General features: G+C 35.3%; 2 protein-coding genes and 5 long non-coding RNA genes across 7 annotated transcripts in view; all 7 read right to left on the minus strand.

Moving 5' to 3' along the window:
- Nucleotides 1–840: 840 nt before the first annotated feature.
- LOC115928603 lies at nt 841–7,898 on the minus strand. The gene is made up of 4 exons (XR_004066103.1): nt 7,815–7,898; nt 7,575–7,654; nt 1,707–1,780; nt 841–915 (listed from the first exon to the last, which is right to left on the minus strand). It is a non-coding gene; the product is annotated as an uncharacterized LOC115928603 (long non-coding RNA).
- A 3,064-nt stretch (nt 7,899–10,962) lies between these two features.
- LOC105436834 lies at nt 10,963–29,666 on the minus strand. The gene is made up of 6 exons (XM_030996788.1): nt 29,462–29,666; nt 28,010–28,294; nt 27,425–27,571; nt 26,316–26,471; nt 21,022–21,124; nt 10,963–12,356 (listed from the first exon to the last, which is right to left on the minus strand). Exons 1-6 carry the CDS (start codon nt 29,553–29,555, stop codon nt 11,987–11,989), a joined length of 1,155 nt encoding a protein of 384 aa, XP_030852648.1. The 5' UTR covers nt 29,556–29,666; the 3' UTR covers nt 10,963–11,986.
- A 914-nt stretch (nt 29,667–30,580) lies between these two features.
- LOC115928615 lies at nt 30,581–32,509 on the minus strand. The gene is made up of 3 exons (XR_004066112.1): nt 32,385–32,509; nt 31,602–31,736; nt 30,581–30,691 (listed from the first exon to the last, which is right to left on the minus strand). It is a non-coding gene; the product is annotated as an uncharacterized LOC115928615 (long non-coding RNA).
- Nucleotides 32,510–40,829: 8,320 nt separating this feature from the next.
- On the minus strand, nt 40,830–43,599 carry LOC105439185. The gene is made up of 3 exons (XR_004066136.1): nt 43,576–43,599; nt 41,248–41,367; nt 40,830–40,964 (listed from the first exon to the last, which is right to left on the minus strand). It is a non-coding gene; the product is annotated as an uncharacterized LOC105439185 (long non-coding RNA).
- A 2,165-nt stretch (nt 43,600–45,764) lies between these two features.
- LOC115928618 lies at nt 45,765–50,209 on the minus strand. Its single transcript, XR_004066115.1, has 3 exons — nt 50,131–50,209; nt 49,895–49,969; nt 45,765–45,826 (listed from the first exon to the last, which is right to left on the minus strand). It is a non-coding gene; the product is annotated as an uncharacterized LOC115928618 (long non-coding RNA).
- Nucleotides 50,210–55,186: 4,977 nt separating this feature from the next.
- On the minus strand, nt 55,187–59,169 carry LOC115928812. Its single transcript, XM_030996761.1, has 2 exons — nt 59,033–59,169; nt 55,187–55,897 (listed from the first exon to the last, which is right to left on the minus strand). Exons 1-2 carry the CDS (start codon nt 59,062–59,064, stop codon nt 55,426–55,428), a joined length of 504 nt encoding a protein of 167 aa, XP_030852621.1. The 5' UTR covers nt 59,065–59,169; the 3' UTR covers nt 55,187–55,425.
- Nucleotides 59,170–66,339: 7,170 nt separating this feature from the next.
- LOC105444159 overlaps nt 66,340–72,089 on the minus strand; it is an 8,435-nt gene continuing 2,685 nt past the window's right edge. The window contains exons 2-5 of the long non-coding RNA XR_004066064.1: nt 70,186–70,299; nt 68,631–68,759; nt 67,295–67,408; nt 66,340–66,515 (exon numbers count right to left, since the gene is read on the minus strand). This is a non-coding gene — a long non-coding RNA (uncharacterized LOC105444159). The remainder of the gene's footprint in view (nt 66,516–67,294; nt 67,409–68,630; nt 68,760–70,185; nt 70,300–72,089) is intronic.

Raw genomic sequence — 72,089 nt, forward strand, 5'->3', positions numbered from 1 at the left:
TGAATTGTGTCTACTATTATATTTCACTAAAAAAGCATATATACACAATGAATATAACCTCTAACAAGCAATTACCTATAAGAAAATAATTATCTTTTATTGGCTTTTGGCAAAATTGAAGTGAAATACTGATATTTCTATTAAATTTGGTGTAATAGTTAGAAACAATTGTAAGCAGTTTCTGAAAAACTTGCGATGAACTTACCTAATGTAGTGGTTGGTCCCATCGCTAATTTTTGAGTGATGTAAAGATAAAAGAGAGAGAAAGAGAGAGAGAGAGAGAGAGAGAGAGAGAAAGGGGGGGTTACAGTTGAGAAAATGGAAAAGATGATAGAGCTTTTACTTTAAAAACAAATTAGACTTGGTGCAATATTAGGCATGTTTTTTAATTTGAAGTCATTGGACAACTGTCGGAAGTATACTTTTTAAAATTAGTTAACCGATCTCAATCAAATTCTAATGAAAATATATGTTATTATGCAACTAAATTAGGACATGAATTTTTACCATATTTCAGCCTGTTATGAAACAGATTAGGCAAAAAATGTAATCAGCCAACCTTCTTTCTTATGACAAAGGCATTTGAAAATTTAAAGAATTTTACAATTTTTCTCAGATTTTTCTTCTTCTTTATATCCATGACCTATCCATGACCTATTTCATAACTCCCTACTACACTTTGCAAACTAGTAATTTTGCTATGATATCTTATTTCATTGCTATGGAAATGTGAATTAAAGCTGCTCGACGTGTTAGCACACTTATAATAAATACCTACATTTCCTACAGATAAAACTGAATTGTGTCTACTATTATATTTCACTAAAATTAAGCAATTTCATCTCTCTAGAATAAAAACTGTGGTTATGATAAACAACTTACTTGTAGCTCCATTTGCTGCTCCCAACAGGAAACCTGCATATTGGGAAAGAGAGAGTAAATGAAATTATTTGACTCTTTCACAAAATAAAATAATAATGTACCATCTCCATTAATTGTATTGTAAATGTTCAAGAGTCTAATTCTATCTACCGGGCTGTGCTGACAAGTGCTCCATGGTAATTTCCCCATTTATAAACTACTTAACTTCAACTCTGGACCAAACATTATACCTAACCGTATCATTTACCCTAAATATAACCTAAACCTCAATTCCAATTACTTGATGACAAAATACAGACTGAAGCAATTGCCACTGGAGCAAATATTGGATCACTGCAATTTTGATGCAGAGCTTGGAGGTGCACGAGAACATATACCTAATACATGATGTCCCTGATAAACAAAACCAAATTTTTTGGGTAAATTACTGTATAATCAAAAATTATAATTTAATTAATGTGTATATCTTGATAAATCATGCATGGGGGCTGTCAGACAGTCTAAAGCGTAATTGTCAGTAGCCCTTTTGTCCAAAATAAGCAGATGGCTGTTACATTTGGTTCATTATGGTTTTGGAAAAATACAAAATTGAGATGATCAACTACTTATTATATAAAAATGAATATAATTTTGATGTTCTCATATTAAAAATGCCAGGGTGATTTTCAAGATAGAGGGATCAAGCATGACCAAGCAAGCAGTACAATTTGCAATCGTTATTTTCCTTGAGGAAACGAAAGATTTGGAATTAATGAGTAATGTACCGATAATCAGGTGTCCTTTTTCTTGGACACACTTAATATACTCGATTAGGAATAACAAACCTGTCAATATGAGCACCGAACACAGACACCTTCCTCCTCTCGAAACCATCTTGATAATCTTCTCTCTTGCACTCCTGTATCATACATAAAAAGAAGAAGAAGATAAAACGGCTAGGCATAAATATTCAAGTTCAAGCTTTTCATCTCTAACACTCCATTAAAAAGTCTCAGATGACAGTTCAGCATAACATTATTAAGCTGGCGTACGAAATTAAAATAAACACTACAGCAATCTATGTGGTAGATTTTCTTAACAACAGAGAAAGATGGTGGTGAAATGTTGTCCGTGTAGATCTCCTTGATAGTTTTACAATATTTGCATCAAACTATAAGATCTGTTAGAGGATACTTTTCATCAGGATATCAAAATATTTATATTTTTTTTAATTGGTAATCTTATAATCAAATTAATTTCAATGATGTTTAAACACTGACTGATTATATACATTGTACATCTCGTTTACCCAACTCATAATCTTTTTATATAATATATACATGTACATACAAACTAGTCCAGTGCACATTTTGAACAGTATTAATCTGTATACTGGGTTTCAATTGATCAATACTTGAACACACATGTAGATGTACATGTAATTTCAACATGTACAGCTTACTATCAATACAAGATACAAACCGGGAAGTTGGAATAACTTAAACTCATTGGACCTCTATAACATACAGATAATCTGTGTAGTACTATTGAATTCCCTCCTGTGGTACTACCCCACATTAAATGTGTGTAAACAAAAAATGAACCATATTATTATTGTAAGACAACCAGTTTGAGGAAGTAGGTGCTTTAAAATGTAAGTGATGTCGCAAGGATATCTAACATGGAGGTGAAATGCATTGAAATGCATGATTATGTTGGCTTAAGAAAATGGCATGTCTTATTGAAAGAGTAAATATACACCGTTAACTTTGTAAACATTGGGCAAATTACACGTCTGTGTCCTAGTACAGCATGTAACAATGTTGGGGCAATTTTGTGGATATTTCGTAATTGTGTTCACTATTTATTACAAATTGAGCGATGAATCACCCAAACTGGGCCTATATGCATGCCAAAAAGACATACTGTAGTACTGCTGTAAAATATATCTACAACATACATGTACATGTATAACTGTCTTTTCTTGTTATAAAAAATTACATCCCAGTAATTGTGACCACTGGATACATTTAAAAGTTTTGTTCGGCTAGCAGATACATGAACCAAACAACATTTGTTCATTAATGAGGTACATCCAATTAGAAATGTGGCCTTCATACAGGACTTGATGGTTACAGGGATCTGATATCAAAGTGCACCAAATATTGGATATTTTTGATTTTTTGATTGTTGTTAATCATTCAACTTTTCAGTGTGATTTATTTGTGGGAGTGGAAATACAAAGTGCATCCCAATAATTATCATGCCTCTGCCATGTTCCATAAGACTGGGATTTTCATCTTACTCTTCGCAAAAGTGTGAGGAGCTCTTTCTAGCTGTGGAAGTATTATGTTTAAAAAAAAAAAAAAATGCTACTCTAGAAATCATAACATTTATATTTCCAGTTTTTATTAGATAACAAGGTACACGCTATGTGAAATGTTGGTCTGGGATACATAATAAAATATTTACAGTACACAGAAATAGAGCATCTATTTAGAAGCAACTTAGGTCTTTCAATGGGGTGAACTTTGTACCCAACACACCTTAACAGAGATGATGTCTACATTGAACAAGTACATGTGTACACAGGGGCGTCACCAAAGGGGGGGGGGTGGGGGTGCGACACCCCCCCCACCCGTCAGGATATTGTCGGTAAAATTGCGCTGCCGTCGGAAAAAAAGGGAAAAGGGGGAGGGAAAAAAGAGAGGGAAAGGAAAAGAAAAGAAAAAAAAGAAAAGGAAAAGAAAAGAAAGAAAGGAAAAGAATAGAAAGAAAAGAGAAGAAAGAAAGAGAAAAAAAGAAAAAGAGGGAGAAGAGGAAAGAAAAGGAAAAGAAAGAGAAGAAAAAAAAGGGGAAAAAAGAAGAAAAAAGAGAAAAGGGAAACAAAAGAAACGGGACATGAAAGAGAGGAGAGAGAGGGGAGGTAAGAGCATGAGAAAGGAGGAATGGGAGCAAAAGAGAAAGGGGATTGTTGGGCGGAGTCGTCTCGTCGAGGGAGCAAGAAAGACACGGGTAAATATGTTGCTATGTCGGGTCAGGTGTGTCGGTATTCAAACAAGGATTAAGAGTCAACTACGGTACAACGAATTGTCTTCTTTCTCTAATAATTTAATGAAACGCCAAAAATTCCGCCCTTCGCGTGGGAGGGGGAAACTTTATTCAGACAAGGATTAAGAGTCGAGCACGGATCAACGAACTGTCTACTTTGTCTAATAATTTAATGAAACGTCAAAACTTCCGCCTTTCGCGCGGGAAGGGGAGAACTGAATTCAGATAAAGATTAAGAGTCGAGAACAGTACACCGAATCGTCTGCTTTTTCTCATAATTTAATGAAACGTCAAAGCTTCCGCGCTTCGCGCGGGAAGGGGAGAACTGAATTCAGATAAGGATTAAGAGTCGAGAACAGTACACCGAATCGTCTGCTTTTTGTCATAATTTAATGAAACGTCAAAGTTTCCGCGCTTCGCGCGGGAGGGGGAGAACTGATTTCAGATAAGGATTAAGAGTCGAGAACAGTACACCGAATCGTCTGCTTTTACTCATAATTTAATGAAACGTCAAAGCTTCCGCGCTTCGCGCAGGAGGGGGAGAACTGAATTCAGATAAGGATTAAGAGTCGAGAACAGTACACCGAATCGTCTGCTTTTTCTCATAATTTAATGAAACGTCAAAGTTTCCGCGCTTCGCGCGGGAGAGGGAGAAACTGAATTCAGACAATAATTAAGAGTCGAGCACGGTTCAACGAATCGTCTACTTTCTCTAATAATTTAATGAAATGCCAAAACTTCCGGGGGAGAACTGAATCCAGATAAGGGTTAAGAATCGAGAGCAGTACAACGAATCTTCTTCTTTCTATAATAAATAAATCAAACGTCTAACTTTTTCGCGCTGCGCGCGGGAGGGGGAGAACTGAATTCAGACAAGGATTAAGAGTCGAAAACGGAACGAATCGTCTGCTTTTTCTAAAATTTTAAGGAAACGTCAAAGCTTCCGCGCTTCGCGCTTAAGGGGGAAACTGAATTCAGACAATTAGGGCTTATTTATAGTCGAAAACGGTACAACGAATCGCCTTCTTTCTCTGATACTTTAATGAAACGCCAAAAATTCCGCCCTTTGCGTGGGAGAGGGAAACTTAATTCATACAAGGATTAAGAGTCGAGAACAGATCAACGAACTGTCTACTTTCTTTAATAATTTAATGAAACGTCAAAACTTCCGCGCTTCGTGTGGGAGGGGAGAACTGAATTCAGATAAGGATTAAGAGTCGAGAACAGATCAACGAACTGTCTGCTTTTACTCATAATTTAATGAAACGTCAAAGCTTCCGCGCTTCGCGCAGGAGGGGGAGAACTGAATTCAGATAAGGATTGAGAGTCGTGAACAGTACACCGAATCGTCTGCTTTTTCTCATAATTTAATGAAACGTCAAAGTTTCCGCGCTTCGCGCGGGAGGGGGAGAACTGAATTCAGATAAGGATTAAGAGTCGAGAACAGTACACCGAATCGTCTTTTTTCTCTAATAATTTAATAAAACGTTAAAACTGCCGCGCTTCGCACAGGAGGGGAAGAACAGAATTCAGATAAGGATTAAGAGTCGAGAAAAGTACACCGAATCGTCTGCTTTTTCTCATAATTTAATGAAACGTCAAAGCTTCCGCGCTTCGCGCAGGAGGGGGAGAACTGAATTCAGATAAGGATTAAGAGTCGTGAACAGTACACCGAATCGTCTGCTTTTTCTCATAATTTAATGAAACGTCAAAGTTTCCGCGCTTCGCGCGGGAGGGGGAGAACTGAATTCAGATAAGGATTAAGAGTCGAGAACAGTACACCGAATCGTCTTTTTTCTCTAATAATTTAATAAAACGTTAAAACTGCCGCGCTTCGCACAGGAGGGGAAGAACAGAATTCAGATAAGGATTAAGAGTCGAGAAAAGTACACCGAATCGTCTGCTTTTTCTCATAATTTAATGAAACGTCAAAGCTTCCGCGCTTCGCGCAGGAGGGGGAGAACTGAAAATAAGGATTAAGAGTCGAGAACAGTACACCGAATCGTCTGCTTTTTCTAATAATTTAATGAAACGTCAAAGTTTCCGCGCTTCGCGTGGGAGAGGGAAACTTCATTCAGACAAGGATAAACAGTCGAGCACGGTTCAACGAACCGTCTACTTTCTCTAATAATTTAATGAAACGTCAAAACTTCCGCGCTTCGTGCGGGAGGGGAGAACTGAATTCAGATAAGGATTAAGAGTCGAGAACAGTACACCGAATCGTCTTCTTTTCCTATTAATTTAAGGGAACGTCTAAAGCTTCGCGCGGGAGGCCTATCACCCACCCCCTCACCCTTTAAGTGATTCGCTTGCTCACTATACTGCAGCCCCTCCCTAAAATAAGATCCTAGCTCCGCGCCTGCATTAAAATATATAGCTATCTAAACTATGATGCTGACTAAGTTGACGAAATAATTCATATATTTATGTCGTCGAGGAAAATGACCATTTGCGCATACGCATGTCCCAATATCTACAAATTTAACCCTATAAACCCGGGGCCGAAGGCTAAATTGTTTTTCCTATGGACTATCTATAGAGTGCTGAAGTGTGACGTCTTCAAAAATCTATTTTTAGAATTTCTCAATTTTTTCTTCATATTCCCAAAGAGCATTAAAAATAATGTCCGTAATTATGTCGAAAATCAATTGAATCTGTTAAGTATTGGCTGAGATATGACCATCTGAATAAATATATTTCCTATAGGAACTCAGTGTTATTTGCTCTGGCTCCTAACCATTAGGAGCCAGAGCAAATAACACCGATCGCGAGTTCCTATAGGAAATATATTTATTCAGATGGTCATATCTCAGCCAATACTTAACATATTCAATTGATTTTCGACATTTGAACATTATTTTTGCTGCTCTTTTGTTAAATTTGTAGATATTGGGACATTTAATTTTGTCGGTAATTGGTGGCTAGTTTTTTTGGTAATCGTTGGCCTCTACACCCCCCCCCCCCCCCACTGAAAAAGGTCTAGCGACGCCCCTGTGTGTACACTCTAATACACCACATATCAGTTCCTCATTTTACAGGTACATTTTGTCTACATTTAATACCAGGCGTGATGGCCAATCACCAGATGCAAAACTGTACAGTATAATGTCTAAAGCACCTGTGGTCGACATGTAGCAATATTTCAAAGAGAGGGTTATGATGTGGTGATATTCAAATCTAATATAACCCTTTATTTTAATGTCCCTTTTCCCTTACAACGTGCGAATATTTGGTACCAACAAATCCTTTACATACACAATGATATAGCAACAAAGATACTTGTATTTCATTCTATGCTCACTAACAAAACCATAATTCTTCCGAAAAATATGGATGAGAAACTCCTGCTTCGATACCTCCTACAAAACTGTATACATTGTTTAAAATAAACTGTAAACTTATGTTTACATGCTTTCTTTTCTTGAATTACTTTGAACATTTAGTTGAATGTATGCCCACAATATTTTTGAAATTTTGTAACATTTGCGCTAGGAGTGTCAAATTTGACAGACATGGCACATTACAAATTCTCATTATTATTTTGATAACAAATGTACAAGTCAACTGACTGTTCAGAGACAAAAAGGAATTAAGTATGTGTTGAAGTACAGTTGGTATGTGGTCAAAAGAGAAGAAAATAAAGTGCTTTTGAAATATAATACCTTGCCCCGATCTGATGACAATCGGCCTCTTCTATATGACTACTATCAAGCGTCGTGCTCTGGTACAGGATAACCTTGACCTGGAAATGATAAGAAAGAAAATAACCTTGGAAACAAATATATGTAGGTATGGCAATTACTGATTACATTCATACATTTCACTTATAGTTTCTCTAAGCTCTGAAACCCTTTTTGTCAGATTTCATTGATTCTAAATAAATAACGTGCATGTGTACTCACAATCTTATAAACTGCTGCAAAGTTTTTCTTCTTCTAATTGGAGTAACATCATTGACAAATATGGCCGGCTTGATTTTATCTTGCAGTTACGATCTCTCCCTTTCCCCTACCTGCTGCAATCCGAGGATGGTGTGATCCACACATCGCTAGGCTCAGTATGAATTTTTGCCGGGGTATAACAAATTCAGGGATTTCGCCATCTACGGCTTGCAGCAAGTACAAGGAGATCGTGTTGATGGAGATTGTTGAAATTAAAGTTGCTACACTCTAGACTTAAATATGTGGGAACTCATCTATATGAACGTGTTTTTGCATAACCATAAGATGAAGAGGATCAATTTGCATTTCCTTATCATTCTGACCCGTGCTATAACTGCACAGTAAACAGTACATACATCATCCATATATTATATACACACATTTAACAACCAAATTAGTAATAATATCACCAGGTTTTATTCCTGATTTATATTTCTTGAGAATATGGCATATTAAAGTAAGTATCAAATTGACAACTGATGTGGAAGGGGTGATTTCGGACGCATTTAAGATTTTGTGTACCTGCCTTTCCACGCAGGGGTATTGGTGCAGGTTAAGGCGAAATGGTATCAATATCATATATCATATTGTACATTATCCCTAATAATGAAAAGGAACGAGAGATCTATGTGCGGCTAGTGCACAACATTTTAAAGGTTTTATTTCAACATTAACTGCATATGAAAAGTATTTACAAACTAACGCATATACAATGTAACAAAACATATAAATATATTCGATGGATAAGCGGTATTAAAACAATAAAAACGATTGTATGCATGTCATTGAATGTCATTTAATTAAATAAAAAGGATGCCAAATCAACTCCATACCAATTTCAAACCAACCGATTCTGGGCCAAACGGTTTAGTGTAAAATTGTGTAGCTTTTGTTCGGTTTGGTGTCAGTTTTGTCAGCTTAACTGGGGCATATCTCTGACGAATAAACATCAATGCCCGTGTCGCAGTTGAGTGATTTGAATTAATCGCTGAAGTTCCTTCTAGGGAAGCCCTAACAAAGGAAGAAAAGAATAAGTAAGTTTCCCTCCTATTTTTCAAATTGTATGCGATATCATACTTATTTTGTTGACATCATTTCCAAATTTAGACTTGGCGCAATATATCGAAAGAGAATATTTTCTTAGGTTATGCTTGATTGACTGTTATAAAAGCGACATCATATTTATTGTCTGAATCGGTTGATAGAGGTCAAATTATAATGAGTCAGAAAACGGAACAAAGTGTCTGAATATTCGGCTTCAAAATTCGAACAATCAATACACCGGACTTGGTTTTGTGTCATAGTGCCCTCATTCGTCATAATTTTAACCACAATGCAAAACAAAAATACATTTTGTGATTTTGCATACAATTCCTATGAAACTATGGGGAATAGTAAATAATCGGATACCGAATGGATGGTTCATTCCGCAAATTCGATATAGTTTGTAAAAGGTAGGCCCTATTCAGGTATCAGATACGTGGACAAAGTCTGGTTGTCTCTTTCCCTCGGTGTACTCGACCCTCTGCATTTTGTCTCTAGTTGTTACAACTCCATCCGTCTTCCTCTCTATTTCCCCGTATTTTGTTTAACCTCCTTTCATTTTCATTTTTATTCCCCCCGTATCCCCCTTTCTGTTTTTCTTACTCCTTATCACCCATCCCTTTCTCATTCTCTCTCTCTCTCTCTCTTACCCTCCATCTCTTCAAAATCTTTCTAAAATTGTATTTCCTACTGTTCTTCTCTCTCTCTGTCTCCTTCTTCTCTCTTTCTTTGACATACAGAGGTCAAATGAAATTATAAATTCAAAAGATTTCCAAATCATCTTACCCTCCCTTTCCCTCGTCTACTGACACGAAATTTTAATCGATGCGAAAACATATCCGGACGCCTAATAATCTCTAGATCAAAAAAATTATTGTGTATCCGTCACCTTAAGTTATGTATTTTTGGTAGCAGTAATTCTTGGTTCATTAATAACATGTGGACTTTGATCACGTGTCACTAGATACATACACAAGAAGAACAAAAGAAAACGTAAAAAACATATTTTTCAGAGCATGTAGTATCTTCGTTTTAATTCTGAGTATAATTTTAGCCCAAACACCAAACCAACAATGTCAAGATCGAAAAGTTCCATGAATGAGTATATCTATCCCTTATTCTCCTTACCGACGGCTACAATAAAAACAAAAATTAAAAAGCTGAATGTAAAGCATCAGATCAAGTTGTGCGATATTATAATCATGAATATTATTGAATCTAAAAAATGATTCCTCACACTTGAGTATCAAGTCTGACAGGCATTAGCGCTATACAAAAAATCCACTATTAATATTACAATCATCACCACTATTATTGTTATTATTGTTATTATTATGGTTGTTATTATTACTACTATGAATAGTATCATCTTTATCATCATCATCATCATCATTATCATCATTATAGTAATGATTTTCCAATTTGTTACACAAAAACTTGTTATGTATATTTTATGTTTCAGTGTTGTATGTTTATATGTAATATGTAATATGTCTTCATTGTATAGTTTATGTTGTCCTGTACTTGTTCTTTGAATTAAAACCTGTAACCTGTACTTTTGTTTGTGGATATATACATGTCAAAACAAAGTAAATTTGCAATTTGTAAATTGTAAAAACAGCAATTATTGGATATCATCCACCTAAAATAGAAATCCCGTCATTTTATTTACTCATCCATCAACACATTTAAAGATGAAGTTGAGTTCTGGTCATGCGATTGCATTGTGAAAGAAACGGTGCGGAATCGACCAGAAAAGGTTGATCATCTAGCATATAAGAACTTGTGTGTATTGCAAGGTTCTGGAATCATAAAAAAAGGTAAGAAATTTGGCCAAGTCTTGGTAAAGTTCAAACACTGTACACAGAAAGATGTATATGGGACTACACGAACACGTGGCGTAAAAATCCTACCCCCCGAGTTTTACGATATACATGACATATTTAGAATATGTAGGCATTTGAAGAGCCATGCTTTTCAGGGAACATGTCTTATCTGATTTTCTTCCACACTTGCATAATAAGAATGATAACGCTCACAAATTATTTTTCACCTCTTCCCAGAACTCAACCTTCTCTTTAAAACCAATTTGAAGACAAAAAAGAGTACGAAATCATGACGAATCAAAATATAGAATCAATAAAAGAGATTGTTTTAAGTACATACATGCATATATTACTTGAATATAAATTGCCCTCTCAAACCTTTCAGTTTGAAATTCAATCATAGACCAAAACTGCAGTTACTACAAAAGGGGAAAAAATATTTCTACGTATATATGCTAAATCTCAGGGCCACTGACCCTTTTCAGGAGTTGTCAACAATTACAGGAATGTGGCACCATTCCTCACGACCATTTCATTAAATAATCTCTCGATGAAAATAAAGGATCAACAACCCTAGGTATTAATATACAAAAAGAAAGCGACTTAGCACTAAAAAGAGGGATTATTCATAATGGAGTCACTCGGACATTAGAGAAAATCAAAGCAAGCCATGCGCTTATTATTCGTTTTAAGTTCATAACCAAGAATCAACTTACTCCTAACAGGGTTTCCATTAGTCACTCATAGTCCAGTCATGAAGATAATTATTTCAGCATTCAGTATCGGTAAAACCAAGGAGCTTGTTTTATCATATAACGGTATCGTTTAATGAAATGATACAAAAGAAAGGGACTGTTCATCTTGGTTATTGAATAAAATACCCTCTAGTTGGAATCTTCCATTAAACACGTCTGTGGTGTAGTATAATAAAAGGCTAACGTGATTTTGTTTTTTAGAATTATGTTTTCAATCAACGGGTTTAATGGTACTCCAGCATTATAGATACTTTTAATAAATCTTTTACGCAAACAAAATAATGATTTCATAAGGTAATTCTCTTTGTTATGATAATCCCCACGACTGTCTTCAATATATATTTCAAGTGTTTAAATTGATGCAATTCGATTTTGTAAGAGACTTGAAATCTATTTGATTTACATTCTATATGATACAAACTTCATAGGCCGGATCAACATCTTCCTTACCGTCAAAAGACTTCATTGGATCACCGCCCTACTCGATCTTAGAGAAATCAAGATCAGTTTATTCCTTCCCGGAGGACGTCGGCTTCGTTGGATCACCGCCCTTCTTGACTTGAGAGAAATCAAGGTCAGTATATTCCTTATCGTCGAAGGACGGATTCTCATAATCATGCGACTGGTCGTTTTCCGAAGTCGACTTCGTCTTGGTCAAGGAGATTCCCTGACTCGTTCCTTGGTTTGCACGGGTGCTCGATTTCGACGAGTCCCGCCCGCAAACGCACACCCTTTCATATTCATAGTATACATCGTCTACTTGTTGTTTTCCTGAGCTTGTTGGTGAATTTGCGGGTAACAAGTGTGTGCACATACGGGGAGTCGTGGTGAAGCTTGCCGAAGCGATGGGAGAACTCCTGTTCCCTTGCTGTTGAGATCTATGGACCAAAAAAAGAAGAGATTACCAAGGATAGATAATTAATTAGACTTACAGAGACATTGAGGTTAAACTTCTCACCTGTGATTTATTCAGCGAATAGAGAATTATAACCTGTTTGTTGTGACTGTCATTCACATTGACATTATAATCGGTCTATGCATGCTACGAGAGTAATGATATCATATGAGTGAAATCTATTATTTTTCTTCTTTAAAGTGACTTGGTAACACTAGATAAGATAGAGTGGTCATTTATACTGAAAACGTTACGGTTTTCAAATTTTGGCATCGACTTAGTCAATTGGAGTACAGTTTTATATAATGATGTGAGCTCATGTGTTATTAACAATGGTTTTGCCTCTGAATATTTCAAAGTAACATGCGGGGTAAGACAAGGCTGTCCGTTAAGTCCACTCCTTTTCATCTGAAATAGTAAGTCTCAAGATAAGAAAAGACACCTTGATTAAAGGAATTAAAATAACGGCACAGAAATTAAAATAAATGCTTATGCTGATGATACGGTATTATATCTGGAAGGCCGTAACGATCTGTTAAGAGTTTTAGATATGATAGAAGGATTGAAATGTCTCACTAGACTTGTATTAAAAAGAAATAAATCAAAGCTGTTAATTTTGGGTCATTATAAAGCTTACCCTTCGGACATTGCTTCGTCTGGTTTGACGTTCAATACAGGTATTACTACTTTTCTGGGTGTACAATTTTCGGTGCATTTGAAAGACTATTTTGAATTAAACTTTCCACCCCAACTACAAAAAAATAGATTTTTTTTTCCGTATTTGGTCAATTAGAAACCTAACTCCCATTGGAGAGATTGCTATCGTAAAATCATTGGGATTGTCCCAACCAATTTATTTACTTTCTATCCTTCCAAAACCGCCTGAAGCCCTCTAAAAAGAGGTCGAGTCTTTACTTGTTTAATTTATTCGGAATGGAACACCAGACAAAATAAACCGTACAACAATAATTGGAGACTATGTAGACGGAGGTCTGAGAATGTTACATTTACCCTCAATTATTTCAGGCTTAAAGATTGCCTGGGTTAAACGTCTGCTTGACGATATAAATGTTGGGCAATAGAAATGTTTTTATGAAGTTTGTTTGGCTCCATTTAGAGGAAGTCTTTTCTGGTATAGTAATATTAATAAAAACGATTCTCGTATATTGTCGATAAAAAACATTTTTATTCGGGAAGTTGCCCAGTCAGGGGCTCTTTAGCACTCGATACGGAAATCAGTCCTTCCCATATCAGACGACAAGATATATGGAACAACACTATAATTCGTGGAAACAACAAATTATTGTTTGTACAATTAAATTATCGGATCTTCTTGACGAAAATGCTAATATTTTTACCTTCTTTCAATTAAGAAACAAATATAAGTTTGAATACAATTTTGTAGAATTTGATTCTGTGAAAACGGCTATTCCCCACAATTGGAAAAATAATATCCCTAAATGTTCAGAAGCAGACCTAAAAGCTCAAGAGGAAATGATTAGAAATATAATGAAGGTAACGAAGATATGTCGCTATATTCATAATTTAAGTGTTCAACAGGTTTTTAGTCCCCCTTAATCAATAGATAAATGGAATTCTCTGTTCAATATCCCAAACATAGACTGGGCTAAAATTTTCTTAGTTCCTGTTAGGTCATGTTTATCTACACGATCCGTTATTTTCAGTTTAAGATAATACATCGTATAGTTGGTGTTAACCCGTTCAGCTCGGCATTATTCAGCCTGATAGCCACCTCACAAACGAGATTAAAAATCGAACACGCCGTACCGTGAGACCGCTCAGCGCGCGCCACAATGCGTGTGCGTTCAAGCGGCCAGAGGCTTCGACTAACGGGAACCTAGCGCATGCGCAGATCATTTGCCAATCTGGTCTTGTCAAGTCGAGAACACGTTGCACGGCCGTTCTCTGCTGTGCTCCAAGCCTCTCAGTTCTTTCAGCTCTTTCGTAGTGTTTTCTTCTTCTTCTTCGCCTCATTCTTATTTTGTTCTTCTTCTTTCTCTTTTTATTTAGATACTCAATTTTATGAGAAAAATACACAATTTATAAGAAATTAAGGATTTGAATGTAAATCTCTGTTGCATCATATTCATATGAAATAATTTACCAGCCTAAATTGACGGTTATAATATTATTTTGTCGGACATTATACTATAGCGAAAAGATATAGACAAGATAAAATGAAACTAAAGAAGAATCCAGAATGGGGGAGGGTTGGGGTGAAAGGAGAGACAAAATAGAATAATAATAAATAAATACAGTACAGACTATACCGATGTGCCATTTGGAGAGCAAAATAATTAGTTTGTTTTATTTACTAATGTAAAGCGCTTTGAGCATGTTTATGCCATATAAATATCAATATGTATGAATATATTGCCAAATTTTGACAATTGTAGTTTGTAAGTATATGTATTGACAAAGTATAAATACAAATAAAACCGACACAGAAATGTCTGCAAGTATTTGGGACCTATATAGAATGTGCGAAAAGAGCTTTGTCTTTGTCTTTGGCCCATGCATGTTCCCACAGCTGAGTTACGTAAGAGGAACAATGAACGTTGCTGAGGGTACGGGTCGTTGTCATGGCTATAAACTCTAAAGAGCGGAAGTAAGGTAAGGGTATAATTGAATAATTGGATGACAGATCTGAGATTATATTATCAACAAAAAAGGAAAAGAGTATGAATTTACAAATAGTACCAAAAAATAGAAGAAAAAAATAAATAAAGTGAAAGGCGTAAATATTCTAAAAAAAGAATGAAACGCCGATAATACCAAACAACAACAACAACAACAATGAACTGACTTTGTATTCATGTATAACCCTGCTTTATGTTGTTTTTGGGGAGGGAAGGGTCTTGTTGTTATTGCAGTTGTCGTTGCTGCTTTTTAAATTTTTAAATGGGATCACGTTCCGACATTCTCATAAATAAAAATCATATAACGTAAAGCCAGACTTTACCCTATCTGAAACACTCATTTAAAGACAACAATCATGCACGATAAAGGAATGGACAAGAATATGTGATAAAGATAAAATGTCACAGACAAATAGATAATTATAAGAAATGATTGTTTCTCTCTCTCTTTCTCTCTGCTTATGTGTCTCTCTCTCTCCCTCTATCTCTCACTCGGTCGCTTTCTCTGTCTATCTGCCAATTTTGTTCCGCCGTTTGCTTGTATGCCGGCAACATTCCTCTTTAGAGATAGATTATTATAAAATAATGATGATGTACACACTTTATTATACCTTATATTTATTATAGCGAGCGAAGTGAAAAACGAGCGGCTGATAATGTCTAAATGCGAATAATTATATTTCCAAAGTAAAACTTTTGAATGAAAATCTCTGTTGCAACAAATTGATATAAACACTGTTTATTATGCTATATTGACTATACTATTATACGTCGGACATTATACTTCAGCGAAAAGATATCTATATGATAACAAAAAGGACAGACTAAAGGCGACAAAAATCGGAGCTGGGGTAGGGGGGGGGGAGGATGATCGGAGAGACAAATATCATATAAATAAATACAGTACGGACTACGTCCAACTTTCTATCTCTCTCGCCCCCTTCCCCCTACCCTTTCTCTCTCTCTCTCTCTCTCTCTCTCTCGCTCGTTCTCTCTTTCTCTTTCTATTTCCCCCTCCCTATCTCTCTCTTTCTCTCTCTCCCTCTATATGTCTCTCTGTTTATCTGGCAATGTCATTTTCCATCTTCATCTTTTTTTATTAAATGTTTTCTATTCCTCCGTTTGCTTGTATGCCGACATCATCTCTTCCTTGAGATTAATTATTATAACGTAATTATCCCTGATGATGTACACATTATACCTTATATTTATTATAGGAAACGAAACAGAGAACGAGCGGCTGATAATGTCGAAATGCGAAGAATAATACTGAACAATAATTATATTTCCAAAGTAAAACTTTTGAATGAAAATTTCTGTTGCATCAAATTTATTGATATAAAAAAAATGTTTAAAATGCTATATTTACAATACTATTATACGTCGGACATTATACTTCAGTGAAAAGATATCTATATGATGAAGAAAAAAAAGGGCAAACTAAAGGGTAACAAAAAAAATCGGAGCTGGGGGGGGGGGGTGATCAGAGAGACAAATATTATATAAATAAATACAGTACGGACTACGTCCAACTTTCTATCTCTCCCGCCCCCTAGCTTTCCCCTCCCCTTTCTCTCTCTCTCTCTCTCTCTCCCTCGTTCTCTTTCTCTCTCTCTTTCCCCCCCCCCTCTCTCTCTCTCTCTCTCTCTCTCTCTCTGTCTTTCTGTCTATCTGGCAATGTCGTTTTCCATCTTCATCTTTTTTATAATGTTTTCTATTCCTCCATTTGCCTGTACGCCGGCAGCATCTCTTCCTTGAGATTAATTATTATAACGTAATTATCCCTGATGATGTACACATTATATCTTATATTTATTATAGGAAACGAAATAGAGAACGAGCGGCTGATAATGTCGAAATGAGAAGAACATTACCGAACAACAATTATACCAAGTAAAACTTTTGATTGTAAATCCCTGTTGCATCAAACTGATTGATACAAAAATTGTTTATTATGCTATATTGACGGTACTATTATACGTCGGATATTATACTTTAGCCCAAAGATATAAACAAAACAAAACAAAAAAAATGGAAAGAAAAAAATGTGAGCTTGAGGGGGGGGGGGGGGGGGGGGGGGTCGGTGAGAAAAATATCATAGTAATAAATACAGTACAGACTACGTCCAACTTTCTATCTCCCCCCGCCCCCTCCCCCCTCTCTCTCTCTCCCTGTCCGTCTGTCTCTCTGTCTATGTCGTTTTCCATCTTCATCTTCATAATGTTGTCTATTCCGCCATTTGCATGTATGCCGACATCATCCCTTCCTTGAGATTAATTATTATAACATATCCTTGATGTTATACGTCGGACATTATACTTTAGCAAAAAGATATAATCAAACAAAAAGGAGACAAAATAAAGAAGAAAAAAAAAATCAGAGTTGGGGGGGGGGGGGTGACCGGAGAGACAAATATCATTAAATATCATTGTACGCATATTTTATTTGTTTTGTATGTAATGGAAAGAGATAAATAAATGACAGAGATAAGAACAAAATCATAATTCATCACAATCATCTCTCTCTCTCTCTCTTTCTATCTATTTATCTATCTTTCTCTGTCTGTCTCTATCCTCCCCCTTCCCTCTCTGAATACGTCAGGAATTTCGTGAAATTGGAATTGCGCTTCAGTGTATTTTATTTCCGTATCGCGTTGTTGTGTTTGTTTTTTGTTTTTTGAAAGGGTGCGGCTAATAAGGAGTTAATCGCAGTAGTATTGGTAGTCTTTTATTTATTCGAAAATAAATGATATTCAAAATATAGTAATTCATTATAATACGGAACAATAAAGAAAGAAGTGCAAACAACGTGATAATTCACTTTATTTGTCTTCGTCTCCATCTGTGTCCTTGTTCAACCTATCGTGTCAATAAAACTTAGATAATCCTCGTTTCATGATCAGTTCTGTAGATGGCATGTACATGCATACATGATAATGATAATGATGATGATGATGATGATGATGAAGATGATGCTTACAATATTGTAATAAAATAGTAATAATAACAATTATTTTCTTCATCTTGCACTCGCTTTTCTTCATTGCCAGAAAACTTGTTTTTATGTTGCCTTGCATTTTTTTCAACAATGGTAGCATCTTTGCCCGGGAAAAGTCTCATATTCGTGGCTTTACCGCCGGAGTTGCTCAAGACAAGAGTAATATTCCGTAGGGAGAGAGAGGAAGAGTAAGGGGTCGTTTTTCAGAACATAACATTTGAACATTTCATATGCCCGCTCAAGCCAAGACCGGCTTTAGGTTGATCAAGATATTTTACTTCAACCTGCTCTAAAACTGTTACATGCCCTCGTAAAGGTGTATAAGTTAGAGTGGTTGTTTGTATTGTAATGTAAATTGACCTATTTACGCCTACATCCTCTTCTTTCAAAACGGCAATCTTCCAGAGTAGTTACTTCTTTACATTCTTTTGTTCCCCCTTAGCGTGGGGCAGCTGAGGGAGCCTGGATAAGCCTTTCATAAAAGAGGAGGTCCATACATGAATGATTCGCTAAATTGGTCAAGTTGATAACATGAAAAGCGTATTGTCATGTAAATACAATGACGTAAAAGATAGCTGTGGAGTCAAAACTTTTGAGACGACAGGCTTTATAGATAACTTATGGAAATATCATCGAATGTCGTTGTTTCATATTCTTCATTTTCTACGTCCGATGAATACTCTTCTTCGCTTGATAAGTCCATTTGTATCATATTCATTTTCTGAGTCCGAGTCAAGGATCGCTTCTCGAGCATCTTCAACGCTAAAAATAGGCTTTCTCCGATGACGAGACATTTTGAGAAACTATCTTACATAGATAAAGAGCAGTTATAAGCAAATAATTGAGAACTAATTTGTGCAACCAACTATCATGAAAATCAAATAGCTGAACTAAATAGTAAAACTCCGACACTTTATAGCACGATAAGTAAATAATAGCCGACAACCTTGAAACGAAACAATGGGATGGACTATATCGAGACAAGCTAATCTCCCCAATAATAGGTCGGCCCGGTACCCTGTATACGTACGCATGAGTAAACTGAACTGAGAGCGCTAGGTCGACCGAGACTGTAATATACTATAAGCTTTTCAATAATCGGCCCGTTACCATGAATAGGCGTCAATGACCATATAAGGCCAAGGCTCATACATTGAACGGTGTATCCGCGCGTGCCGAGTACAAAGGTATCCAGAGCGAGTGTGGAATTCGCTGCTTGCAAAATCATTATGTCCGGCTTACACAGTCCTAGGCATAGTAGACCCAGCTAGCTAGCAGCAGCGAATCCGAAAATCTATGAAAATAACGTAAACTGACTTGCATGTGTTCTATACGAATATCCTGAAAGAGGACTCGTGCATTCTCATGCTAAACTTGTAATAAAACAAAAATTACGCATCTACAGTCGGTAAAAAATGAGATGCATGTAGCCAAAGGTTCAAGGTTTGTATACAGGTAGTTTATATTGTATTTAGAAGGTGAATAGATGTACTTTTCTGCAATAAAAGAAGCCCTTGCTCGGACCCGAGAAATCTCGGTTCCCGTTTGTGAGTACGTACCTCGGGACCCGAGAAATCTCGGTTCCCGAGTTGAACGGGTTAATGAATATCTTAAATTATTAAATATTTCGCAGTCATACTTATATTCATTTTGTTATAGCTCCGTGAAATCTATAGAACATTTTGTTGGGAATTGCCCAATCATTAGAAGGTTTATTGCGGATGTCCAACATTTCATTTTAGAGGATAAAGTTACTTTGAATAAAATTAATTTCTTATTTGGGTTTCATGGAAACGTTGGAGTCCAATTTAATTTTATTATTTTATAAGCCAAATACTTTATATTTTCCAACAAATGCAAAAATAGCGTACTCTCACTTAATTCTTTTAAATGCATGTTAAGGTATTATCGTTCCCTTGAACAATACATTTATGTTAAAAATAACAAATTTGTATCATTTGATAATAGGTGGACAAACCTTTTGTTGTTTTTTAAAGAATATTCCAAAAAAATTACCACCATATCTTGTATAATCAGCTATATTCTTGTTGTTGATCCTGTTTTGCAAAGTCGAAAGCAATATTGAATAAAGATGATTTTATTAAAGAGAAAAAAAAAGAAAAAAAACATTGCCTCAGATTCTCAAACAAAATCCTGGATTTAGCTCATGCTGCAATCATAATGATATACCTTTAGGTCAGTCGATTGCCTGTCTGATTATCTAGATATTTATGATTGGAAATCGAAATCAAATTTTGCGTTTTCCTAAGGGTTTTTATAGCACTACAGTCTAATGGGGAAAATGAGTATGGTAAAACCGGCACTCAAATATGTTTAGGGCTTCAATATTACACCATATCACATACATTGATAACGCGTAGGGCCATGCATCTCAGATTTAACATTGTTAAACGATGCGTTTAAAGATCCATATGTATGCTTAACAAATTTTGTTACACTAATTCCTGTATTCTTCTCTTTCTTTCTCGCCACCCCTCTCTTGCCATCTTTCCTTCGCCCCCTTGAATATAAGTTAACAGCACGGCTGTTCTACCGAGGGGTCTTAATGAGAGGTCCTCTTGGGCATTATTCTACCTCTCTTTCTCATTTCCACTGTCTCTCTCTCTCTCTCCCTTTCTTTCCCTCAATTTCTCTTCCCTTTCTCTTCTTTGTTTCGTTATTATTTGCATTGATATGTGTTTACTTGATTAAAACAGCTTTCGTCGAATCATCGGGTCTTCGCGTCGCGTAGTCGCGTTACCCGACTTTTTGTAAAAATGTGCCCTTTATTCACGAAATGTCGGGGGGATGTTTGTAAAATAAACCCCTCTCATCTACAAATGGTGTGTTCTAATTTACACGGCACTTTGTGAAAACGCTAAGACAAACGACAAATCTACGAAAGATCGTGTAACGCGACCACCCGACCGGACGCGATGACCCGATGATTCGAAGTAAATCATAAAATAAACGAAATTAACACCAATTTACCTTTTGCGTTTACGAATACAAATGAACATCATGATGACACAGATGAGGACAAGAATCACGGTTACAGATACGATCGTCAAAGTCACAGGCGTGCCACTGCTTTCTAAATTTAAAGATGACAAATTAATAACACGAGACTTTTGAGAAATCAACCCAAGGGTAATTTAAATACTCTATTGTGTATCCTATATAAATCATGTTTGGATTACATGATACGTCATCAGATTATCTGCATATTCATTTCAATCAATGACGGAATATGCTATTACAATTTTCTTAGATTGATCTTTCGGAAAGTCCTTGCGATCATTTTAATTAATCACATCTTCACATAACATTTAATCTAAATAATGTATCTAATGTTTTTGGAAGAATGAAACAAAGTATTAGATGGAACAAAAAGGCATTGGAGCATAACTGAGATTTCCCGATAAAATTCGATTTGTAGTAAAATAGTGATTACGATTATGAATTTATATCATAAGTAAGCAAAGATATTACAGAAAGCAATGTAGACTGGAATTTTTAAAAGTATTTTCAAGCCGTTTCTATGAAATAAAATATATTCAGATTGAGCATTTGTATATTGTCTACCACGTATTTTATCATGAATAATATGAAGTATTACCCTGCATTGTTAACAATCAAACATGACCTGGGCTTTTTCCCCTTTCACTTTTGTATACTTTCTTTTGTAGTGTATATTACTTCCTTTGTTGAAAATCATGATTGTTAATATAGTAATCCTCTGTTCTCTGACATGATAAAATTGCATTCTAATTCTATATGTTTATTTTTGGGTCATCAAGTATAAGTTCATTTACTTCTTTAATTATATATCGGAGAGAGAGCGAGAGAGTGACAGAGAGAGATAGAGAGAGAGCGAGAAGAACAAGAACACAAGAACAAAGATAACCCAATTCATTGTCTTAAAGGGCCACTCTAAACAAAACGGGCTAAAAAATGAAAAAAGACATGTAGAATAATTTTTGACCGAGATTCCAAACTTGACAACGATTTTTCTTAGAAATCATTAATAATTTTGGAATCTAGCTTTAAAAATGACGACTCAGAGCGCTCAGAAAAAAAGCCCAGTTTTGGAGCTGTATTGCGCAACTGTTTATGACGTCACTGCAGGCGCCTCTCCGCGAAAAGGAGGGTGATTTAGGCATTAAAATGTCTTTAAAAAGGCAAGCTATGATATTAATTAGACCAGAAAAGACATTTATCCGAAAATAATATACACTTGATAATCCCAGTATGTTTCTGGTAATTTCGTCATTCCTAATGTAAGATCCCTAGTTGTAGTATTAGTGAGCACTATTTTTTTAATGTTTTTTTTTGCTCCCGAAAATTAGAAAATCGCGCTGGCCGAAAATTCACGTGATTTTTTTTTTTTTTTTTTTTTTTAGGGGGGATGCCCCCCCCCCCTGGCGCTCAAGAGGGGGGGGGGGGGGGTAGTGAGCATAATTTTTTTGTTGGCTCTCGAAAATTTGAAAATGTGCACCCCCCCCCCCCACGTGTTTTTACACGTTTATTTCTTCCAGGGGGGGGGGGGTTCAACCTTCAGTTTGTTTTTAATCTTTTGGCCATACAAGAATGATATGCCTACATGAACCTGATAGAGAGAATTATGAGTCTAGGAACGGAAAAAAACACAAGAACAAACGAATATGTTACTAAAATAGAGGTTTGGGGGAAAAGAAGCACATGCACAAGGGGAGGACAAGACCAACGAATGAAAAATGAGAAATAGGAAATTCCATGAAGTTGAAAGCGGAATATGAATGGTAAACAAACATTGTGAAAATGCGGGTTGAAGGGGACTGGGAATAGAAAGCGTGCATTCATCTTGTTGATCATGCATGCGTTAATATTATCAAATGATCAAAAGGAACCGTGCGGGTCCACAGACAAAGAAAAGATATATATGACGAGGGCGAAGACTGACAAAATGCACACTTCTCACACAAAGAACATTAGTTGTTTTCAAACCGCGCAATCTCCTATTTTAAAGTATGGACAACTTTAGTGCAATCAATTCCAGCTCGTTACACCCACACGCTGAGAATTTGGCAGATTCAAAATTTCAAACAATAAATCTCCTTGGTTTAGCAAGGCATGACACCAGTGCCCCAAAGAAAGATGCACCTAGATGTAATTTGTACATGCATGGAAAAGAGGTTTAAAACAATAATACTACCTTGGAGGTTGATTAACTCAGAGGGGAGGAGTAATGCAGAAGCAAAGAAACGAAATGCACTTGTAAAGGAGTCATTAACCAAACCAAAACCAAACACAATGTTCAAACTTTATGGGCAACCGTGTAACCATATCGTTCATCTTAATCATGACAAAACGTGCACTAAGCGTGGCAGAACGTGACAAAACTTGAAAAGACCGTAAGATGCCGGGGAATGTGTGGGCCTCCCGTCCCACTACGGACCACCTGCAAGTTTTGTTACAGTCTATTACGGACTGTCACGTTTTGTTACGTTCACCCCGTTTTACTGGAGTGTTGGCTCAGTCAGTATAGAGCGTCCGCCTCACAAACGGGAGGTCGTGGGTTCGAACCCCGGCCGCGTCATACCACAAGACGTTAAAAGATGGGAGTTGTTGCTACCTTGTTTGGCGTTCAACAATAAGGGATAGAGCAACGTCGATCTGGTGCTGCTCTATGGCTACTGGGCTCACGATCAATTGGGCAAAAAGAATTTCTGTTTCGGTTTAATAAAATTTGGAGTGGACTATTAGGCTATTATCAGGTGGGCTGTATAACGTACAGACCACCTTATAATTTCGTTAGAATTGCCTTTATTTATTTATTTATTTATTTTTCTTATTTCTAACCACTTTTTTGTGGACAAGATAACATAAAAATGGCTCAATCAAATGACTTCAAATTTGGCACACATATGTATAGGCATATGTACAAAGCAGAATAACGTTTTCAACATCGACCTTTACTGATGACGTCATCTAGGCGCCATTTTGTAAAATTTTACGAAAATAAACTCATGATCATATCTTCATAACCAAAAGGTATTTCTCATTCATATTTATTATGATCAAGGTCAATATCCATCCGGTCAATGGCAGGTCAAATAACGCGCGCATGTGCGTACGTCCGCGCATTAATGCGCGCGTAAAATTTTGAAATGCTCAAAATCGTTTCAACATCATTTTGCATACGTTTTAGGCCATTCTAAGCATTTTATAAAAAATCGCGCACACGCACATGCGTGCGCGTTTTCGTGCGTAAAACTATTGCACAACATAGAATTGCCATTTTTTTTCTTTCATAATATTTCACATATTTTTACAAACAAATTGATAGCATGTTTATCTCTTTATGACTATTAATGACGGGATGATCGACCGTTAAACATACATTTCCGTGCGCGCAAGCTCTTGTAATACATAGCATATATGGGAAAAAAACATGCCTATGCAAAATCCATTGTAGCTCTTTAGGATGCAAGGTGACCCCAATTTTTTTCATATTTTGATTGAGTATGAATCGGAGATATGATTTCATGTCTCATTTGACCCTCAACTAACTCATGACGTCATCATAATGGCCTCCGAACTCAAAATTTCAATTTGCCTATTATGACCTCATCTTATTTTTGGAAAATTGATTGTATCTTTGTAAAAATTGATCGATTTTCTTCAAAATTTTGATATATCCTAGCTGAGACAATTCTCTACAAATCCAGTTGTCACGATTTTTCACTTTGACAAAGGCATCATGGCGTATTTTTGCGATTAAAGGAGGCATGTCAATTTTTCACATTTTGCGTGTATTCTCTATGGGACATGACTTTTTCTCAATACTTGATTCTACATTCCCGTCTTTCGCGAGCAATATCTACGTCGTTTTAGCTTCATTTACGCTGAACTTCGAGTATGTTGTAGCTGAGACAAAAAGCTATCTCAAATGTACCCTTCATTTTGTCTCAATTTTTTGTTGGATCAGCCCACCTATACTTGTTCCAAACAAGTATTACAAATCTAGTTATTATTATTTTACTACGTTTGCCCATACGGTCCTCCGCGTTGTGTCACGTCAATCCCGTTTCGCCCACGGTGGCCCGAAACGTGGTTGCCGTGGCCGCCGGGAACATAGTGTAAACGTAGCATAAGGTTTTGCAGTTTTCCCCGGCACAGCATTTATATTCATAATGTTTTACTCTGCCAATATGTAATAAATAGGTATCCCAGACTTTATGGAACGCCAACATTATGTTGACTTGAATCTTTAAACATTGTACAATTATGACGGGCTTGAATGCTCCCCAGTAAGAAAAGAAAGTTGGACTCTTTATAAAGCCCATTTCTACCACCATGGCAGAATAAAATAGGTGGCTGCATTTCCAATATGCCCCGCCTTCATTCAACTTCATTATTATCATGAATTGCATCAACAGTTTTTTTCACTGATCTGCTATGTTTAAAATGAGGAATTAATGAATCTGTAGAAAATTCATGGTTTATTCTGATAACTAAATCACATATGACGTACATAAACATTCCTGAGACACCTCTTTTATTTCCGATACAGTATAAGCCAATATTAAATTTTTGCGTAAAGATATTTTTTTTGAAGATCAAGGGGTCAAGGAAAAATTGCAAGTGGTTATAAATTTGCGTAAATCCACAACAACTACCCATTATATACTTTTCATTTATTATCATTCTATTTTCGTGGATCATGAACTCATTCCCGAGTATCGTAATAATATATTTATTTCGGGAGAATTCAATGAACAAAATTTATTGAAGCACCCCAATTACAATCAATGCGATCTCAAACTGCACTACATGGCCAAGTGTTGGCTTATGCTAAAGTGTGAACACGCTGTGTGCGACATGCAATACGGCTTGTTTTAGTGATTGTGACATGCAACATAATGTGCTGGAAATCTGTTTACGTGTTGTTAAATTCGCGATCAATGACTGTTTCGCAAAAATTCACAGATATAACTAGTCATACAATAATCAATTATCTAAACACTCTGCCTCTACATCTTTGGCCCGAATTCACAAAGGAGGTTTGTCGACAAACCTAGGTTTATGTGCGTCATATGACGCGTTTTGACGCGTTTTGATAAATACAAACCCAGGTTTGTAAAAACGCCAAAACGCGTCATGTGACGTACATAAGCCTAGGTTTGTCGACAAACCTCCTTTTTTTAATTCGGGCCTTTCTGATTAGGCATACCTGTCCAGATGTAAGTTTCAAATGAATCTTTTGATAAGCAATTTACGGGATCTATCGTTAATGGACATACCAGCTTGTAAGGTTGTAAAAGGGTCCGAGTGGGGTGATTCTTCACTAAACTGGTTCCCTTCCGGTGTGTTGAGATTGAATACTTTTACACTGACTGTGTAAATTTGATATGGTGTAAGCGCTAGAAGAGTACCGCTGGTTCCGCTTCCAGGAGCAGCTGTAATAAACAATGCAAGAGAGAGAAATCATACGCAAACATGTACGTGCCTGTAAGTCATGAATTATGACTTGTAGCCGTGTGATATCACTTTTTTTTATGAGATTTTTGTTTGCATGGTAACCGTGGTAGAAAAATATATGATGCACGGTTACATGTTTTCATTAGACATAATAGATTGCCTAGATTCAAGAACCCATTTTGTAAAGCAATATCGCCCTCACACTTGGCAAAGCACAGGTTGAGGCTCACTGATTCCCCATATGATCCAAATAAATGTACCACAGATACACTCTCCAATTCAGGACAAGATTTTTATTATTTTGGCTAAATATATCACACATGGTTCTTCAAACTGACAAAAATGCAATATCTTAGATAACAGTACACTTGGTAGAAATTTAGTTGAAAAGTTGATAAAAAGGCTAATTTCCATTGAAAACAATGACTTCGAACTCTCAGAGAGTTAACAATTAAAAAAAATTACAGCTTATTTCCCTCTTAAAATTCTTGGCACCAGATGCAATTAAGTCATGCAACAGAAATGAACACAATATGTGTAGAAATTTTTGCCGCTGCCCTTTTTTTCTTTGCATTTGATATTTGTTTAGGGCCTTGAATATAAAGTTATAAAAGAATACAACAGAGCCAAAATTAGGATCAAACAAGTGATTCGCAAACAATTACAAATAAATCAACTACCTCCTACAGATCTCACAACATTTGATCATTTTCCAATACTAGATCTCGTATTCCATCACTTAACCCTAAAAAGGCTGGGTTATGTTCGTGCCATTTGGCATAAAAATAGAGTGTCTCATAAAATATATGTCCAGGAATTTTTTTAAATCTATATCTCATATGGATTATGAATTATGGCTACGTTAGTATTCACATATCTGTGAATATATATGATAAAATTGTGAATCTAACAAATGTTAACTAGGACTTACATAAAGCTACATAAGTGAGATCTCGACGTCTAGCTATGATAAAGTATCCATCGATAGGTCCATTTTTATCCGCTGGCTCGTCCCATTCTACAAACACCTGTCTTGCTTGTATACTACTAATACGTACATTCTGAGGCTGAGACGGCTCTGAAATAAAGTTGAATCATGCATTTTAAGACTTAATCATAACTTGAGATCAGGGATCTAATGGTCCCTGAAAAAAATAGAATGAAGGTTAGATACTTGAATAATAAGTACTGCTTCATATTAACGTTGCACAACAAATAATTATCGTTCCCCTCTCTTGGTGACTTAGCAAAATAGGATACCAAATTGGAAGGCTAGTTAAACTTGTTAAATTCATATATAAACTATCATCTAATGATTTTTCTACGCAAGGGTCTTTGTTGTGCAAAAAAAATAGACAAGGTCACATTAAACTTCAATAAAAACTCATATAAGAATATATGGAGAAAGATATGCATAAAATATATGTGGGACCACTCATACACTAAAATACATGCGTGACTCTTTCATTTAGGGTGACATAAGAATGAATATACATGTATATAACAGTGATCATACTTCCAGCTAGGGTTCGTTGGGGTGGAAAGTCGAGAGGCTCGCTGCTTCCAGCAAGATTCACACAGATCAGCTGAAACTCGTAGATGGTGTAGGGCTCCAAGACCGTCACGATACCCGGTGATGTACTTCCCACATTTTTGTCTTCTGTCTTATTGGTGCCTTGAATCCTGTATTTGGCTGTGCAGTTGATGTCATCGTCATTGCCTTGAACTGGGAAGTCCCACACAAGTTGAAGTTCCATGGAGAGGACATTGGAATATCCTGGATTAGCAAGTTCTGCCACTTCTGTGAAAGATACAGGACGGTCAAAATGTTCAAAAGTTTTATATTCATAGTTGGTGTTTCAGAGGTGTTGTAGTCTAGCCGTACTTTATTTCAGATGAAAAGGTCAAGGGTTCGAGCCCTGGAATTACACTTGCACCTATCACTTCTTTTTTTTTTGCTCATTTACTTCTGTCACACACTGCTCCCTCAAATGCTGGACCACAAGTGTAGTTCCCATCAACATTACCGCAGTTAGCTCCATCCACGCATGTACAGCTCTCCATACTATAATCTCCAAAAGTACCCGCCGGACAGCCTAAAATAGTTGCATAAGATACGAGTAGTTAAACAACAACCCTTTTAAAATTATTTCCCCTCCATCCGACACACTCTAACAACAATCATTTCAATCGTAATTTTACTGTGCAATCAGATTACCAATCTCAGTTTAATACAATGGCCTCGAACGAAACATTCACTTCACACCTTCTAAAAGATCCAGACAAATTTCATATTAATTGCTATTTCTCTTAATAAACAGATTATTCATACCATCAACACACTGCATGCTATCACCAGCAATATCATAATAAATGCTTCTAACTTTGCTTCGTTTGATTCATAAAGCATTTCTTTAGAAAAGGCCAGCAGGAATTCAAAAAATTCTACATACACTATATTTACAAACTATGTGGCCCGAATTCACAAAGGAGGTTTGTGGACAAACCTCCTTTTGTTTTTTACAAACCAGGTTTGTAAAAAACGCGTCAAAACGCGTCATATGACGTACATAAACATCGGTTTGTCGACAAACCTCCTTTGTGAATTCGGGCCTGTAGGTATTAGCATTTAATTTCCCTAGAGAAAGGATGCCGAGCCATATTTACTATCAACTATGCAAATCTTGTTATGCCCCTATAAGATATGACACACAAAGTGTTAAAAAAGAAATAAAAGATAATATCTAAGATATTATATATTATTACATACTTTTTGAAAAAAATTGAACTTATAATTCTTTTGGAACTGCAATTCTGAGTTGTCAATCAATTTGCAAATGCACTTATAATGGTAAATCATATGTGTTTTTATCCACCTTAGTAACGATTCAACCCTTTTATGTTCAGAGATAAAAGATCAAGCATTGTCATGCCACTCATCATCCCCTACATTTGCAAGTTCACATACCGATTTCACAATTTGCTCCATTGAAGCCCTGAAGACAATAGCACTCGTAATAGTCTGTGCCATCCACGCATGTTCCGTTGTTCTTGCAGGGCATTGCATTGCATTCACGAATATCTACACATTAGACGAAAAGGCATATGGATATATGTATTTGAACAACCCTTTCAGCATGTTCAAAATTAATCCTATATAAAACAGCAAAACATTTTTTCTCCAATACCAGACATTTGGCAATGATTCAAAGCTTTTGATCAGCATCTTTAAGCAGTAATTTGTTATGCTACTTTTTTTTTATTTGAATAATGTAAATGCTTTGGAATTGGTTGAGCTAGGTGCCTATTCACTTCCAACAAACATTGTTTTATTAATTACAATAAAGAGATAAATGTTAATACTATAACAAAGGAGTATTTGTAAATTAGCATTTGAAAATTGATGCTACGAGGCCCTGGAATACTTTGGAAGTAACTTCTTACTCTCCATATGGATCTGTAATTTAATTAATTAAATCTTGTGAATCATTAAAAAATACGTAATACTGTTGTTAATATTATAATTTAACAGCTCATCTTTGCAGTGTGTTACAATCCCATAAAACAAATATAATTGGATTATTTACTAAATATTCTTGGGGGGGGGGGTACAAAAGAGATACATGTTTAAATATATTCATTGTGAAATAATAGAGGTACTAATAATTGAGTATAGATTTAGCCATGGTGTCTTTAAATTATTTCATTTCATTTGCTGGTATAAGACACAGTACATAATATTTATCTAAAAGTAAAAAATACTTATTTTATTTCATGAGCATATGTCATAACAAGTGAAACATCTATGTTCAAACTATGCTCAAATTTACCACATACATACATCATTAGTATTTGGTACACACGTTTTATTTTTTAATAAAAAATCAAATATTTTGCACTGGTCAGATGTGAATTAGTAAATCATCCTGCACATGTGTATATCACTTTTCCTTCATGCTTTTTCTGGGAGACCCTGTAAGAATTATTCCTCTTATTTCAAGAGTGTTTCCACTACAGGTTCCTTCTCTTACGTATTCTAAAGAAGTGTATTTGGAAGGGATATCTAAGCTGCATCATATGTTACCATCTTCACAGAATGTTCCGTTGAATCCTTCCGGACATGAACATGTGTATCTATTGACCAAGTCCATGCAGGTCCCTCCATTCATACAGGGGTTGCTCAAGCACTCATCGATATCTGGACCAAAATAAAAATAGAGTGAAAAATTTCTGCTAGGTTGGCTTCATATCTTATCCATTTCATTTGTTTGCTTTTTGTAGCTCGCGCCTTTGAATGTTTTTTAAAACAGATATATGGCGCCATACAAATACTGTTCATCATCATCATCATATACAAAAAGATAGATTAAGCTCTGCAGACGCCTTCATTCATACCGGTTCTAATGGAATCCTGAGAATGCAGGGAATGACTGGAGTCATACTAAACACTGTTCTGAACGTTTAAGACTACAAATATTGTACAAAAGCCAAATGAGTTCAGTAAAATTTTTGTTTAATAGCTAAGAAGTGAGCATTGAAAATGAGAAAAAATTCAAGATACAATAATGTCTTCCTGTAATTAAACAAGATCACATGATCAGATACAAGTCAAATTAAATCTACTAAAATAATTTGTGTGGGGATTGACTGATATGTGTATGACCTTTGACTTTACATGGCCTGAAATACATTGTGCGTGATCTCTACGTTGCAAACACTAAAACCACTAATATTACTAACAAAATGGAAATATAATCTCTAATAACAAGGTTAATAGTTTGTTTGATTAGTTACTGAAGCAGAAAATCCTGTATTTGATATAGATCTTAGAGTTGTGCTGATAATTAATACCCCAAGCCCCTCCTGGTCTAATGGGTTCCAGGCGAGAACCTTGATCACAATTTGTTTTAAAACACAGATTTAACACTTCACCATCTAAAGGATAAAAAGAATTTTGGACTGGCAAGAGCCTCCGGATATTTTGTTGTTGATGACTGCAAGTTCTTTCATTAATTTTGGAAGGGGCATCTTACTGTCATCTATTCAGATAAATAATAAAAACTATACACTACTTGATGTACATCTAAACAATGTTTCAGATGACATACCATCACATGTCGTTGTGCTACCAGTTTGCAGTTTATAGCCAGGATAACACACGCATGTAAAGCTTTCTAGATTGTTCGCACAAATACTTGTTGTAGTATCACACGTATGGCTTCCATCATCGCATGCATCCACATCTGTTTAAAATATAAAGATTAGTGCAAATCTGAGCAAGAGCATTGTATGTAAATAAGATTCATAGTCAGATCATAAGATGTAAGCGAGCTTCACTCCATCCAATGTACACAACATTTTCTTTAGAAATAAAAACTTGAAGGTTATTTGAATAATGTCCCAATTAACGAATCAACATGAAGTTTGTCATTACCACTTTTAACTTTTCTTTTAAACCAGAATTAATATGGGGTTTACTGATATGTGTATCACCTTTGACATCAAATGACATAAAATACATAATGCATGATCTCTACTTTGCACACACAGAGGAAGAAGGTCCCTCTAAACACCCTAATTTTAATAACAAAATGAACATATGAAACATAATAATGAAGTTGAATTTGTTTGTTTGGTTAATGAAGCAGCATATCATTTGCCTGAAAAATTGAAAACTTCACCATCTAAAGGATAAAGATGATTCGGGACTGGCAAGGGTCTCCTGATATTTTGTCTAGATGACTGGAAGTTCTTTTATTAATTTTGGAAGGGGTACCTTACTTTTACCCAATCCGATAAATAATAAAAACTATACACCTCTTGATCTACAACTAAACTATTTATATCAGATCGCATGTACCCAAAACCTTTAAATGTTTCAAATGTCATACAAACACATATCGTTGTTCCAGGACTTGGATGTTGATAGCCAGTATTACACATGCAGTTGAAGCTTCCTATTGTGTTCACACAAACACTTGTTGTAGCATCACATAAGCTTGGAACAAGGCACTCATTTATATCTGTTCAAGAAATATAAATTAAGAAATTTTTGAGCAAGAGCATTGGATGAAATTAAAGTTCATAGTGGGGTCATATGATGTAAGCGAGCTTCACTCCATCCAATGTACACAACATTTTCTTTAGACATAAAAACTTGAAGGGTATTTGAATAATGTCCCATTGATGAAATCAACATGAACTTTCACATTACCACTTTTAATTTTTCCTTTAAACAATAATTAGTCTGGGGGTTGACCGTAGGTATATGACCTTTGACTTTAAATGACATGAAATACATTGTGCATGATCTCTACTTTGCACACAAAGAGGAAGAAGGTCCCTCTAAACACCCTAATTTTAATAACAAAATGAACATATAAAAACTAATAATAAAGTTAAGAATTTGTTTGATTGGTTAATAAGGCACCATATCATGTGCCTGCTATATATATATATCTCACATTTCTGCTGTTAGTTAACAAAACTCTTTTCATGTTTAATAGGCTCCATACAAGTACGTTGATACCACAATATAATTTCAGACCGACTAAACACTTCATCTTCTAAAGGTTAAAGAGAATCTAAGACTGGCAAGGGCCTCCTGATATTTTGTGTGGCTGACTAAACGTTCTTTCATGTAAAAAAAAACACCCCAACCCCAAAAAATTGCAACAACAGGTTTTTTTTAACGGTTTCTAGTAGTATTTGACCTCAGGAATAACATACTAAAAGTACACCGAAATCGAAGCTTCAGAAAGCTGTTTTTTAAAGATGGCGTCCAAGATGGCCGCCGATACCTAAATATGGCCATAAATCACTTATTATCCATCCTAGAGACATAATTTTGGTGTCTATCCCATGGTTTCAGGGGTCGGAGAATCCATTGAGACAAGTAAGAATGGTTTGTGATGGTCTAGGAAACCCAAAAATCCAATATGGCGTCCAAAATGGCCGCCATAACATGAAAATGGCCATAAGTCACTTATTACCCACCCTCACTTTTTGGTTCTGCAAATGTAATTTTTGACGGCTATGGTGGAGGGGCGTCAATTAATGATAATACACACCACAGCGACGTGGGCAGAATGCCCATCCAGTTGCCAGACATTGTATTCTCAGGCAAGAAGGATGAGTTTTTATCAAGAGACTGCAATAAGCAGGGACTCATGAATCCCATTAGTGAGGAACGGAGGAAGAGTAATCGCACCGTCATCAATGTATCCGGGGATGCAAATGTACATATTGCTAAAGCTGCAGTGAATTCTTCTCGTCGTCAGTCTACTACTCTGATTTGAGAAGGCACTGACCTATTGGTGTTACTCTTGCATTACGCGGATGTAGATAGCAGGGAACTATACTTCCACTCTTACAATGCAGCCAAGGCTCCGAAGGTGTATAACATTAAGCAGTTGAAAGTGGACCTGGGTAAAGATCTATGCTCACAACTACTTTTTCGAGATGCCTACACTGGTTGTGATTCGACTTCCAGGATATTCGCAATCGGAAAGAGAGCAGTCTTCCAGAAGCTTGTGAAATGTAGCCCCACTTAAGAATCCAGTGCTAGTACTTTTCTTCTCCCAAGTCAGTCAAAGGAACTAATAGAGGAACTTGGTATCAAAGCAATGTCTGTCATGTTTGGTTGCTGCTGTAATGACTCACTTGCATCATTACGATACAACTTGTTCGTCTAGAAAATTGCCAATGCGACTCCCTCCTACGTCAGCCTCCACCAAATTCCACTCCCTCAGAACATATTACCAAGTCATAGCATGGATGGAGAGTGAACTAGAAATGCAATCGTGTCACAACGATGTGCGTGCAATGACGCCATGTTTCGTAGATGGTCATTGCTTAACACATATGAGTCGCTTTATGAATAGGAGTACCTGGAAACAAACTTATTTATCAGAAAGCACCTGCTAGAAAAAAAAACAGGGCCCCATTCCAGAAAACCTATTATCGATAACTAGTCGAAATACCGGTTTAAAGCTACATGTAATCAAATCACTGCAATTGATTGGCTGTGAGCAATTTTGATATATGATGTTGTAATGTGATAATTGTTATTGATAAATGTTTCATGAAACAATATATCCATATTTTCAAGTTGTTGAATGAGTAAATAGATCCATGTTTCTCATTATGAAATAAAAAATGCATTTGTATCCTGAAAAGATAGGCACAATCAATACCAGTTTGACAGTTCATTCCTGTATATCCAAGGACACAACTGCAGGTGTAACCAACATGTCCGTACAAGTCCCTTCATATTCACAGGGATCAGAACCACATTCATTGATATCTGAAAAACAAATAAAACCAACAATGCTATACAAATATATGAAATATGTTTGACTTATCGAACAAAATATGTGCTGTAGAAGTTGGCATCTGTAATGAAATTTACTTTACATACATGAACATAAATACATAATATACTCTATACAAGATAGATAGTTTAAGAATTCTTTTTTTTGTCAGCAGAACATCTTTACTTTTTAGCGTTACGGCATAATAAAGTTTACATCTTCTCTGAACTTTATTGGTTAATGTAAAAGAGTCATAGAGATTGATCAATAAAGTTCTGAGAAGATATAAACTTTATCTATCAAGATAAAATCATTATTGTCACAGTCAACTCATGAAAGGAGTAATGGACAAAACATTCCAACTTGATGGGCAACAGTGTACCATAGTGTTCATATTAATCATGATTTTGGAATTAATTGAATTTAAAACCGCTTAACATTAGCATTTATTTAACCACATCTCGTAAGGCTCTGATAGATGAAAACCGACCATTGAAGTAGGCATTTACATCTATATCTTCAAGGAGTTATCATGCCATGTCTGCATGTGCTTGTGAGACTAAAGGAGGCCTGGGGCTATCTTAAACAGCATATCAAGCAAAGGTGATTGTAGACGGCAATCGCTTAACACCAATGAGTCGATTTGTGAATAGAAGTACCCGTAAAAAAACTTAATATCAGAACACACCTGCTAAAAAAAAAAACCAAGGCCCCATTCCAATTTTTTTTTCAACAACAAGGCACAATACCTGTTTAAAGCAACTCTAAATACTGCATTTGATTGGCTGTGAGCAATTTTGTTATATAATTTTGTGACACTTTTTATTGATAAAATGTTTTATGAAACAATATATCCATGATTTTAAGACGTTGAATGAGTAACTAGATCAATGTCTCCCATTATGTAATATATATACATTTGTATTCTGAAAAGATAGGCACAATCATACAATGTTACTTGGCAGATTGCGTTCTGATTTCGACATATGTGACAAAGCCTTAGAGTGGTTTCAGACCTATCTTTCTGACAGATCTTTCCGTGTTTCGATATCGATATCAATTTTTTTTAGATATACATCCTCTGAAACATGGTATTCCGCAAGGTTCTGTCCTGGGACCTGTGTTGTTCATGTTGTACGTTAAACCATGGTATTCAGTACCATGTTTATGCTGATGATACCCATCTGCATTGTAGTTTCGATCCTAAAATACCTAGTAGTCTTACGGAAGTAATGGGTCTTCTTCATGATTGTATTGCTGAACTAAGTGGATGGATGTCACACAATAGATTAAAGCTTAATGAAAATAAGACAGAGATGATGGTTATTGTATCTCCTAAACTCAGACATCATCTTCCAGATAATATTTCTCTATCTGTATGTAATTCTCAAGTTGAGCCATCCGATCATTTTCGTAACTTAGGGGTGAAATTTAATTCTTTGTTGTCCACAAGCAAACAAGTTACTGCATTGAGCCAATCTCTGAATTTTCACCTTTACAACATTTCAAGAGTAAGGAGATTTTTGACAGAAGAAGTGTGTCATCACGCTGTCCGTTCGCTAGTCCTTAGTCGGCTGGAATATTTCAATTCCCTCCTCATTAGTGCCCAAGTAACTGAAATTCAAAGACTTCAGCGTATTCAAAACCGAGCTGCTCGTGTTGTTCTTTGAGCTAGGAGACAGGATTATGCATCACCCCCTACTTAGACAACTTCATTGGCTACCGGTCGAAAAAATAATAATGTAAAAAAACCGCACTATTTGTTTACAAATATACACATAATGCTGCACCTAAATATTTGTCTTCCTCGTTACAATCTTCTCGTCACTCCACATATAATCTTCGCTCAACTACAGACACAACGGCTCTCCATGTGCCTAGAATAAAATCGAAGATAGGTGAGCGAAGTTTGCACTACAGTGGTCCGGTTACATGGAACAGGAAAATGACATTAAAGAATGAAACTCTCATCAAACAAAGGGTATACTAGATATAATTAAACCATTGAACAATAAATATCTTACAATTAAGCATAAAATACAGATCAATGTAAATACAGTGTACCTTGCAATGTTATGTCAGCAGAACTTCTTTATTTCACTGCACAATTTTATTTCTATTTATAGGTGTGTAACTGCTTAATATTAACGTAGCTTTGTTACACAATTATACATGAAGCTCCTTTGATTAATGAGCTCTTCAAATTCAAATATATACCAAAGTACTTATTTATCAGAAAACACCTGCTAAAAAAACAAACCTGGGCCCCAGCCCAGAAAAATTATTATCAATAACAAGTCACAATACCAGTTTAAAGTTACTCAAATCACTGCGTTTGATTGGCTGTGAGCTATTTTCTTATAGAATGTTGTTATGTGACACTAATAAAATGTTAACGTCGACTGAACATACTCGTATCACACGTCGTTCCTTCATATCCTGCTACACAGGTACATGTGAAACTATCAATACCATCCACACAAGCAGCTCCATTTATACATGGATTGGATATGCATTCATTAATATCTGATGAAAGAGAAAAACAACAGTCATCAGAAGGAACAAAACATAAAGGCAAGATTGTTTTATTCCTATGTGTATATACACTTGCATAATATATTGTATATCTGAAGGAGGTAAACCAGCAACACTAATGTCTTTCATTGACTCCCTAGTCCTTGAGATGCTGGATACAGAGGTGGTTGACGGCATCTAGAGCTCACAGAGGCAGGATTTGTAAGCATACATATTTAATTTTGAAGTCATACCTGATTAAAAAATATTCATGGCCAGTTTTCCAGTTAGTTTAATAAGCTGGGAATTCTGGGAGGTCACTGTGACATTTGTGATATGAGTAGATCATACATACCTAGCCATACAAAGGAATCGCAAGCAGAATACTTTAACAGTTATGGGAAAAACTGAAATATTTAGGTTTAGTCTTTAATCTTTTTCAGTTTTTTAATGTAATTTTATTAAAATAATCCATAACATGGTTATGAATCAGTATAATTGTGGGACTAAAACTGAAAAGTCCCGATGATTTAAAAAAAAGCTGTTTTTATCTCTGTTTACTTTCCTGTGTCACATATTATTGTAGGCAGCTGAGATGTCCATCACATTTTTTTATTTGAGTAAACATGAATCAATGTCAACAAACTGTAGCATAAGTTCATCATGTCAAATCAAATCTATTTAAACTCAGTTTTGCCCTGAAGGACCATAATATTTATAGGGACATATAGGAACAACAATTTTGCATCTTGTTCCTGTACCTGTTTTTGTAATTACTGTGAGATTTAGTGCCGGTCATTAAAGCATGACCTACAAAAGGATGGATGCAGTTCCTGACACTTTTAGATTCCCGCTCACACCCAAGCTAACGATATCGATCTGCATAAATGAATCTGTTTTACATACCCAATTTATACATATTTTTTTACATAGTTTATTTTATCTCGACAAAGTTTGTTAGATGATAACTCTTTTTGTGTTAAATCTCTTTTAATTTAAAGGACATGGAGGACGTCATTGGAAGTGTAAAGGAAGAGGAATGAGCCATGGATGAAGGAGAGGCAGTAGAGAATCTAGAAGAAAAGGGGGGGGGGGAGACGCTGCACAAAGTTGTGAAGCGTATGTGTACAGCCTAGGCTTGTTGAAGTGGGGGAAGAGCGGAATTCGAGCTTGCAGGATATCCTGCATGTGCACTGGGAGCATTTGTATTTTAAATTATTTTTCATTTTTATTTGTAAAGGATTTTGAAAACAAATGTTTTCTATGACGCAAGATCAAATTTTCCTCTTCCTTCACTTCGACAAGCCTCCTGTTTTACCAATACAAAAATTGAATGTTGAGTACATTAAATAAATGTTTTTAATTCCTTCGGCAATATTCGTCTTCATACACAATCGTTTCAAAATAATTTTGCAGTATTGAGTTTAAATGACACCCGCTTTAACCTCAGTATACAATGCCTTTCCAATTTTGAGAAAAAAATTCCTTGATAGAAGTTCTTTGCCATGAGAGTAAACTTGATGAAAATTTTGAGCCAAAGATAAGTAGCGAGATTTGTTTTTTGTGTGTTCAGCATAATTTGTTATTTCAGAAAAATTAAATAAATCTATTCACTTATGATTTCTAAACAACTGGTCAGTTTGCTCTTAATATTTGAACAGGGTTTTTCTAATGCCAAAGAGGTAGCCTTGGAATATCATCTAATTGGGGAAAGGGTGTTTAAATGAGGCCCACTACCTGTAATTCTATAGATCATGATTTACACCACTTTGTATTTTCTGTCTGCTAAAGAGACACAGCACCTTTAAAGTTGGTAGCCCTCATTTGCACACCCTCCCCAAAATATAATATCGCATGGGTAAAGCTCTTTGGCATGAGAATACACGATGCACTCCATGGAACTTGATGAAAGGAGTGCAAATGAGAGCTGCTGCCTTAAAGAGGAGTTTTTAGTTGGTAGCCATTAACTACATGTTAACTTTATTATTAAAATGAGCTGTGAAGGACACATTAGAATTTGTACACATCAATATCCTGCTCCTTGTAATGGCCAGCATTAAAGTGATTGAGTCCGTACTCGGCACAAAACGACTGTCCAGTACAAGGGTCTGAATATCAGACTATTTTGTAATTGTTTTTTTCCTTCTCCACTTGTTGATATAATTCCACCTTGAGGCTAGTATCAATTCTAAACTTTTAAGAGGCGATTTTAGTTGGTATTGCTCTTGTTTACCATTAGATTTGCACCATACTTTCAGAGCAGTTTTTAGATGCTATTACCTCTTGTTTACAATCTGATTTACACACATTTATACTTTCAACCTACAAAAGGGACAGTTACACTGTAGGTCATTACCAAGCAAAATAAACACTAAGATAATTTAAAATAAATACAAAAATTGTGTGGAATTATTTTAAAGTTTTTCGTTTGTATTTACTGATGAGATGTACAACTTTAATCTTTGACAAAGTACATAAATACTATAGTACATTGTGTTGATTTACCTGTGGACTTGCTGTTTTACTGACATTTTGATGCAATAATCCTTGTTGGAATTTACATTATTGAATGTTTATTTTTTTATTATGTTTGCTTCAATATAAAAATGTATATTTATTTATTCTTCTCATTCATATATTTTATATTAAAATAAAATATTTCATTGTGACATTTGTTACTTACAACATTGTTTATTTTAATACCAATGTAAATTATTCTCAGTTGAGTTATATTTATGCTATAAATATCTGAAATATATCCGTTACATCCATTTGAGTTACAAGTGTACTGCATAATACTCTAGTGTCATTTTTTTCTTGAAATTTAAGTAATAATAAATAATATGTGAAAGATATGTGAAGACTTTGAATACTTATGAGAGGTAAAAGTCTTTCGTAACTTTATGAGAGACTTTTGACTTAAGAGAGACTTTTATGTGTAGACTTTGCTTTACAAAACAGAAAAGTATCTCATAACTAAAGTCTCTCATAAGTAGGACACTTAAGAGAGACTTTGGGGTTTATGTCTAGACATAAATTCTTTATGAAACACCCCCCAGGTGTGACAACCTTTGAATATGATGTGTTATGACAAGAACCATACGTTGGCATTTGCTTTGAAGTAGAAAATAAGCATATTGCAGAAATGCTCTTTACAGGTGCTTGGCCTCATTCAGAAGGGGGTATAGGGCGGATTTAGAATGCAAAATTGCATAATGAAATATTACGCCATATACGATATCTTTGAATTCTCTAAAGATTTATATTTTTAGGTTTGGGGGTTAATAAGTATGTATAGGTCAGATATAAAATGCAAAACTGCCTCATGAAATTTCATACCATATATGAAATCTTTTTATCTTTACAGGGAGCATAGTGCATGGGCCCCATCCATATTAATCACACAAATGGGAACATCATCTAGTGTTTCCGTCTTCAATCAACTTTTCTTTTACATTTCTTTTTATAAGAAGAGGCGACAATGAAAAAGTTTGAAGCATATACCTATTTCACAATTTATTCCTGTGTATCCTGCTACACAGCTGCATGAGTAACCGATATCACTGGTATCTGTAGTTTCTGAACCCATACTTTCTGTGCATGCCCCTCCATTCACGCAGGGAGTAAGAGTTATGCACTCATTTTCTGTAAAAGATAGAAAAGAAAGTGTGCAATAGAAAATTTACAAAAATGAGAAACTGAATTAGTTAGCATAGCAGGTGTGACAATCTTTAAATATGACACGTTATGACAAGTTGGCATTTGCTTTATAGTCATAGAAAATAAGCATACTGCATAAATGCTCTGACACAGTTACAGGAAGCATAGTACCTGGGCTCATCCATATTAATCACACAGATGGGAACATCACCTAGTATACCTCTCTTTCTTAAAAAGAGGTGACAATGACAAAGTCTGAAGCATATACCTTCTTCACAAGTTGGTCCTGTGAATTCTGCTACACAGCTGCATGAGTAACCGGGTGGAAGACTGGTATCTGTACATGTTCCTCCGTTCATGCAGGGAGTAAGAGTTATGCACTCATTTACTGTAAAAGATGGAAAAGAAATTGTACACTAGAAAATTTACAAAAATATAAAAAACTGAATAGCTGGTGTGACAATCTTAAAATATGATATGCCTGCAATGCCCTTCATAAACAGAGGCCTGTATTCTCGATAGCCGCTAAATTGAGGCCAGGTTAAAACCTTGGTTATATGTGTAGAGTTAGTGCACTGATATATGGTGTGGCAATGTCATCCTCTTCATTCTGTACAAATCAACCTACTTATTTAACTACCGGGTATATACAAATACAAAAAACCTATCATTTAGAAAACAATGATAGCTTTGACTTCTCTCAAAAGATGATTTGTTTTCGGTTGATCGATTAGTACAATATGTATTTTTTTTCATTATTTATGATTTATGTACTATGTATTGTTTATATCTGGATTCATTTAAAAATGCCCTCCTCTTCATTCTGAACAAATCACCCTACTTATATAACTAAGCAAGGACAACAGCGTTTTAAAAAAAATATGGAAGACAATCATAAAAAACTATTCTTTCTTAACAATTCCTAAAATATTTCAAAGTTATTTAAAACTGAACTCTCACGATTAACATGTCTTAGCCCATTTAATGCTTTAAAAAATATACCTACGAGAAATAGAAGCAGGTATTTGAGGGTAGTCATACTATCAAGCTTTGCTTATTTTGTCAACCCTCCTGTTTGATGTTCTCGATTAGTTACACCCAGCCTTACCTTATTCTACATATATTCTTTTGTCATGTGTAAATTTGAAATATTTGTTTGTTATATATTTGTAAAAATGCAAAAGAAAAAGAAAATCAAACAGAAATAAATCAATCAATCAAATCAAATTTGTAGCTTTAATAAATATCTAAGCTTCGCACACACAAAAATCAACACTTCAATCGGGGAAAGTTAGGAGTGTCAAGGAGTGAAAATAGAAAGAGAAGTGTCTTATACATGTGGCCTTACATTCGATAGATATCTGTGCAAGATATTCTAATATTTTATCACTGATTACTGATGAATTTCAGAATACAAAAATGTTTTCTAGGAGATAGTGACACACACAAAGTCACAACCTTCATAGGTTTACATGTATTTGGGGTTTTACGTTTTTGGAGTTTTACATGCCGGGCAGGCTGGGCCAGGCATATAAGTTACTTTTATATTTTGCTTGTGAATGAGTCCATTGGAGGAGAGAAAAAACTTAATAGCAGCTTAGTATTGATATTTCCTTGACATTTATTATTTAAATTCAAAGCTCCGGGAATACGCCTAGAACCTTTGTTGCGCGAGGTTGCCAATCGTAAAATGCACGTTATAAAAAAAACCGCCACAATTCACTGCTTCATATCTCAACAAGCCTCTAATGTGCACTTCTAAACAGAAAAGGGAGAGTTAGTATTCTATATCTATCACTATAGAGGCATAAAAAACGAAATGTTGCTTTAAAAATGAGTAAATTTGACAGATAAACATGTATAATGATCTGCTAGTCACGCACCACCTGACTTAATATCTGTAAACGCTTGGTTATTAAATTTTCACACAGGACCTAAGTTTTCTAGTGAAAAGAAGAGTATACATGTAGGGATGAATTTGGCTGAAGTTGCTTTTGATTTTAAATAAGATCATTATCTCCGAGGAATAACATTTTGAAATAAAAATGATATTCAAGCAGGCTATTTCTTCAAAAATTGTACTTTAATTTCAAATTAAAAATGCTATTTTCATAGTGCATGTGGACGTCAACTCAATTTTAATAAAAGCTTATAAAATGAAGCTATATAAAAGAACATGTTAATAATTATATAAAAACTATAAGCTTTTCTACATTGTGTGGCAAAATGAACATCTACATGAAATATTCTTCTATTTCTAAATAGATATCGAGGACCTTGGAGAAGCATCTGGAAGATGTTAAACAGACCTGAGGAAAAGCTCAAGAACGTTTCACGAAAGAAAGGGATTATCTTGTACAAATTTCTTACGTTTATAAAAACTTGCAAGACTCAGTTTGATTCAGATGTTCACAGTTTAAAGCACGCATACATACACAATGAAGGTAACATCTAAAAAGCAATCACCCATAAGAAAATTAGTTCCTCCATTTGGCTTTTTGGCAAAATTGAAGTGAAATACTGATATTTATATTAAATTTGGTATAATAGTTAGAAACAGTTGTAAGCTGTGTTTGAAAATTTGCGATGAACTTACATAGTGCAGTGGTTGGTCCCATTGCTATTTTTTTTAAGTGATAAAAAGAGAAAATAGAGAGAGAGAAACGGGGATACTGGTGAACAAATGGAAAAGATGATAGAGCTTTTACATTTAATTTTTGTTACAGTTGGTGCTATATTAGGCATCTGTTTTTTTAAGTCATCGGACAACTCTCGGAAGTACACATTTTTGAAAAATCATTAAACTTTATATTATTGTGTAACTAAATTTGGACTTTAATTTTACAATTTTTCACCCAGTAATGAAGCAGATTAGTCAAAAAATATTAATCCACAGACCTTCATTCTCATGACAAGGGCATTTGAAAACCTCAAGAATTATTCAATTTTTCTGAGATTTTTTCCCTTCTTCATATCCATGTCCTATTTCATAATTCCCTATACACTCTCACACCCGCTCATAAATATGGACATACTCCTGTTATCAAGTACCAGAATGAGGAAAATAATGTTTTTCATAATGATGAGTTTGTCACAACTTATGAATAACTGTTTGGAAGAAGAAAACTTTGTTTAGCACAGAAAAAAATGTACAATTTCCTCATTCTTTATCATATTTTCAAAACTTTCACTTTTTTTCCTCATTTTCTACCTTGATTTAATTAAACATGTTGCCAGGATAGACTTTCCTTCAAAAGTGGGCATATATATCTGAGTGATGTTGTACATAAATTCAGTGCTACGATGATTTTTTTAATTCTAAATTTCCAACTCTTTGAAAAATAGTAATTTTGCTAGTATATCATATTTGATTGCCATGGCAATGTTAATTAAAGCTGTTCATCGTGTTAGCATACTAATAATAAAAGGTTTCTACAATTCCATAACGATAAAACTGAATTTTGTCCACTACTATATTTTTCACTAAAATTAAGCAATTTTATCTCTCTAGAATAAACACTGTGTTTATGATAAACAACTTACTTGTCTCTCCATTTGTTGTTCCCAACAAGAACCCTGCATATTGTGAAAGAGAGAATACGTAAATTAATTATGATCCATTTGACGCTTTCACACAATAAAATAATAAAGTACCATCTCCATTAATTGAATTGTAAATGTTAAAGAGTTTTATTCTATTCACTGGACTGTGAACCTTCTAAAGCCTGTGTCTCCATTCAATGGATTGTGAACATTTAAGAGTCTGTGATTCCATTCGATGGATTTTGAATCTTCAGAAGTTTGTGACTCCAACCATTAAATTGTGAACGATCAAGAGCCTGTGACCTCATTCAAAGAACTGTGATCTGCAAGACTACGTAAAAATAGTTTTATTCAATTTTTAATCTCTTTCTATTTTGAATATTTGAATTTAAGCGACTTAAATTTCTATTCCTTAAATTCTATTATGAACGACTGATGTGGAAGACTAGTCAACGGACGAAAGGTCGCGTTCAAGTCAACGCTACGCGACGCTACCCACCCTTTCGGCATAAGCCGCAGAGAAAGGATGCAGACAATGTTGTACACTCGACTTTGTAACGACACATGCTCCCGTTACAAGTGCTGCATGGTAATTTCCCCAACTTAACTTATTAACTTCAACTCTGGCCCAAACATTATACCTAACCCTTACCTCATCCCTAAATAAAACCTATAACCCAATTACAACCTTAACCATAAACATGTTCTTATGACAAAATACAATCTGGGCAATTGCCACTGGAGCAAATGTTGGATCACTGCCATTTTGGTGCAGAACATGGAGGTGCACGAGTATATATATACCTAATACATGATGTCCCTGATAAACAAAACCCAAGTTTTGGGGTAAATAACTCGTCACTTGTCACCAAAAGAATGATCAATAAATCATGCATGGGCGCTATCAGAAGTGTGATTTTCAATAGCCCTTTCGTCCAAAATAAGCAGATGGCTGTTGCTTTTGGTTCATTATGGTTTTGGGAAAAACAAAATTGAAATTATCAACTACTTAATATAAACATCAACACAATTTTGATGTTATCATATTCCAAATGACAGGATGATTTTCAAGATAGAAGGGTCAGGCATGACCAAGCAGGTAGTACAATTTGCAATCGTTATTTTCCTTGAGGAAACGAAAGATTTGGAATTAATGAATAAATTACCGATAATCAGGTGCCTTTTTCTGGGACACACTAAACTGTAAATACTAGATTAAGAATAACAAACCTATCAATATGAGCACCAAACACAAACACCTTCCTCCTCTCGAAACCATCTTGATGATCTTCTCTCCTGCACTCCTGTATCATACAGAAAAAGTAGAAGAAGATAAAAACGGCTAGGCATAAATATTCAAGTTCCAGCTTTCCATCCCCCACACTCCATTAAAAGTCTCAGATGACAGTTCAGCATTACAATATTAAGCTGGCGTATGATTAATACAAATTACAATAAACACTAAAGCAATCTATAAGGTAGATTTTCTTAACAACAGAACAAGATGGTGATGAAATGTTGTCCGTGTAGATCTCCTCAATAGTTTTACATTATTTTCATCAAATTATAAGATCTGTTAGAGGACACTTTTCATCAGGATATCAAAATATTTATGTATTTTTGTATTGGTAATCTTATAATCAAAGTACTTTCAAAGATGTTTAAACACTGACTGGTTATATACATTGTACATCTCGTTTACCCAACTCATAATCTTTTTATATAATATATACATGTATATACAAACTACTCCAGTACACATTGTGAACAATATTAATTTGTATACTAGGTTTCAATTGGTCAATATTTGAACACACATGTAGATGTACATGTAGTTTCAACATGTACAGCTTACTATCAAATGCAAGATACAAACCGGGAAGTTGGAATAATATAAAATATTGGACCTCTATACCATGCATATAATCTGTGTACTACTATTGAATTCCCACCTGTTGTATTACCCAACTTTGGTAGCTTCTAATAATTAAATTATGTGTGACCTTGAACCATATTGTATTGTAAAGAAGAACCGATACCATGTCCATGGTGCCATTTTCACAATTGTGCTCCTAAGGGTGACTGAACAGCAGGCTTTCAAAAGGTGTTGTCAACATTCTCTTATACCAAGCTTGGGATGAAGGAATAAATGGGGGTCAAAAGCCATTATGTGTGTGTTATCTCATTCCAAAACAAGTTTTCGTTTATATACATTGACTATTAGGCAGTTGAAAAAACTCAAAGAAATGCTTATTTCAAGCAAAATTTATGATTTTCTATTCGTTATGACGGTTACAATCTTGCCCATATTCGCCTCACTTGTTCGAGGTTACCTTATCATTAAGTGACGCAGGATTGATAAAGTTTATCAGGGATGATATCTTTTTTTTTTTTTATATAAGTGTGTTGTCAATTTATTTGATACTTATCATCTTAATTGTTCTTTCTTTCATTTTCGTTTTGTAACCTTTGAGTTTGCAATCGTTATTCGGGATAATCACCCTATGCTCCTTACGCGTGTGAAATGGCGCAGTGGACAAGTGAGCAGAGAGAGCTTTATCATTGGACAAGAAGTTAGTAGGCTGTTTAAAATAATTAAAGTTATCCTGTCGATTGAAACAAGGTTATGTGAAAGCCTAGTTACTTTGCATCATTTTAAACAATGAAACACTGAAGCACGAAGCAATTTTTAACTTTTAAAAGGATTTAAGACCAAAGAATCACATGCATGTAACCTGACCTGCATTGTTCTCTAGAGCCCAAACTTGAAACAAGGCGATTTCAACAACACTTTTTAAACACCCTGGTGCTCATATCGTACGCCAGTGACAGTGATATTATGAAAAGGGTATCATTGGACGGAAAATAAGTTATTCTTCATCATAAAAGCAATTTCAAAGCCATATTGGTTATGACTTTTCAATTAGGCGCTACCACAGATCGGTAAACTTTTTATTGATACGCCTTTATGCAAGCGACAACTATTAGTCTGCTCAACAAGGTGTTTACAACTTTACCGAGTTTATATTTTAACTGCACGTTAATAATGCAGTACATTCCCTAATGGTCCACACCATTCTAAAAGGTTCATGCTATGCTTTACTTTCACATGAGGTAAAGTTAAAATACATATACGTATAGAGGTTAAGAAAAAAGTTGTAATGTTTAACACTGCCTATAAATTTAAAGCAGATTACTGTTTTTATTTACTTTTTATAAACTTATGTAAAATCCTTTAGAAGATAATGTTAGTGGCCTTTTTTCTATACAAGTGTGCACTTCTTTATATAGCTAACTACAAGTACGGTTTAACGACATGATGCATTTCTTTTAAAACCTTTTCGTTTGTTGCTGGTCTATACAAATGAGCAAGATCTCAATGTATTTCCTATGAAGAAGATGTACAAGTCTGAACTCTCTACCGGTTGAGTAACAACTGGAAACAAAAATATAATGTCTACATGCATGTAAAGTGTACACAAATATACTCCAAACAATATGGTAGTACAGGCTTTCCTTCAATGACAGAAAAAAAGTTAACAATGACTTGACAATTAATATAGAAGCTTACATACACTTTTTAAAGCAATCACAAAATGTTAGAATTTAAAATAACAGGTTTCCCTTTAAAATCGGTCTCTCTCATTCTATGAAAATTACCATTTCAATAGATTGAATTGCATAGACCGATGATGAATGAAGATGGACCATATCGAGCACGTGAACTCTATGTACTGGGTGTAAACCATAAACGAGTGTCAAAGAAAAATTAACCATATTATTATTGTAATACAACCGGCTTGAAGAAGTAGGCGCTTTTTGATGTCACAAGGTTATCTAAAATGGAGGTGAAATGCATTGAAATGCATGATTATGTTGGAGTTGGCTTAAGAAATCGCCCGGAAAAATCGGCATGTCTTATTGAAAGAGTAAATGTACACCGTTAACTTTGTAAAAATTAGGCAAATTACACATCTGTGTCCTAGTACAGCATGTAACAATGTTGGGACATTTTTATGGATATTTCGTAATTATGTTCAACATTTATTACAAATTGAGCAATATATGCTTGCCAAAAGGACGTACTGTAGTAATGCTGTACATCTAGTATATGTCTTTTTTTGTAATCAATAAATAAAATCCCAGTAATTGTGACCACTGTATACATTTAAAAGTTTTGTTCTGGCAGCAGATATATGAACCAAACAATATTTTTTCATTAATGAGGTACATCCAATCAGAAACGTGTTCTTAATACAGGACTTGATGGTTACAGGGATCTGATATCAAAGTGCCCCAAATATTGGATTAAAAAAAAAAAATATTGTTGTTAATCATTCAACTTTTCAGTGTGATTTTTTTGTGGGAGTGGAAATAAAAAGTGAATCACAATATTTCTCATGCCTGTGCCATGTGTGAGGAGCTCTTTCTTGCTGTGGAAGTATTATGTTTATTTACATAAAATGCTACTCTAGAAATCATAACATTTATTTTTCAAGTTTTCATTAAATAAAAAGGTACACGCTATGTGAAATGTTGGTCTGGGATACATAATAGAATATTTACAGCACACAGAATAGATCATATATTTAGAAGCAAACTAGGTCTTTCAATGGGGTGAACTTTGTACCACAACACACCTTTAATAACAGAGATGATGCCTACATTGAACAATTACATGTGTACACTCTAATACACCACAGATCGGTTCCTCATTTTACAGGTACAAGTTGTTTGCATAATACCAGGCTTGATGGCCAATCTACAGCAAATGCAGGACTGTACAGTATAATGTATGAAGCACCTGTGGTCTACATGTAGCAATATTTCAAAGAGAGGGTTATGATGTGGGGATATTCAAACCTAATCAAACTCTTCGTTTTAATGTCCCTTTTCCCGTACAAAGTGTGAATATTTGGTACCAAAAAATCCTTTACATACACAATGCAACACAGATATACATGTATTTCATTCTACGCTCACTCACAAAACCATAATTCTTCCGAAAAATTTGGTTGAGAAACTTGCTATGCAATTTATAGATCCTTGTACTGCTTAAAAATAACTTCTCCTTGGATTACCTCCTACAAAACTGTATACATTGTATAGAATAAACTGTATAAAATTATGTTTACATGCTTTCTTTTCTTGAATTATTTTGAGCATTTAGTTAATGTATGCCCACAATAATGAAATTGTGTAACATTTGCGCTAGGAGTGTCAAATTTGACAGACATGGCACATTACAAATGCTCAGTATTATTTTGATAACAAATGTACATGTCAACAGGGCATTAAGTATGTGTTGAAGTACAGTAGATATGTGGTCAAAAGAGAAGAAAATCAAGTGCTTTTGAAATATAATACCTTACCCAGATCTGATGACAATCAGCCTCTTCTATATGACTACTATTAAGCGTCGTGCTCTGGTACAGGATAACCTTGACCTGGAAATGATAAAGAAGAAAAATGAACATGAAAACAAATATCTGTAGGTATAGCATTTACTGATTACATTCATAAATTTCACTTATAGTGTCTGTAAGCTCTGAAACCCTTTTTGTCAGATTTCATTGATTCTAAATAAATAACGTGCATGTGTACTCACAATCTTATAAACTGCTGCAAAGTTTGTCTACTTCTAATTGGAGTAACATCATTGACAAATATGGCCGGTTTGATTTTATCGTGCAGTTACGATCTCTCCCTTCCCCCTACCTGCTGCAAGCCGAGGATGGTGTGATCCGCACATCGCTAGGCTCAGTCTGAATTTTTGCCGGGGTATAACAAATTCAGGGATTTCGCCATCTACGGCTTGCAGCAAGTACAAGGAGATCGTGTTGATGGAGATAGTTGTAATTAAAGCTGCTACACTCTAGACTTAAATATGTGGGAACTCATCTATGTGAACGTGTACTTGCATAACCATAAGATGAAGAGGATCAATTTGCATTTCCTTATCATTCTGACCAGTGTTATAACTGCACAGTAAACAGTACATACATCATCCATATATTATATACATACAGTTAACAACTAAATTAGTAATACTCTTACCAGGTTTTGTTCCTGATTTATATTTCTTGAGAATATGGCAACGGGTGCGGAAGGGGATGATTTCGGACGCATTTTAGGTTTCGTTTACATGCCTTTCCACGCAGGGGTATTGGTGCAGGTTAAGGCGAAGTGGTATCAATATCTTATATCATATTGTACATTATCGCTAATAATGAAAAGGAACGAGAGATCGATGTGCAGCTAGTGTGCACATTTTTTAAAGGTTTTATTTCAACATTAACTGCATATGAAAAGTATTTACAAAGTAACGCATATACAAAGTAACAAAACATATAAATATATTCGATGGATAGGTGGTATTAAAACAATAACAACGATTTTATGCACGTCATTTCATTAAGTAAAAATGATGCTAATTTAATTTACGAGAGGAGGAATCCTTATAAGCATTATGATTGTGCCCTAGAGAAGCGTAAGTAAATGGAAATCCTAAACGCCAAAATTGATTCTTTTCTCTGCGTGTGTGTGCGTGTGTCGTAAGTGCTCAAGTAATACATGTGTGTGTGGGCTCTACGCAGATAATTATGTATATGTACAGGGGTGAGATATCCGCATGTGTGTATACAAAATACGTAGTTAAAGACGCTACTTGGAGTTTGGGCGTGGGGAAGGGGTAATGAAGAAGGGCGTGGTCAATATGAAAGGTATTCGTGGCGCCGCAAAGGTGGCATAATAGATCTGCTTCTCAATAGCGCATAACAACTTGACCAAATGAATTTTGAGATCTGCCGATTAAAGTTAAAGTTTATATCTTTTGCAAAGACGGTTTTAGTTCCGATCGATCGAGGGCCAAAATCTGTTTTAAAATGTCTGAAGGCTTAAAGTTTATTTTAACTGATGATTGTACTCGCTGGTCTAAATAGCTTAGCGCAGACATGCCTCTATATCTAGAACAAATTATGAATTTTGCTGTCAATTTTTGAGTATGAATCACCACATGATACCCGCTATCTGTGACATAAACTATACCTTGGCATGGGCGTTGAGTAGGGATACTCATAGTTAGATTACAGTAATTCTGGAAATATGTGATTATTATGTTTGATGCGACAAATGTCATATTTTCATTTTCAAATATTTGTGTCAGTATTAGTATAGCACCTTTTTAGATGGCTGTAATGTTGTTATTTGGTACCGCAGGCCTCACATCTTATTTTAGGTCTACCTTATTGGGACATATTATACAAATTTTGCCTACTATGATATGCTATAAAGAGGAAATGCCTTGTCTTACCCTTTTTCATGAAATGGTTTAGTTGTGACAATTTTTTTTTTTCGTGATAGATAACTATGATATCTTCTGCAAATTGTATTCATCAAGAGATCAAGGTCATAGAGATTGATTTATAATGTTATGAAAAGATATAATTTAATCCATCAAGAATGAATTAAATTCTAACAATTAATTTTCTGAGCCTTATAGGCAAGATGAATATCTCAGTCACACCGCCGACTCGACTCCATATCGATTTCAAACTAACCGGTTGTTGGAATGACTTGGGCATATCTCTGACGAATAAACATCAATGCCCGTGTCACAGTTGAGTGATTTGAATTAATCGCTGAAGTTCCTTTTAGGGAAGGCCTAACAAAGGAAGAAAAGAATAAGTAAGTTTCCCTCCTATTTTTCAAATTGTATGCGATATCATATTTATTATGTTGACATCATTTCCAAATTTAGGTTTGGCGACAATATATCTAAAGAAAATATTTTCTTAGGTTATGCTTGATTGACTATTATAAAAGCGACATCATATTTATTGTCTGATATTGGTTGAACGAGGTCAAATTAAAATGAGTCAGAAAACGGAACAAAGTGTCTGAATATTCGGCTTTAGAATTCGAACAATCAATACACCGGACTTGGTTTTGTGTCATAGTGCCCTCATTCGTCATAATTTTAACCACAAAGCAAAACAAAAATACATTTTGTGATTTTGCATACAATTCCAATGAAACTATGGGGAATAGTAAATAATCAGATACCGAATGGATGGGTCATTCCACAGATTTAACATAGATTGTAAAGGGTACACCCTAATTAAGGTATCAGATACGTGGACAAAGTCTGGTTGTCTCTTTCCCTCGGTGTACTCGACCCTCTGCATTTTGTCTCTAGTTGTTATAATTCCATCCGTCTTCCTCTCTATTTCCCCGTATTTTGTTTAACCTCCTTTCATTTTCATTCTTATTCCCCCCGTATCCCCATTTCTGTTTTTCTTACTTCTTATCACCCATCCCTTTCTCATTCTCTCTCTCTCGCTCATCCTCCATCTCTTCAAACTCTTTCTAAAATTATATTTCCCCATGTTCTTCTCTCTCTCTCCTTCTTCTCTCAACCATCCTCCTCTCTCTACCTTCATTTCTTTACACTCTTTCTAAGATTATGTTTTTCCCTGTTCTTAACTCTCTCTCTCTCTCCACCCCTCTCTCCTCCTTTATCTCTACACCTCCTTTTCTTTCTCACTCATTCTCTCCCTCTCTACCTCCTTTTGATCTTTATCCTCTTTCTATGATAATATATTTTCTCCTTTTCACTTCTCTCTCTCTCTCTCATTCTCCCCTTCTTTCTCTCTCTTAATAAGGCTTATATTTTTTCTTTGACATACAGAGGGAAAGTGAAATAAAAGATTCAAAGATTTCCAAGTCATCTCACCCTCTTTTTTTTTTGTCTATTGACACGAAAGATGCCTTATAATCTCTAAATAAAACAAATTTTCGTGTATCTGTCACCTTAAAAGACTTTTTTTGTAGCAGCAATTCTTGTTTTATTAATTACCTGTTCCTAGATACATACATAAAGAGAACAAAAGAAAGAAAAAATCTTCAGAGCATTTAGTCTTTTCGTTTTAATTCTGAGTATAACTATAGCCCAAACACCATAACAACAATCTCAAAATCAAAAAGTTAATAAATGAGTATGTCTATCCCTTGTTCCCCTGACCAACTGCTACAATAACAATTTAAAAAAGCTAAATGTAAAACATTGAATTAAGTTGTGCGGTATGATAATCTTGAATTGAACCTAAAAGATGGTTATGTTTATTCCAACCCAGTTTACTCTCACGTTGATGAGCGCCAGGAGTGTCGAGTCTGACAGGCATGGGCGCTATACAAAACAATCCACTATTGATTTTACAATCATCATCATTATTATCATCATTAATATTATCATTATCATCATTAGAATTACTATTATTATCATTGTCATCGTTATTATCATCATCATCATTATAGTAATGATTTTTCAATTTGTTACGTAAAAACTTTTTACATATATTTTATGTTTCAGTGTTGTATGTTATGAAATATGTCTTCATTGTATAGTTTATGTTGTCCTGTACTTGTTCTTTAAATTAACACCTGTAACATGTACGTTTGTTTGTGTTTCCCTTTGTGTTTGAACAATATAGGAATATATATATATATGTCAAAACAAAATAATATTGCAATTTGTAAATTGCAACAAACAGCAATTACTGGATATCATCCACCTAAAAATAGAAATACCTTCATTTTATTTGCTCATCCATCAACACATTTAAAAACAATATGAACACAAAAGAGAGTACGAAATCATGATGAAGTCAAACGAGGCAAAATATAGAATCATTAAAAGAGATTGTTATAAGTACATACTTGCATGTATCACTTGAATATAAATTGCCCTCGTAAACCTTTCAGTTTGAAATTCAATCAAAGACCAACACTGCAGTTACTACAAAAGGGAGAAGAAAAAAAAAATATGTCTACGTATATGTGCTAAATCTCAGGGCCACCGACCCTTTTCAGGAGTTGTCAACAATTACAGGAATGTGGCACCATTCCTCACGACTATTTCTTTAAATAATCTCCCGATGAAAATAAAGGGTAAACTAACACCAGGTATTAATATACACAAAGAAAGCGACTTAGCACTAAAAAGAGGGATTATTCATAAAAGAGTCACTCCGACTTTAGAGAAAATGAAAGCAAGCCATGTGCTTAGTATTTATTTAAGTTCATAACCACACATAAACTTACTCCTAACAGGATATCCATTAGTCACTCATGATCCAGTCATGTAGATAATGATTTCATAATTCAGTATCAGTTATAACCAAGTAGCTTGCTTTATCATATAAGTATTTCGTTTTAATAATGAAAGGATACAAAAGAAAGGGACTGTAACGACTCGTCTAGTTCATACTGGTTATTAAATGAAATACCCTCTAGTTGGAATCTTCCATTAAACACGTCTTTGAAGTATAACCAACAATAGGCTAACGTGATTTTGATTTTGAGAATTATGTTTCCAATCAACGGGTTTAATGGTACTCCAGCATTATACAGTCAAACCTGCTTTAGTGACCACCTGTTTACGAAGATCACCTGTCTACAAAGACCACATTTTATGTTTCCCTTGGAAATATTTTCTCATTAAAACATGTACTAAATGAACCTGTCTACAAAGACAACTTATAGGCCCGAATTCACAAAGGAGGTTTGTCGACAAACCTTGCTTTTCGTACGTCATGTGACGCGTTTTACGCGTTTTTTACAAACCTGGTTTGTAAAGGACAAAAGGAGGTTTGGCGAAACAAAAGGAGGTTTTTGAGCTCAAACCTTGGTCTGAGCTCAAACCTTGCTTTGTGAATTTGGGCCTTTGTGTTTCCCTTTGGCAGTCGCTATAAACAGGTTTTGGCTGTACATACTTTTCATAAATCTATAAGGTAATTCTCTTTGTTATGATAATCTTCATGACTGTCTTCAATATATATTTCAAGTGTATATCTTGATGTAATTCTATTTTTGTAAAAGACTTGAAATCTATTTGATTGACATTCTATATGATACAAACTTCATAGGCCGGATCAACATCTTCCTTACCGTCAAAGGACTTCGTTGGATCACCGCCCTTCTCGATCTTAGAGAAATCAAGATCAGTATATTCCTTACCGGAGGACGTCGGCTTCGTTGGATCACCGCCCTTCTTGACTTGAGAGAAATCAAGGTCAGTATATTCCTTATCGTCGAAGGACGGATTCTCATAATCATGCGACTGGTCGTTTTCCGACGTCGACTTCGTCTTGCTCAAGGAGATTCCCTGACTCGTTCCTTGGTTCGCACGGGTGCTCGATTTCGACGAGTCCTGCCCGCAAACGCACACACTTTCATATTCATGGTATACATCGTCTACTTGTCGGTTTCCGGAGCTTGTTGGTGAATTTGCGGGTAACAAGTCTGTGCACATACGGGGAGTCGCGGTGAAGCTTGCCGAAGCGATGGGAGAACTCCTGTTCCCTTGCTGTCGAGATCTATGGACCAAAAAAAAGAGATTACCAAGGATAGATAATTAATTAGATTTACAGAGACATTGAGGGTAAACTTCTCACCTGTGATTCATTCAGGGAAAAGAGAATTATAACCTGTTTGTTGTGACTGTCATTCACATTGACATTATAATCGGTCTATGCATGCTACGAGAGTAATGATATCATATGAATGAAATCTATTATTTTTCTTCTTTAAAGTGACTAGATAAGATAGAGTGGTCATTCATACTGAAAATGTTACGGTTTTCAAATTTTGGCATCGACTTGGTCAATTAGAGTCCAAGTTTTATATAATGATGTGAGCTCATGTGTTATTAACAATGGTTTTGCCTCTGAATATTTCAAAGTAACATGCGGGGTAAGACAAGGCTGTCCGTTAAGTTCACTCCTTTTCATCTGAAATAGTAAGTCTCAAGATGTGAAAAGACACCTTGATTGAAGGAATTAAAATAACGGCACAGAAATTAAAATTAATGCTATGGAAGGCCGTAACGATCTGTTGAGTTTTAGATATTCTAGAGGATTTAAATGTCTCACTGGCCTAGTAATAAATCAAAGCTGTTAATTTTGGGTTATTTTAAAGCTTACCCTCCGGACATTGCTTCGTCTGGTTTGATGTTTAACCCTAACGATAGTAATGTTGGGCAATGACATTGGGTGTACAATTTTCGGTGCATTTGAAAGACATTTTTGAATTAAACTTTCCACCCCAACTACCAAAAAATAGAAAAATATTTGTCGTATTTGGTCAATAAGAAACCTAACTCCGATTGGAAAGATTGCTATCGTAAATCTATTGGGATTGTCCCAACCAATTTATTTACTTTCTATCCTTCCAAAACCGCCTGAAGCCCTCTAAAAAAAGGTCGAGTCTTTACTTTTTAATTTATTTGGAATGGAACACCAGACAAAATAAACCGCACAACAATAATTGGAGACTATGTAGACGGAAGTCTGAGAATGTTACATTTACCCTCAATTATTTCAGGCTTAAAGATTGCCCGGGTTAAACGTCTGCTTGACGATAGTAATGTTGGGCAATGGAAATGTTTGTATGCAGTTTGTTTGGCTCCATTTGGAGGAAATCTTTTCTGGTATAGTAATATTAATAAAAACGATTCTCGTATATTGTCGATAAAAAAACATTTTTATTCGGGAAGTTGGCCAGTCATGGGCTCTTTAACACTCGATACGGAAATCAGTCCTTCCCATATCAGACGACAAGATATATGGAACAGCACTATGATTCGTGGAAACAAAAAAGTATTATTCATAAAGTTATGGTATGACAAAGGCATAATTAAATTATCGGATCTTCTTGATCTTCTTTTTACCTTCTCTCAATTAAGAAAGAAATTTAAGTTTGAACACAATTTTGTAGAATTTTATTCTGTGAAAACGGCTATTCCCAATAATTGGAAAAATAATATCCCTAAATGTTCTGAGGCAGACCTGACAGCTCAAGAGGAAATGATTAAAAATCTAATGAAGGTAACGAAGATATGTCGCTATATTCATAATTTAAGTGTTCAACAGGTTTTTAGTCCCCCTAAATCAATAGATAAATGTAATTCTCTGTTTAATATCCCAAACATAGACTGGGCTAATATTTTCTTAGTTCCTGTTAGGTCATGTTTATATACACGATCCGTTATTTTCAGTTTAAGATAATACATCGTATAGTTGATGTTAATGAATATCTTACATTATTAAATATTTCGCAGTCAGACTTATGTTCATTTTGTTATAGCTTCGTGGAATCTATAGAATATTTATTTTGGAATTGCCCAATCATTAGAAGGTTTATTGCGGATGTCTAACATTTCATTTTAGAGGATAAAGTTAATTTGAATAAAATTAATTTCTTATTTGGGTTTTATGGAAACGTTTGAGTTCAATTTAATTTATTATTTTATAAGCCAAATACTTTATATTTTCCAACCAATGCAAAAATAGCGTACTCTCACTAAATTCTTTTAAATGCATATTAAGGAATTATCGTTCCCTTGAACAATACATTTATGTTAAAAATAACAAATTTGTATCATTTGATAATAGGTGGATAAACATTATGTTGCTTTAAAAAGAATATTAAAAAAATGTACCACCATGTCTTGTAAAATCAGCTATATTCTTGTTGTTGATTCTATCGGTTATATTATGTATGCATATTCAAATATGTTTTGTTATGTTTTGCAAAGTCGAAAGCAATATTGAATAAAGATGATTTTATTAAACAGAAAAAAAAAAAAAAACATTACCTCAGATTCTGAAACAAAATCCTGGATTTAGCTCATGCTGCAATCATAATGATATACCTTTAGGTCAGTCGAGTGCCTGTCTGATTATCCAGATATTTATGATTGGAAATCGAAATCAAATTTTGCGTTTTCCTAAGGGTTTTCATAGCACTACAGTCTAATGGGGAAAATGAGTATGGTAAAACCGGCACTCAAATTTGTTTAGGGCTTCAATATTACGCCATATCACATGCATTGATAACGCGTAGGGCCATGCATCTCAGATTTAACATTGTTAAACGATGCCTTTAAAGATCCATATGTATGCTTACCAAAATTGGTTACACTAATTCCTGTATTCTTCTCTTTCTTTCTCGCCACCCCTCTCTTGCCATCTTTCCTTCGCCCCCTTGATTTAAGTTGACAGCACGGCTGTTCTACCGAGGAGTCTTAATGAGAGGTCCTCTTGGGCATTATTCCCCCCTCTCTCTCTCTCATTTCCACTGGCTATCTCTCTCTCCCTTTCTCTCCCTCAATTTCTCTTCCCTTTCTCTTCTTTGTTTCGTTATTATTTGCATTGATATGTGTTTACTTGATTAAAACGGCTTTCTTCGAAACATCGGGTCATCGCGTCGGGTCGGGTGGTCGCGTTACCCGACTTTTTGTGAAAACGTGCCCTTTATTCACGAAATGTCGGGGGGATGTTTGTAAAATAAACCCCTCTCATCTACAAATGGTGTGTTCCAATTTACACGGCACTTTGTGAAAAAGATACGAAAAATCTACAAAAGTTCGTGCTACGCGACCACCCGACCGGACGCGATGACCCGATGATTCGAAGTAAGCCATAAACTAAACGAAATTAATACCAATTTACCTTTTGCGTTTACGAATACAAATGAATATCATGATGACACAGATGAGGACAAGAATCACGGCTACAGATACGATCGTCAAAGTCACAGGCGTGCCACTGCTTTCTAAATTTAAAGATGACAAATTATTAACACGAGACTTTTTAATCAAACCAAGGGTAATTTAATTACTCTATTGTGTATCCTATATAAATCACGTTTGGAGTACATAATACGTCATCAGATTATCTGCATATTCATTTCAATCAATGACGGAATGTGCTATTAAAATTTTCTTAGATTGATCTTTCGGAAAGTCCTTGCGATCATTTAAATTAATCACATCTTCACATAACAGTTAATCTAAATAATGTATCTAATGTTTTTGGAAGAATAAAACAAAGTATTAGATGGAACAAAAAGGCATTGGAGCATAACTGAGATTTCCCGATAAAATACGATTTGTATAGTAAGATAGTGATTACGATTATAAATTGATATCATAAGTAAGCAAAGACATTACACAAAGCAATGTAGACTGGAATTTTTGAAAGTATTTTCAAGCCGTTTCTATGAAATAAAATATATTCAGATTGAGCATTTGTACATTGTCTATCACGTATTCTATCATGAATAATAAAAAGTATTACCCTGCATTGTAAACAATTAAATATGTCCTGGGCTTTTTTACCTTTCATTTTTGTATACTTTCTTTTGTAGTGTATATTGCTTCCTTTGTTAACAATCATGATTGTTAATATAGTCCTCTGTTCTCTGGCATGATAAAATTGCATTCTAATTCTATGTTTATTTGTGGGTCGTCAAGTATAAGTTCATTTACGTCTTTAAATATATATGAGAGAGAGCGAGAGAGTGAGAGAGAGAGAGAGAGAGATAGAGAGGAGAACAAGAACACAAAAACAAAGATAACCCGATTCATTGTCTTAAAGGGCCACTCTAGTGAGCACAATTTTTTTGGGGGGCTCTCGAAAATTTGAAAATTTGCAACCCCCCCCCCCCCCCCCCCTGGATCCGCCACTGCACTTTAGGCTTTTCAACCTTCAGTTGTTTCTTTCCTCATCTTTTGGCCGTACAAGAATGATATGCCTACATGAACCTGACAGACAGAATTATGAGTCTAAGAACGGAAAAAATACAAAAACAAACGAATATGAATACTAGACTAGAGGTTTGAGGAAAAGAAGCACATGCACAAGGGGGGACAAGACCAACGAATGAAAAATGAGGAATAGAAAATTTCACTTCTTAAGTAGGCTCATAGCATGAAATTGAACGCGGAATATGAATGGTAAACAAACATTGTGAAAATGGGGGTTGAATGGGACTGGGAATAGAAAGCGTGCATTCATCTTGTTGATCATGGCAGTTGCCCCTTCCCCCCCCCCCAGTCAAAAAAGTGGGGGGGGGGGGCAAAAATGCGTTTTGCCCCCCCCCCCCCCAAAAAAAAAAACGCCCCCCCCCCTCAAAAAAGAAACAAAAACAGTAAAGGAGTAAACATAGTGTGTATTTTTAATCTAAAAGAACGTTACAATAATAAAAACCTGAATTAGATCACATATACAATTCCATTCAAAGAAAAAGGAAAGTTCACAGGAATTAAATTTCATAAACATTGCGCATGCCACCTATACGGTATTTATCAATGGAGGTCTCTATAATAGCGATACGCGCATAATTATCGTGGACATATTGTGCGGGAATGGTAAAGCGTGTCCGTTTTTTTTTTGTTATAGGGGTGAGAAAACATGAGCCCCTGAACGCTGGCGTGCTGATTGGGGGGGGGGTGATGTATTTCTTATTCGAAACAAGTGATTTACAAATGTTGATGTTGTGACATGATTTTCCGGCATTTTTTCTCCATTTCTTTTGTAAGTCAAACCTTTTTATGCGTTTGTTGGAAAAAAAAGAAATTCCCAAATTACAGTCAGGCGAAATACGCTTATTTAGAAGCCTTTATGTTATGGTCTGCAAAATGGCTGGGCTCGATCCCCCCTCCTTTCTAAAAAAATTATGTTAAAGAGAAAAAGAAAGAAAGACAGAGAAAAAAATAAGTGACCTGCCAATGTCACAAATAAGGTATAAAAATCAGGTGATTGGTACACTTAAAATTATAAAGAACCAAACCTCTTTGTGGTGTTTCGCAGGTGTCTGTAGTGGTAGCAGTAACCCCTTCGCCAGGTGCAGTCGAAGCAGTGACAGAGTAACGAAATATGAAAAAGGAAGCTAACTCTGCCTTCATAAATGTTATCTGCAATTGACGACCAGGTACTTCCGTCCGATCAGTTTTATCCACAACATCTGTGCCCATTTTCAAGTCCTCTGTATAGAGCTGCAAGAAAAATGGAGCAATACTCATAATTACACACAATTAATATCCTAGTATAGGATGTTGATGTATCAATGCTAAATTGCAAATAAGTATCGTTTTATTGTTGAATGAAGTGGGCGTTTTCATATATCTGTTTAAACCATGGTCACAACTGGCCAAGCACTTCTCTGCATGTGATCTACAATGGATTACACAGAAAATCCCTGCATCAGATGCACAGGTCTACAGGTTTTTTTTTCCAGGTTTCCAAGGTGACTGTTGGACGTGTGTCCAACAGTCTCTGGATGAGGCTACATTTTTGAAAACACATTGGCACAAGCAGCTGCTGCATTTCATTGCAAACATTTTATGGGATTTCTACGGGCAAGGGAGGAGAATTTCTGTGATGAGGGTGCAAGAGGTTACCCACGAGGAGTTGTAAGAAGGACGTACGAATCGCATGAGTTGGCCTACGACCAGGCCACAGCTGCAGTCATACACTTGTGAAAGGACACGGTGAGTTGTGACCATGGCATTAACTGGTAGACTTCTTAACTCTTTTGCGACAAGAGTATATCTTAATCTTTTAGGGTTTCCTTAGGTAAACTTCATCAATTCTTTTGTTTTACAAGAACCCCCCCCCCCCCCAACAACAAAAATGCTGCAAAAAAATATATTGTTGTAACTTTGAAACAAAGTAAGCTGTTCAAGACCAACATATATATGGGTGAAATATCACAAAATGTTTAGTCCAAACAGTACTCAATTTTCCTAGTGTACTTTTCTACTTTAAACAACCATGAAAATGAAATGGTTAAAGTCACATATTTCTCTACTCAATGATACTTAAAAAAAAAAATCTTTCTTTTAAACATGCCCTTCTAACCCATTGCTTACTGGAACCTGGTGGACCCTGTGTTAAGCCTATGGGAATTAGATAATACAGTAGTCAACGGGTTAAATCTGCCTGCTTAAAAATGATCCTGTTAATCGTAGCCTATTGAAAGAGGCTTGCATTCATCGGGCATTCATATGATTCTAGGCTTCACAATCAATGTTCATTGAATACATCCTAGGTTGTTAAGTTAATAAAATAACCCTTACTGTATATTTTGTGATCACTCCATTTGGCTCTCTTGGTTGCCCCCAAGAAATTATGCATTCAGTTGGAGTATCATCAACAGTAAGTCCTCCAGGTTCTCCAGGTACTAAAAAAATTAGAAAATATATAATAATTGAGAATTTACAGCCAATGTGCTTATTAACATACCGGTACATGTACATACATCAGCTTGTACTATCATTAGTTGCTACGTATATGTACATGCATGAATACATATTATAGAAGTTTTGTTGTAAAGTGGTTTTAATGCTTGAGATATAAGGCTCGTTCAGATATGATGCAGAAAAGACGCCATTTTTTTTCTTCAAAACATGTTTAAATGAATGGAAAATGCACATATTCATTAAGCTCTGCGTTATAAGATTCATTTTGACATCATTTTGACTTGAATCTTTAAACATTGTAACATTTACGAAGGGCTTGAATGCTTCCCAGGAAGAGGAGAAATTTGATTCTTTTTAAAGCCCCATTTCTATCACCATGACAGACTAAAAGACGAATTGATCTCCAAATGCCCCCGCCTACAATCAATATATTTAGTATCATGATTTTTCACCAACAGATTTTTTCACTGATCTGCTTCATTTATGTTTGAAATGAGGAATTAATATATCTGTAGAAAAGTCATAGTTTATTCTGATAACTTTTACACATATGACGTACATAAACGTTCCTAAGACACCTCTTTTATTTCCAATACAGTATCAGCCAATATTTTTTGTGTAAAGATATTTTTGCACATCAAGGGGTCCAGGAAGAATTTGTGAGTGGTTAAATTTGCGTAAAGCCACAACCACTACCCATTTTATACTTTTCAATCATTAATATTCTATTTACATGGATCATGAACTCATTCTTGAGTATCATAATATTATAATTATTTCGCGAGAATTAAATGAAAATAATCTACTGAAGTGCCCCATTAGGATCAATGTGGTATCGAACTGCGCTGCATGACCCGATGATGGCTCGTGCTATAGTGTAAAGACGCTTTAAACATGTATGTACGGCATGCCACATGGCTTTCTTTAGTGATTTCAAAATGCGACATTACTTACTGGAAATATTGTTTACGTGTTGTTAAATTTGCAATCAATGAGTTATTCGCAAAAATAAATAATTATAAAGTAATAAATTATCTCTTATCATTATCTTAAAACTCTACGTTTACCTTTCTATGATTAAGTATAATTCATCGTTCAAATGTACTTCAAATGAATCTTTTGATAAAGTAATTTACAGGACTAATATGATTTATCTATCCTTAATTAACCTGTGTGACCTTTGAAATATCATATTCATTAAATAATGATGCTCCATAATCTATACATACCAGCTTCTGAGGTTGTAAAAGAGTCAGAGGGTAAAGATTCTTCACTTATCTGTGTCCCTTCCTCTGAGTTCAAATTTAGTGCTCGTACGTAGATTCTGTATTCTGTATATGGTGTAAGTCCTGTAAAAGAAGCGCCGGTTTCTGGTACATAGGGAGCTATAACATTAGATTCAGAGAAGAGAAGCAAATGTGATTAATCAGGCAAACATTTGTAGATAAATTATTAAGTGTATTAATGAGAAACTGCATCTCATTTCTGTAGAAACACATTATAAACCAATTATAATACTACCACTAATAGAATATTATACCTATCTCCGGAGGTTGATTTATCTGGGTAAGCTTGCCTTCTCAGTTACATAGCAATCATCTATATTCTAAATCTAGTATTTAAGGTCATGTGACACAATGCATTATTACACACAGAACCCATTTGCCAGACACCTGGGACTCGTATGAACAAACCCTTTCTTCAATGACAAATGACAAAAATCAGAGACAAATCTGCAGATAACCAATCAGAAGCAAGGATTTCACAAGCTTATAACAAAATCTGTCATTTGTCACTGATGACAAGTTTTTTGAAATGGGGCGCTGGTGTATCCAGTGAAGTCCACCAGCTGTTTTAATAAACAGTCTGTTGCGCTTCTGTAGAAACAGACTGGTTACAGTCCGACAGGGGTTTATTTCTGGTCTATACTGGATAGAAAATACCGTTACTTTCTGGATCTTCTTTCATACAAGCATGTACTGTAAGTCTGCACAAACATGTCATCAATATCAAGGTTAAAATTGTTTACCTTAAATGCATGCTAGCAAGGACTTACGATAGAAGTAGTCGCCTTTTTCACTTATAGCTGTTAGTATGTATCCATCAATAAGTCCATTTGTATCCGCTGGCTCGTCCCATTGTACAAACACCTGTCTTGCTTCTATTTCACTAATACGCACATTCCGAGGCTTAGACGGCTCTGAAATAAAGTTAAAAGTGATCATCAATATAGGAAAATACATTTCATCAAAATTGAATGAAGGTTAGATTCTTGAATGATAAATCCTGCTTCATATTCACATTGCACAACTGAAAAAAAGGATACACAATTGAAAGGCTAGTTAAACTAGTTAGATGCATATATAAAATTATCATCTACCGGTAATCATTTTTTATGCAAGGGTCTTTGTATTTATGGTGGAAGAAATTAAGCAAGTTTACATCAAACTTTAACAAGAAGGAGAAATGGAGGAATATATTCAGAAAATATATGCAAAACCACTCACACACTAAAATACATACATTACTTTTTCATTTAGGGTGACATAAGAATGAATATTCATGCAAGATAGTGATCATACTTCCAGCTAGGGTTCGTTGGGGTCCAAAGTCCAGAGCCTTGCTGCTTCCAGCAAGATTCACACATATCAGCTGAAACTTGTAGGTGGTGTAGGGCTCCAAGTCCGTCACCGGGACACCCGGTGATGTACCTCCCACATCTTGATCTGTCTCATTGGTGCCTTCAATCCCGTATTTGGCTGTGCAGGTGATGCTATCGTCATTGCCTTGAACTGTGAAGTCCCACACAAGTTGAAGTTGCTTGGAGCGGACATCGAGATATCCTGGATTAGCAAGTTCTGCCACCTCTGTGAAAGATACAGGAAAAAGAATGGTCAAAGTTTTTTTTAGTCATAGTTGGTGCTTTTAGAGGTGTTGTTGTCTAGTGGTACTTGACTTCAGATAAAAAGTTCAAGGGTTCAAGCCTTAGAATTAACACTTGCACTTATCACTTCTTCCTTTCCCGATGTATTATTAGATACATGATAGAATGAGGATACCTTTGTGGTTTGGACACAAACAAGCATACATGTAAAATAGCAATCGACTGGAAAGCTCCCAAATGAAGGGAGTGGAGATAGAGAAAGATTTGTTAGGGCATATATTGTATTATAAATTGAATCCAATGATTTCATTGGGTATCTGTATCAACAGTCAAAGAACATCAATCAAAGAAAAGAAAAGGAGTTAAAAAGTTGATATTGAAGAAAAATTACTTTCACTCTTACTTTGGACAAAGATACTAAAATCAGCGCTGTCGGTCACATTCCCAGCTCCGTCAAGAGCCAAGCACATAAAAACTCCATTATCTCCTCGGACAGTGTCAGATATCTTGAGCACACTGAAAAAATACGTCCCTCCATTTCCCATTTCTTGGCTTGGTTCAATGCTAGTCCTGTTCATACCATCCACTAGTCTCACTCCATTCCGCTCCCATGCTATGCTTGCACCACTGCTCGAGAACACGGTACAGTTGAGACTTGCCATTTGGTTTAGTTGGATATAATCCTCAAGTTTGCTGAGTTCAAGATCAATTTTACCACGAACTGAAAGGAGCAGTACAGAATTAAAAAATCCATGAAATTGAGCTGGTTATCCAAAGTACGACAGGTTTAACAGGCATCAGTACAATCTGGTCAATATCATTTGCAATGCAATGCTGAACTTTCAGAACAATCTGAATGTTGTAAAATCTTTATCGTTATCTTCTTCTCTAAATTCTCTATAATTTCAGCCATCACAATACCAACAAGTTCACTTACTTTTGTCACAAACTGCTTCCTCAAATGCTGGCTCACAAGTGCAGCCCCCATCGACAGTACTGCAGTTAGCCCCATCCACACAAGTACAGCTCTCCGTACAGTAATCTCCAAAAGTACCAGCAGGACAGACTGAAATAGTTGCAGTAGATATGAATACTTAAACAAAACCGCCCCGTTCTAAATATTTTTCCTCCATCGGACACACTCTAAAAGCGATCATTTCAATTTTTATTTTACTCTGCAATCGGATTACCAATCTCAGTTACGATGGCCAACTTCTGAAAGATCCAGACAACCTTCATATTAATTGTTATTTCTCTCAATAAACAGATTATTAATACCATCAACAAACTGTATGCAATCGGCAGCAACATCATATTACCAGCTTTGCTGCATTTGTTTCATAAAGCTTTTCTTTAGAAAAGGCCAGCAGGAATTCAAGAAATTCTATGCACATTTTATCTAAAACCTCTGTAGATATTAGCATTTCATTTCCCTAGAGAAAGGATGCAGATTTCCTATTAAACTAGGCTTATTTTATTATGCTCCTATAAGATATGGTACAAAAAGGGTTAAAAAGAAATAAAAGAGAATATTTAAGATATTAACGACATCATAAAATACTACTACATACTTTCTCCCAGCATACTCTTTGAAATCATCCTTTGAAATCATGAACTTTTGGTTTGTTTGAATGCAGGATTTATAGTCACAAATTTTATCTGATGATTCTTTTGCACTGAAATTCCAAGTAATCAATCAATACCGGTTTGTAAATGCACTTATCATGGTATATAAAATGTGTTTTCAGCAACCTTTAATAGCAACAATCCTACTCTTTTTATGTTCATAAATAATGATCAAGCATTTTCATGCTACTCATCCCCTTAATGTGCAAGTTCACATACTATGTTCACAATATGATCCATTGAAGCCCGGAGGACAAGCGCAGTTGTAATAATTTGGGCCATCCACGCAGGTTCCGTTGTTCTCGCAGGGCATCGAATCACATTCACGAAAATCTACACATTTGACAAAAAGGATTATGCATATTTGTATTTGAATAACCCTTTAAGCATGTTAAAAATGAATCTAAAACAGCAAAACATTTTCTTTTCTTTCTCCAATGCCAGGCATTTGGCAATAATTCAAAGCTCTTGATTACCATCTTTAGGCAGTAACTTTTCTGCTACTTTTGTTTTTGTATAATGCAAATGCTTTAGAGTTTTGCAAAGCTTAGTGCCTATTCACTTTCAACAAACTTTGTTAAAATGATTACATTAGAGAGGAATTTAACAAGAATATACTCAAAAAAGAATATCTTGTAAAATTGCATTTGAAAATTGAGACTTCAAGGCCCTAAAGTATTTTTGAGGTAACTTCTAAATTAACATAAGCCTTCATGGTTCTGAAATTGAAAATTTTGTGAATCAATAGAAAAATATATAATGCTGTTGTTAACATATAAACAAACACCTGATAATTGAACTGTTTTACAATCCCATAAAACAAACATAATTGGATTATTTACCAAAGATTCTTGGGTGGTACAAAAAGAGACACATGATTAAATATATTCTGTGTGAAATAATAGAGGTACTAATAACTGAGTATAGATTTTGCCTTGGTGTCTTTAAAATCATGTGTTGTCATTAACTGGTATAAAACACATTATATAGTGTTTATCTAAAAGTAAACTATGCTCAAATTTATCACATACATACATGATTACTATTTGGTACACATGTTTTATACTTCAATAAAATGACATTTTTGCACTGGTCAGATGTGATTAAGTAAATTATTGTGCAAAAGGTTTCTACTGAATATGTAATGGTATCAATACAAAATAGGGAAAGAGGACTAGTTGAGTGCAAATATGCATAAGTTCAGCACAATACAGAAATTCAGTTTTCCAATACAACACTGTCGCCTGTAGAGTTGGAATAATTTTTGTCTTACCTCTTTTCATGAAATTTCTGAGACAATCTGGCTACTCCAGTACTTTTGATAGTTTACATCTACGCAAAACTTTACTGGTTAATTTAAAGAGTCATAGAGATTGACCAATAAAGTTCAGAGAAGATATAAACTTTAATCTATCAAGATAAAGTCATATTATCACAGTTAATTCATGAAAGGAGTTAAGGACAAAATATTCCAACTTCATGGGCAACAGTGTACCATATTGTTCATCTAAATCATGATTTTAGAATTAATATTTGGGGTGGAATTTGTACAAACCATCTGAGCAAGTTTCCCCTGTCCATCCAGGCATGCAGAAACATGTGTAAGTAGCATCACCGGGATTCATTTAGTGGTTTGTGCAGTTCACTTCATTGACACATGGGTTAGGGACACATGCATCAATGTCTTCAAGGCAAAGCAAACAATATCACAGCCACAAAAGAAAATACAACAAAAATAATCAAAATCATGCAAACTAAAAGGTTAAATGCCCAACGTTTTCCATTATCTGCGAGCTTTGTATTTTGTTAAGTGCAATTTGTTTACTTTTTAGAAGTTGGGCCTAGCTCCTTCTAACATCTACCCTGTATATTGAGATTCTTGGATATGTTTGCACTAGTCAGATATGACTACATAAATCATTGTGCAAAATGTTTTGCTAAATATTTGGTGGTATCAAAATGAATATAAAATTAAATTATTGTGCAAATCTGCTTAACATTAGCATTTATTTGAGTAAATTGGGGGGGGGGGGGCGCTCTAGTAGATGAAAACTGACCATTGAACTATGTCAACGACCCTCACCTCTAACAATGTTTTTCTTGTAACAATCTCTTCTATTATCAATTTTAACTGTTTGCTAATTATTTTTTTCTTGATATCTTTCATTGGCTTTATTACTTTTGAAACTTCACAAATATTTTCATTTTGGACCGGGAAAAGGCAGAGAATTACTTATGAGGAATCAAAATTCACATTTTCCATTGTGTCATGCATGCAAAACAACACTAACAAACTGCAAGAAACATACTTTTGTCAGTAACTCCAAATAGACTTGAAACAAAAAAGAAATCTAAATAATTTGGCACCAGTTTTTAGTATTTCTATGCCCACGATTATCAAGAGGAAATATATTTGCTTGCAGCATTCAGATATAAGCTTTTTGCATTTTTGAACTAAATACATTTTTAATCTAAATTACTGGTTAGATTCATCGAACAAATTGTTCATGTCATGCCCAACTCAGATATATTTCAACTAATTTCAATTTAATAAGGACAAGAAAAATGACATGGCTCTTGCAAGTCCTCTGAAAAATCTTTAAAAAAACTGTGCAAATTTAGTAGTTTGAAGAGTGATACACATAGTTCTGCCTACAAGATCAGCAAATGAATAGAAATCTAATAATGTTTATAATATACTGAACACAATTCCTTTTACATAATGTTATCTATGATGTAAAAACATATGATGAATATAAACAAAAAATAAAGCAGAGCAAATCAAAAATTCATGCAGAACGAATTAAAAATCAATATGACATGAGTCAAAGAATAAATCAGACACCACACTGCTCTATTTGAAATGGGGATAACAGGGTACATAGAAATATAAATACATATCTCAATTTCCTACATATATGCACCTGATACATACATATACTATTACATTTTATCTACCCAAGTGTATATTGCTTTTCCTTCATGCTTTTTTTTGGAGACCCCTGTAAGAATAATCCCTCTTATTTCAAGAGTGCTTCCACTACAGGTTTCAGCTCTTAGGTATTCTGAAGAAGTGTATTTGAAAGGGATAAAGCTGCATGATATGTTACCAAATTCACAGTGAGTTCCGTTGAATCCATCCAGACATGAACATGTGTATCCATTGACCAAGTCCATGCAGGACCCTCCATTCTGACAGGTGTCGCTCGAGCAATCATTGATATCTGGACCAAACGAAAAATAGAGTGAACACTTCAAGCTAGATTGGCTTCATATCTTATCTATCACATTTGTTTGTATGTTAATAGCCAATTAAATATACGAAAGAATATATCAAGCCCTGCAGATGCCATCATTCATACCAGTTCCAGGGAATCCTGAGAGTGCGGGGAATGACTGAGAGAAAAAAATCTGACGCATTCAAACTAAAACACGGTCCTGAGCATTAACAACTACAAATGGTGTACAAAAGCCAATTGAATTCAGTAGAAAATTTTATAAAGCTGAGAAGTAAGCATAGACAAAATGAGAACAATGAAAGTAGATATCTAAACTGGCGAGTACTTGACCATGTGGTGGATTCAGTGAATGTCTTCTCCTGCAAGTTTTCAATTACACTTTGCTTGTCCAAGCAACGTATCTACTGCTTAACTGCTATTCAGAATGATTTTTTAAGCCAGTTCTAATGAAATGAAGATTCATTGACCAGATAATCTGTTTACAACTGTGCAACTTCAGAGTTCAAAGGTGAGGTGAAATCCAAACATAAAGTTTATTCCTGTTCATGGCTGCATACAACAAAATATATTTCATAGATTTTTAAATATTTTGTTTAATGATATTCTCAGACCTGCTAAGCTACATCGAAAAAATATGCTCCGATCTCATTATTCTTGTGACATCATTTGTCAATCATTAGTGAGCTAACAAGAGACAGTGGTATGTAGCTTCACCAGACCTGACCACCTCTTCACAATAGACCTTACGATACCAACATAGGAGTTGCTATGTAAGACGTGTTGTAACATCACCAGGAAAAGAAAGGTAATGTAAAGGTATTGTATGAAAGAATGCAATTCTTTTGTGGGGAAGTTATATACTACTGTCTCTTTCCAGAAGGCAATAGGTTAACATGATAGAAATGCTGGAAAGAAAGAACACTGAACCCCCCCCCCCCCCCGGAGAAAACAAAGGCATGTACACAAATATACCGGTGATTCAGAGATGTAGTGCTACGAGTCTTAATAGCCTGGTCTTAATCAGCCTAGTCTTAATCAGCAATGTCATCTGTATTCTGGTTAGTAATGCCGTATAGAATGATGCACACCATTAGTCGACACCCACCTTTAATTTAATAATGACCTGTTGATGAAATCAACATGACCTTTGACATTTAATACCACCCTCAAGGTACAATAATTTCTTCTTTGTTTGTTTATTGAAAGCCCATCAAATATACAACAGGATATCACTAACCCTGCAGATGCCATCATTCATACAAGTTCACAAGTGCCGGGAATGACAGAAAGTGAAATTGAACAAAACCATGAGTAGTAATAAAAAAAGCCCAATTATTTCCTGAATCTCTTTGTTAGACAGCTCATATACAATGAAAGTCCATACACTTGTTGTATTAAGAACCGCTCCTGAGGAGCGGGTCTTAGTTAGAGCGCTCCAGAGCGCTCCAACGAAGTGAGTGAGAACGGGGTCTAACAAATTTATGTAGTGAAAAAGAATGCTTAAATATGAATAATGTCTGATTTATGGGCAAAAATGTGAATTTTATGACCTTATTTGCCTAAATTACTATAAATATGCAAATAAGTGAATTTTTCAAAAAATTTAAATTACCATAGTATCCTATACACTTCACTGGACATGTATGCAAATTTTCGCGGCGCTCGGTCGTTTCGAGGCCGAGATCAAAGGGGGGGGGGCCTTAGAAGCCCCCCCCCGGGCTATGCAGTTTCAAAATAGCCTGGGCTATATAGGGTTAAGCCAGGTTTTCAGAATG

This window comes from Strongylocentrotus purpuratus, unplaced genomic scaffold (assembly GCF_000002235.5).
Source record: "Strongylocentrotus purpuratus isolate Spur 01 unplaced genomic scaffold, Spur_5.0 spur5_scaffold_3, whole genome shotgun sequence".
Taxonomy (NCBI): Eukaryota; Metazoa; Echinodermata; class Echinoidea; order Camarodonta; family Strongylocentrotidae; genus Strongylocentrotus; species Strongylocentrotus purpuratus.

Coding starts and splice junctions, on each gene's coding strand:
- LOC115928812 (XM_030996761.1), bottom strand. CDS start 59,064: ATGATATTCATTTGTATTCGTAAACGCAAAAG. Junction 55,898..59,032: donor TGTATTCGTAAACGCAAAAG/GTAAATTGGTAT, acceptor TTTGGTCCATAG/ATCTCGACAGCAAGGGAACA.
- LOC105436834 (XM_030996788.1), bottom strand. CDS start 29,555: ATGCCCTGCAAGAACAACGGAACATGCGTGGATGGCACAGACTATTAC. Junction 26,472..27,424: donor TCTCACTTATGTAGCTTTAT/GTAAGTCCTAGT, acceptor TGTTTATTACAG/CTGCTCCTGGAAGCGGAACC. Junction 12,357..21,021: donor TGTATTCGTAAACGCAAAAG/GTAAATTGGTGT, acceptor TTTGGTCCATAG/ATCTCAACAGCAAGGGAACA.